General features: G+C 36.3%; 1 protein-coding gene across 11 annotated transcripts; it reads right to left on the reverse strand.

The window, feature by feature from the left end:
- Positions 1-30,688: 30,688 nt before the first annotated feature.
- Positions 30,689-56,035, reverse strand: LOC145683203 (uncharacterized). 11 transcript variants are annotated; one of them, XM_081754574.1, is made up of 4 exons: positions 55,734-55,865; positions 44,500-44,621; positions 37,515-37,967; positions 30,689-33,515 (listed from the first exon to the last, which is right to left on the reverse strand). In XM_081754574.1, exons 3-4 carry the CDS (start codon positions 37,856-37,858, stop codon positions 32,669-32,671), a joined length of 1,191 nt encoding a protein of 396 aa, XP_081610700.1. In that variant the 5' UTR covers positions 37,859-37,967; positions 44,500-44,621; positions 55,734-55,865; the 3' UTR covers positions 30,689-32,668. The 11 variants fall into 11 exon arrangements, with proteins under 11 accessions (XP_081610700.1, XP_081610713.1, XP_081610693.1 ...); XM_081754587.1 differs by having other exon boundaries at positions 44,500-44,561; positions 55,676-55,843; XM_081754567.1 differs by having other exon boundaries at positions 55,676-55,843.
- Positions 56,036-72,089: the final 16,054 nt, after the last annotated feature.

Raw genomic sequence — 72,089 nt, forward strand, 5'->3', positions numbered from 1 at the left:
TCTGTTTTCTTCTGAAGCTGCTGCTGCAAATTGTCTAAAAGTCTCCAGGTGGTAAGATAGTCCAATCCGTGAGACTGCAGGTATTTTGAAACAGGCTCCGTTTCCGTAAATAAGTCCTGAAACATAGAAGTCCTCATTACAGTGTTAAATTCTGTCCATTTATTCAGCAAAGTTTAGCTTAAAATTTTCATTTTGCATTAAAACCCCTGTTCTGTACATCATCACTGAGGAACAATAAAAATGAAAGAAATCTTGATGATAGACAGTCGTCCTCGTCTTGGCTTCATGTTTCGTAGCGAAACTCATTAGTGTCCACTACTGCATTCAGTGCCTTGTTTCTGTTCCATCATCGTGTTGTACCAACTTCTTGAACTTTGCGTAGTTTGTCATGTCCCTCATGGCTTGCATCAATCATTTTCTTACAAACATCCTTTCTTTTGTTGTATTCAGACAGAACATGGCACTGGTTTCAAATAAATTTGCAGCTTCAGGGATCTACTCAGTCAAATTTGTCATAACGAAATTAAGAGCATAAGCCATGCATTGGGTGTAAATGATTTCAGGATTATCCTCCTCCAGTAATGCTTTAACTCCTTAATAGCATCCACTGAAGTTAGCAGCTCCATCAAAAAAGCAACTTACAATATCATCACAAGCATTAAAACATTTTTGTCACAAAGTACTCTTTTGATTTCATTATAAGTTACTTGTCTTGTAGTGTCACTGTTTACCACTGGCGTCTCTGGTATATACAATTTGGGGAGGACATCAAAGAAAGTTATTTAAATGGTACTATCTAGCCCAACCTGTTTATTATCTTTAATTCCATTTGTTACATTTCTGCTTACCTTCACGGACCCCGTGAGGCATATCAAGAACTCTGTTACAAAGCCTGAATATTATATTATTATTATTTATATGTTATTCTGTCGTTAGTAAATAAATTAAATTAGAACAAAATATTGAATATTTTGTACTTCAAAATATTGGGGGGACGCGTCCCCCTCGTCCCCCCGCCAGAGACGCCCAAGCTGTTTACGACAACTACTAACAGCCGCTCAAATACTTGACCGTTTATAACGCAGAGAATTACTATAGCCAGCTGATTAAGCCCTGAAACATCTTGGATAGAATCAACCATTATGTTAATTCTTGGCGTCTTTCACTGTTTTCCCCTGTTATTTTGTAAACTTTTTGATAGAAAATAAATTTTTAAAAATGTGCTGTTTTCCCATTTTTGAATTATCAAATATAGACCTACAAGGTGTATTAACATCCATAAAGAACCAATCAGCCTGTGGTTAAATATGAAACCAGCTACAAACCAGGCACCAGTCTTCAACCTTGAAAGGGCCGCAACTACCCAACATGAAAAAAGGTCCCAGGTCCCAACAGCTCAACATGATGAAAAACATTCCTAGGACCGCAACCGCTCAATGAAATGAAAGAAGGGCCCCAACTGCCCAATATAATGAATAAAGGGCCCAGGGCCCCAACTTCTCAATGTAATGAAAGAAGGACCCAACTGTCCAATATATTGAAAGAAGGGCCCAAGGCCCCAGGTACAAACTAAATCACAGTTTCTGATAATAAAAAACCATAGTGAAAGATGGACCTAGCCAAAAATCTAGTAACGAAAGGACCCTATTAAAAAAGATAACTTACTGATTGATGGAAGGGTGGAAGAGGAGTGTTTGTTGGTAGCATAATAACACTGAGCTACCGAATTATTTAGCTCTCTTTTGTTTTAGCTTTTCTTTCTCTTTCTTCCTTTATTCTTTCATCATTGTTTTCTTAGAAGGCCTAGGCCGCGATTGCGACCTAAGGGCCCTGGCCAGTCCGCCCCTAACTACCGTCTTTCTGAGTTTGTATTCTCGTGACATAGCCCAATCAAACTTTATCTATTGCTGACTTTTCCCTTACTTCTAAAATTCCATTTCTGCTCCTGGATCAAAGTATAAAAATACATATTAGTATGAAAAATATTCTGTGGAAAACATTAGTTTAATTTTGCTGTTAGAAGACATGTGGATCTGTATACAGGGTTACTGAAAAGTATTGGGACAGAACAATAATAACGACATGTCAATTGCATTGATTTGGAGTGTGGTCACCATGGAAGGCATCTTGAATTCCGCCATATTGCATATCACACAATATTGTTTTAAATGTAAAAGGTTATGATTTTACACTTCAACTTAGACTTGAATATTCCCACAAATGAGAATGTGAATTCATTTTTGACACTTCATCTGTTTGAGACAGGGTGTGCTATGTTTTACATATGTATCAAATAGGGAAAGTATTATGACAGGGCTGTAACAAAGAGACGCATAGACGGAGTAAAAGCAAATGTTACAATTTGGCATTGGTGTATAAACTGCGTTAAATGATTTAGTGTACACCATGGCAGCCATCTTGAATTCCGAATATTCTATACTACACAATATTTTTAAATAGAAAGAGGTATGTGTTGAGTTTTGATTTAGAGTTTAACGTCCCGTTCAACAGCGATGTTATATGAAAAGAGGTATGTGCAGTGGCGTATTTAGGGGGGTGGCTTCCGAGTTTAAACCCCCCCCCCGAAATCTTACTTAGTATAGTAAAGTAAATGAAATATCTTGCAGAATTTTCACATTTCCAGGCAAAGCCCCCCCCCCGAAAGTTAGCAAAGCCCCTCCCGAATCAAAATCGTAAATACGCCACTGGGTATGTGTGTCACATAAATTGATGCTAGAATCTTCGTACAAACTACATTCTCGTCCGTTTCAAAAGCATCGGAGTCTACATTATTTATTATTTCCATAATTTCTCCGGACGAAAATACGCCACTATCATAAGAACCACGACTTGTCGCGGTGGTATTCATTAGGGATGGCCTTTTTAAAAAATCTGTTTTTCGATTTTCGGAAATTTCATTTCTCGTTTTTACGTTCGTTTTTCGAAAAAAAATGTTTTTCGTTTTTCGGAAATTTTTCGTCTTTCATTTTTCGAAAAAAAAATTTGTTTTCCGTTTTTTCGAAACATTTTTCGTTTTTCGAAAAAAAAAACGTTTTTCGTTTTTCGAAAAAATCGTTTTCCCTTTTTTGATGATTTTTCGTTTCTCGAAAAGTTTTCGGAATTCGTGGAATGATAATGTGAGAGGAAATGGGAGTACCCCGGGAAAATACACGGACACGATGTTGTCTGCCACGAACTTACTTGGTCTGGGATCAAATGCACAAAAGGTAAGCGTTCTAACACTGAGCTACCGTGTTCCTTGGATTTGGATCTAATGAAAGGTTGAGTTGATTTTGAGCTTAACGTCCCGTTCAGCAGCGAGGCTATACGAGACGTGGACCTACTGATTAACGTGGAATCCGAACCATATGAGCTCCCGCCGGGAATCGAACCCGGGTCTCACACGCCAAAGGCGCGTACACTAACCGCTAAGCCACGGAGGAGCTCGATCTAAGGAAAGGATAGTTTGTAGTGCCTACTATTGACGAAACTCATCCAATCACGACCAAAATTAGTATGGTTATGGACTGCAATGTATTTAGTACACATGTTAAATATTATGGTGTTTGGGACTTTGGTTCCAGAGTTATTGCTAATCAAATTTGTGTTTTAAGTTAGTGATATCAAGAAATTTCACTAAGTCGCATTTGCTTAAACTCAAATGATCTTGACGAAAGTTGGTAGGATCGTAAATATTGACAAGCTTGGTATGCATGGAAGCTCATATAAAATATTATGATGTACAGACTTTTTGTTCCTGAGTTATTAGCTATCAATGTTAGGTTTGGAATCAGTGAAATCAAGAAATTTCATTAAAGCGCGAAAGATGGAACTAATCCAATTTTTACCAAACTTGGTAAGGTGGTAGATCTTGGCGAGCTTAGTAACTATAAAGGTAACCAAGAAAGATCTGTCGCTTTTTCACCCAACACCTTCAAACATCGATATTTAACCTAAGACATACCTGGAAGATCAAAAATAGTCTCCTTCTGCCAACGTTTTGGAAGGACATGTATTCCGTCGCGGTAGAACTTGGTGGGCCCTGAATCGAAAAAGGTATCAAGTGCATTTTGCACCTCTACTAGGGATTTCAACTGGTGTCCTCTAAGCTGATTGTCCAAGGAATGGAACAGTGGGTAATCGGACGGTGCAATGTCCGGGGAGTATGGCGGATGCAATAGTGTTTCCCATCCAAAGTGTAGAATGGTGTCCCGGGTTATCCTAGCCACGTGGGGCTTAGCGTTGTCCTGTAAGAGGATGACCCCTTTGCGATTCAGACGTGCTAGGATAACCCGGGACACCATTCTTGAGTTGTTCTTTTTTTTTTTTTTTTTTTTTTTGAACACAGCTCAACTGCTGACAGTACACAGTTGCATTGATGCTCTGACTAGCCTGTAGCAGTATTTTTTTTTCTCAAAATACTGTTCAGAAAATTTGGACTTGAACTTAGTTAAATGAATAAATTTCATTAAAACGCGTTAATCTCATCCGATACCCTATTGGCCAAAGTTGATATGGTCATAGACTTTAGCAAGTCTGGTACGCGTGCGAGCTCAGCATGAAATTTTGTGATCCACAGACCCTTGGTTCTCGGTTCTTGAGGGATATAAATTAGAAATAATAATTCACAAAGGTAAACAGTGTAAAATTTATATTTTACAGAATTAAAAAATAATTATTTACTAGTGATTATTAATGTGTTATCGACAATATGGCATTACTGCTGAATCGCCGGACCAATTTGAAAATCGAAAAAAGGGAGCAAAATATACTGCATTCGGTTATATTTGGTTGGATTACATTAAGTTACGTTAGATTATGTTATTAGGTGCGCAGTTTTACTATACGAATCCATAGTATAAGTAGGAGTAGGAGTAGCAGTAGTAGTAGGAGTAGTAGTAGGAGTAGGGGTAGTGATAGTAGTAGGAACGGATTAGAAGCCCCACAGGGGTTTGTTGGTTTCTGTTCTCGACATGAAATGGGCAAATTAAAGATTTGCTCAAATTTATCTATACATTTTACAATCTATGGATCCGTATAGTAAAACAAGTGTACCTCTCCGCGAAATAGTCCATCCGTCTCCACATACAGTGCCGCTTACAACATCAAAAACAACAACCAGCAAATACAATCACTATCTGAGCTTTTACTATTCCCCTTACCTGACTTTCAATCACTCTTCCTCATAAACTTAAATAAATTCTCCAATTGACCCGGTAAATTTCCTAAAATTAGTCCGGCGATACAACAATTAGCCCGACATTATATTTTATAATGTAAAAAAAGACTAACAAATTACCAAATAGAAGGATCCTGTATAAACTGATCGTGATAGTATCAGGCAACTCTGTAATAAATTGACTTTTAACAATTGATTTTAACAAAATATGAAACATGAAGTGATTATATGTACTGATACTAAAGACTTCTTACTAAGATCCCCCATTCATTTCTCTTATTTTCTATAACTAATTAAGTCAGTATCAAAAACAATTTGATTGCTTTCAAAAATAGGCAATTTAATATTAACAAAATACTATTGAATGGTTTATTTGTTCTAAAGATGTTTTATATACGGTAAGACAAATAACTAAGTATGTGACTATAATAATCTCATCAAACGAGAGTTCAAATTTTAAATAGGTGGGTCTTCGTTTTCGTATTAGTTTTTACTGCTACTGACTTCAATAGAAGAATACTACTAAGATGAAATATTTTTTATTTGGTTGTTTGTTGAAGTTCAGCGTCCCTTTTCAGAATCGAGCAAGACTATACAAGACGTAGACCTACATTATAAAGTGGAATCCGAACCACCATAACACGTTCAATGTTTTCCCACTCGGGATCCTGTGCATCAAAGGAATACGCGCTAGCCACTCGACCAGTTGCAGGGCTTGAAATCTTTTCTTGGAAATATAAAATTATATATTGAAAAGAAACGTTTCTCGCTTCCTAGTACTTCTCTCGTTCTATGAGAAAAAAGATTGTAACCAGAGATATAGTAAGTATTTATCACTTTCGGTTGCATTAAACTTAGAGATGGAAACTACCATTGTGGCACAGAATCCATATCAAAAACTGCTTCCGGCTATCGCCTTTTCTTTACTATGAAATCGGAAATGGTAGTTTCTCACACTATTTCCGGTTTACATAGAGGGATAGCGATCGATATGACAATCTTCGAATCCTGGATTCATATATATAAACATATCTCATTATCTCTTATTAGTTTTGCTCTATGGTGATCACTATTGAAATTAGAAGTGGTAGTAAATTTCTACCACAGGATAAAACTTGGAGATAGTCTATTGCGAAGATACTGAATTCATGCTTCTCGCTATTACCATGTTTGCTCTATGGTGATCAATACTGAAACCGGGAGTTGTGATCAGGGACGGATCCAGGACGGACTTCTGGGGGGGGGGTTGTAATACTGCTACTTAGAGCTATTTTTACGAGCTCCAACTCTGGGATGGGTTTTATTTATATATAAAATAGGAGTGTTCTCTTCTGGGGGGATCGACCCCTGGATCCCCCCTGATTGTGATACATTTTTCCTACTTCCTGTTTTTGTAGAGAAACAAATGAGTTTCGTTTCACAGTGTAAAACTGCGGCAGACTTGCAATCCATGCGAATTGAATATTCAAAACTTCAGTACAACAAGTAGCACAACTAAAACTCTTGGTTGGAATAGATTAATAAGATCAAAGATACAATCTGTTCCTCGGATGCTGAATCCATATCAAAAAACCATTATTAGCTATCACTTATCGTTTTTGTTCTATGGCGATAAAGATTGAAAGCAGGAATGGCTAATTTGAACCACTTCCGGCTTGAATAGAGGGTTAAGGGAGGAGACGGAATCTATTTTTAGGATGCTAAATCGATTTTAGAAAACTTCTCGATATCTTTTATAGTTTTTGTTCTATGAATATAAGTGTTGGAACCGAAAGTAGTAGTAAATATCAAGCATTTCTGGTTTCAGAAGAGTGGTGCAGGTTATGAAGATATGTTCTCTTAAAACCCTGAATTGATTCCAATAAATTGCTTGTCGCTATCTATTACAATTTTGTTTTATCGCGACAAGTGTTAACACCGGAAATGGTTAATTTGAACACTTTCGGTTCAAATAAAGTGTTAACGAAGAAGGTGGAATCTATTCTTGGGATGCTGGATTAATTTTTTTTTAAAAATGCATCTCGATATCTCTGACCGATTTTGCTCTATGGAAATTATTATTACCTATAAAATCAAAAATAGTAATAGCCTTCAACCATTTCTGCCTGTGTGGAGTGTTGTGGATTGTAATTGTATTTCCTCTTGAGAACCTGAATCGATTGTAGATGAACCACTTGTCGCTATCTATTACCAATTTTGTTCTGTGGCGATTAATGTTGAAACTTGTAATCGTTAATTTGAACCACTTCTGGTGTGAATAGAGATCAAGGGAGAAGGTAGAACCTACTGTTAGAACGCTTAGTCGATCGCGAAAAACCGCATCACTATTTCTTCAATCTTTTGCTTTATAAAAATCCGTATTGAATCCCTATTGATTATACTAGTAAATTCAGCCAATTTCAATTTCGATAGTATTGTGCGTTGAGATGATATATAGCTTATATACTCTTGAGACGCTGTATAGATTCGTTTTTTAAAAAAAAAAAAAACACTTGTGGCTATCTATTACTATTTTTGTTCTATATCGATCAATGTTAAACCGAAAATGATTATTTTAAACAACTTCCGATCTGAATAGAGGATTAATGGAAAAGATACAGCTATTTCTAGGTAGTTGAATCGATTGCCAAAATCTACATCTCGATATCTCGTAATTCAGTATTAAAACCGGAAATAATAGTAAATATAAACAATTTCTGGTTTTGATTGAATGTTGTGGATAGTTGTATGTTGTCTTAAGACGCTAAATTGTTTGCAACAAATCGCTTCTCGCTATCTATTACTCTTTTCGTTCTATAGCGATACAAATTGAAACCAAAAATGTTATTAGAACCACTTACGGTTTTAAATGGAGGGTTAATTTAGGAGATCGAACCTATTTTAGGGGCTCTAAATCGACCGCAAGAAACGACTTCTCAATATTTGTTACTGTTTTGCTCTGACACCTCTCGACAGACAGACGGACAAAGCCATTCTCAAGACTTTCGACACTTATGCATACCTTAAGCTGCAAGTGTAATAAGGGTGAACATTGAATATATTCTTGGGACACTGAATTGGTTCTGGAAAACCGCGCCTTTCTATATGTAACCGTTTGTGTTCTGTGTTGATCAACAATGTAGCAGAAAGCGATAGTTCTCTACCACTTCTGGATTATTAAATAAAAGTCAAATGCATTAGATGAATCTATTCGTGTTGCAAACCTACATGTATGTTTCTCGCTATTTCTTGCCGCTCTTGCTCTGATACCAGCTGAACGGATGGATAGGCAGACAGATGAACATAGCCCTTATATAAGACTTCCTATACGTATGCATAGTATACTATAGTTTAGAAGTACTAACAAATGAAATAAACTCAGTTTGTTTTACAAAAGTTATCCGTTTTCCGTTTCTCGGTAGTTTTCGTTTTCCGGTTTTCGGAAAAATTTCGTTTTTCGTTTTTTCGAAAAAATTTGTTTTTCGTTTCTCGAAACTTTTTCGTATTTTCGAAAAAAAAAATTCGTTTTTGAAAAATTCATTTTTCGAAAAAGTATTTTTCGAAAAAATGTGGCCATCCCTAGTATTCATAGCCGAAAGCTCAACTAAAAAGAGGTGAATGCTAAGCAAGCTACAAGAAGGATGTTGAAACAACGCTTCCACTGGCTAATAGAAAAAGGAAAACAAAAGTAGCTACATTCTTTTGCCTTTTGAGTACTCATATCTTTTTGGGAATATATACTTGACACAGCATGCCTTTTAAATGTACGCCAGACGTGACCTGTACACATGAAGGTGAAAAATATTCGTGAAAAGTAAACAGAAGAGACTATATATGCTTCTGTTTTCTAACAGTCAACTTCGTGTTCAACTGCAGGAACTGACTTTGATACCTACTACTTAGACTCAACGCCTTGTAACAAGAGGGCAACTATAGTTACCCATAGGTCTCTTGCAGCTACACAGCGAGCTGTGTGTGTTCTGTGTCTCTCTCTCTCTCTCTGCCCCTAGCTGTGTTCGCGAAAATATTGTTTGCTTTTCATGCTTTGGGGGAAGGGGTAAGATACCCGTGCACACCTTCGAACATAAAATGATCGAAAGACGACCTATGTTAATGTAGAGTTCATAGTTTCAAACAGTGGCGTATACTGGTTTGAAGGCATGGGCTACCACTGACCTTGCATATTATTATTAATAAAAATGGTAATAATAATAAAAGTAATATAATAATAATAATAATAATAATAATAATAATAATAATAATAATAATAATCACAATATGCATAACAATGAACAAAAAGTGATTGATGTGTTTTGTTTAGTGATGAGCAAATGCAGGGTCTTGGTCTTGGTCTTGCACATCGAGCCTTGGTCTTGGTCTTGCATGCAAGAGTCTTGCAAGTCTTGCATTTAAGAAATCTCAAGCTTTTCATAGGTAAATTTTACTATGGATATAGGGATAATAAACTCTACAAAGCACCAGTAGTAACGGAAATACAATGTATGTTTCTAAATGTAATATAATTTAACGTCGTGTAAGTATGATAGCGTACAACATAGGTTATGACCTTTATTCTTTTTAATGGGTGCCCATGCTTCACTACTTATAAGATATGCCTAAATCACAAAGTTTCGTAATCTGTTTATATATTTTTTTAACAGATCCAACACTCCACTGGTTCCCAAACTGAGGAGGCTACCCCTGAGGCGCATGAAAGAAAATTAGAGGCACAGATTATTGAAATACCATGAATTGCAAAATTATTTTTACACTCTAAAGGCGTCAGATTTTTCTTTCCAACCACGATTAGCTAATTCTTGTATTAAACAAACTTCCAATTAAATATTGAATCTTTGTTTTACTGATTCCAATATGTACTCTATGGGGCAGAGACATTCACATTACGCAAAAGCGATGAAAAAATTGCAGACTTTCGAAACATGGGCATGGAGAAAAAAGGAGAGAATTAGCCGAGTTGAACGAAAACGAATGAGGTGTTAGAAATATTAGCAGTAGGAGAAAAAAAGATTTTTAGATATTGTTAAGAGGGGTAAAGGGAACTCTTTAGGATATTGGCTGACGAGGAACTGTACTACGAGGGACGTGCTAGAATATATTGTGGAAGGAAAAAGAGGGAGGGAGCGAAGCAGACTAGTTGAAGGAAGGTATTGAAACAGAAAATTGCCACGTCAAGACGAAGAGACTAGCTGAGGACCACCCAACATCAAACCTTGTCTGTTGAAGCAAATAACCTGCCAATAATAGCATAATAGCTATTATGATGATGATATGTTTAGCAATATTGACCAAAAAAAGAGGGAAAGAAAATTAAAATAATAATTATTATAATCAAACCTCTTAATATTTTAGAATAATTTGAGGGAAAACTGAAAACGACTCAACTGTCTATATCTTTTGTGTAGGTTATTTGAAGTCTCACTTGTGGATATGGATTACTAGCATCAAGTATCTACTTTGTTGGGTTAAACTAAAATAATAATAATAATAATAATAATAATAATAATAATAATAATATATATATATATATATATATATATATATATATATATATATATATATATATATATATATATTTCGTTAGTCAATCACTTTTTTACTATTAGTAAAGCGCTCTCTAATATCGGTCATCTTCGATTATTTTTATGTTTCCCTCTCTTCCTCCTCCCCAAGTTGCCGGGCTGAATTTGGATTTAAATGGCATCACAAGTGTCATTGTTCGTGTCAGAGACCACGAAAACTATGGATTCGGCACTAATATTTGGTCATTTTTAATCATTATTATGCATCTCCCTCTTCCCCAAATTACGAGGCTGAATTTGGTCGTAAATGGTATAGGAAGTCTCAGTATTCAACTCAGCGACCTCGAAAACTATGGATTCGACACTAATATTCGCCATTTTCGATCATTTTTATATATCTCCCCTCCCCTCCGCCAAGCTACGGGGCTGAATTTCGATTTAAACAGCACCGGAAGTATCATTGTTTACCTTAGCGGTCCCCAAAACTATAGATTCCATTTCAATGTCAGTCATTTTCCATCATTTTTAAATATCTTTCCTCTTCCTCTCCCCTAAACTTCAAGATCAATGTGATATGACAGAAACCATCTCAGGCCCGATCCTCATCTATCTGAAAATAAGATCGAGTTCGGTCAGGTGGTTCAAGAGTTATTAAGTTTTATATATATATCCCCTTTCGCTCTCCTCCCCCTAGGTTCTACCATCAAAGTGAACTGACATATAACATTCCAGGCTTGAACCTCATCTATGTTAAAAATTTGATCGAGATTACTCGTTTGGTTGAAGTTATTAAGTTTTATTTATTATTCTATAACCCCCTTCTCCCCTCTCCTAAGCTTACCGTCAAAGTAAAATGATGAAAACACTCCCAGGCTCAAACTCCATCTACAAACTCCATCTATGTTGAAAATTTGATCGAGATCGGTTGGGTGGTTCAAGAGATTAGGAGTCACAAAAATAGTCACTTTCAATTTTATAACATAGATTTATTGTTGTAGGATAATGTTATATCGCTCAATCCTCGATGTGTCGTATACCTAAGGATGATAAAAGTTATATTGATAAACAATTGTTCAACGTATAAGCATCCGCCCATGAAATCAAACTTGCGGTCACATGTATTAAGTTTTTTCAATGTCATGAAAATGTTATTTCGATATTAATTTTATGAGCACACATTAAAAATTCCCAACGGATGCTTGAGTCTGGGAGCCAAGGCCATACCCATGTAGTCGACACCTATGGTGTACGGTATTACCAATCTTCAATACTACATTTCACTTTAGTTTTGGAAGAAAAACACCACTAATATGTTTTGAAACGAAACGAAATATCTAGTTTAACGTCCCACGATTATGCATCGGGGCTAAGGGAGACGGTATTCATGAGAAATGAATGAAATAGTGGATTGAAGAAAGTAGGAGGGAACATCAAAACACCGAGAAATAGAGACCTGCACGGACCGAAGTTTTCGACCCGAGCCCAATCCAGCCCGAATGTACGTAGGCCCGGCCCAGCCCGGACCCGAAACGTTTTGGAGATTTTCGGCCCGAGCCCGGCCCGGCCCGATAAGTTTTTAAAATTCTTGGCCCAAGCCCGGCCCGGGCCCGATAAATTTTCGAAGTTTCATTTTGTAACATTTTTCACGGGCACACTTCAACGTTTGCCTTTATTCTAATTATCGTTTAACGAATGTCAATAATTATTAAAGAATTGCAATTAATCGGCCCCAGCCCGGCCCGACCTGAAAAGAAATCAGTGTCGGACCGCCAAGCCCGGCCCGACCCAAAGAAATAATAGAATCGGCCCGCCCAAGCCCGGCCCGCGGGCAGGGCCGGGCTTCGGGCCTCGGGCAAGGCCCGGCCCATGCAGGTCTCTACCGAGAAAACCCACGCACACGGTGTTTGCCCACTAAAAAGTTTCCATGGCGCATGCTAGAATCCAACCAGGGACCCGTATAACCACATGTGACTGCTCTACCACCGAACCGGTACTTGTGCAAGACTCTTGCACAAGAGTCTTGGTCTTGCAGGTGTGGTCTTGGTCTTGGTCTTGGTCTTGCACCCCTTGGTCTTGGTCTTGGTCTTGGTCTTGCATCGGGATTCCTGGTCTTGGTCTTGGTCTTGGTCTTGCATGCAAGACTCTTGCAAATACTGCAAGACCAAGACTCTTGCGCTCATCACTAGTTTTCTTTGATCTTTTGTTTTGAGACCTTTAATGTTTTCTACCGTAAATGAAATTCCATCATACATTTGTGCAGTTAACTTCTTGTGGATTGCGTTCGTAAAATGTTAATTTTTACCAATGTCACTTCCCTCAAGAGTCGCTTCTGTTACTGACGTTGGTTGTCATTCCGTACCAGTCTACACAAAAATTCTGCAGACATCATTATAATTGTTATGTTTATTATCACTATCTAAATCTCAAATTTTTGCGTTGTGTTAACAAACGATTCTCGGGCCCTATTGTTGCGGAGACCTTCCGACCCGGGCCCTTTTGATGAGGGGCGTTTTGATTCGGGCCTTCTGTCTCGAGCCCGTTTGTTGAGGAAATATTTCGACCCGAGCCCTTTTGACGCGGGCCCGTTTGACTCCGGCTTTATTTGACCCGGGTCCGTTTGACGCAGGGCCTTTTGACTCGGGTCCGTTTGTCGTGGAACACTTTTGACTTGGGTTATTTTTATGAGGGGCGTTTTGATTCGGCCCCTTTTGACTCCAGCCCTTTAAACCAGCACCCTTTTCACGCACGACCGTTTGACTCGGGCACTTTAGTAGGGGGACCCCTTTGGACTCGGCTCCTTTTTATGAGGGCGTTATGATTCGGGCCCTTTTGTTGTGGAGACCTTTTGAACAGGTCCGTTTTGATGTGGGGCCGATTTCACTCGGGCCCTTTTGTAGCGGGGCCCAATACGACCCAGGCGCGTTTAATGCAGGTCCTTTTGACTCGGGTCTTTTGTCGTGAGACTCTTTTGACTATGGCCATTTTGATGAGGGGCGTTTTGATTCGGGCCTTCTGGCTCGGGCCCTTTTGTTGAGGAGACCTTTCGATATGGGCCCTTTAGACGCGGGGCCGTTTGACTCCGGCTTTTTTTGACCCGGGTCCGTTTGACGCAGGGTCTTTTGACTCAGGTAACTTTGTCGTGGAACCCTTTTGACCCGGGCTCTTTTTATGAGGTGCGTTTTGATTTGGCCCCTTTTGGCTAGGGCCTTTTTAATCCGCGACCTTTTGACTTACGGCCGTTTGAATCGGGCCCTTTCGTAGCGGGCCCCCTTTGACTCTGCTCCTTTTTATGAAGGGCGTTTTAATTTGGGCCCTTTTGGCTCGGGACTTATGTTGTGGAGACTTTTTGACTCGGGCCCTTTTGGTGTCGGGGTCGTTTTCGTGTCGGGAGACTTTTTGACTCGGGGTCGTTTTCACTCGGACCCTTTTGTAGCAGAGCCCCTTTTGACCCGGGCTTGTTTGACGCAGGGCCCTTTGACTCGGATCCTTTTCTCGTGGGCTCCTTTCGACTATGGCTCTTTGTATGAGGGTCGTTTCGATTCGGCCACTTTTGACTCGGTCCCTTTTGACGCAGGGTCGTTTGACTCTGGCTCTTTTGTAGCGGAGTCCCTTTTGACTCGGGCTTTTTTATGAGGGTCGTTTGGATTCGGGGCCTTTTGACTCGGGCCCTTTTGTTGCGGAGACCTTTCGACCCGGGTCCTTTTTATGAGGGCATTTTGATTCGGGCCCTTTTGACCCGAGCCCGTTTGACGCAGGGCCTTTTGACTCGTGCCCTTTTGTTGCGGAGATCTTTTGACTCGGGCTCTTTTGTAGCGGGGCCCCTCTCGACCCGTGCCCATTTGACGCAGGGCCCTTTTGACTCGGATCTTCCTGTCTTTGCCCTTTTGTTTGGCCCTTCTGACATGGAACCATATATATAACGCAGCAGCTGAAATACCTGTGGCAGGGGGCCTGGGGGAGTATGAGTAAATCGATGATCGATCGATCCAGGGCGCAGTAAAATTAGTTACACCACTGTTCATATCTATTTCTTTCTATTCTCTCGACATCATGTCTGGAGATGAATGTTCTGACTAATAGGCTACAGTGGCGAAAGACGATTTACGCTATCAATGATAAATGTTATGACTGTTAATATATATAGGGAATAAAACGAAAAATTCTATATCGGACTTCCCCTCCCCCCGTTGGAAAAAATCCTGTTAGTGATTATGATGTTGCTTAGTTACTGTATTATATTGTTCTATACACGGAATAAATACTTATGTGTTTTCTATAATAATGAGAACCTTATTTACATTTATTACGGCCCTTGCTTTACGAGAAACATTTTCACGTTCAGCGTAATCAGTTTCCATTCTAAAATAATTACAGTGAGGCGAATGAAATAATTCACGCACAGATTTAGGACTTAGAATAATGTCTTGCGAACATGTCATAGTAAATCCCTGAAGATTAAAAAGCGCTAGTAGCAGTAATTAGCTTAGTCGTTTCCTATAGTCTCTTAGTGAATTACATAAATCTTACAGATGTTGTATCTCTTTCTTTCTCCTCTCTATACATCATGTCTGGAGATTAATGTATGGACAAATAGGCTACAGAGGCAATTTTAAAAAGTAAGATGATTTACGCTATCAGTGACAGATGTTGTGGTGTTTAACTTAACGTATAAGGCAATAATACTAATCTTTTCAGAGATGACAGTGCACTGATGCTTCAAATCTGTGCCTTTACTCCCTATACCTACGTTATTTTCCTAGTCAAAATAAAAACTCTTCAAAATTAATCACAAATTCTTATGCAACCATCCCTTCTTTAGAGTACTGCGCTGTCACATATCCGTCACGGCGATGTAAAGGCACTTTTGGCGACGAGGATACATGTGTAAAGACCTTCATAGTGCCTCTAGAGCCAGTTCGACGTACACGTCCCGTGTATAGTAACGAATGATACATGTTCTGCCATCTGCTGTTTTCCAACATAAATGAATATGAATGACACTCAAGACTAGACTGCAATGTGCTGCCATCTGTTGGTTTTCCAAATTGTACCAAATAAAGACAGAAGTACTTTTTAAGCGCAACATGTAAGTTTTTATTTTTAATAGTATTGTTGTTATTACAGTACAAATATCATTATTTATACATTTCTGTGTAGTGTGAACTTTCGTTTACACATCTTGAAGTTTTTATTGTAATTGGCCAAATAGCAAATAATTTTTAAAATGTGTTTAATTTTGTGACATTATGCATACATTGTTGTTTTGGTGATTTAAAATTACCGTCTCTCGCAGCGGCTGATGGATATTTAATTCCCTGTTCGAAGGGTTAAGCAAAAATAATCACAGCAATTATACCATTTGCCAGGAAGAGAAAGTGGATTTTTAAAGTGTATGAATAATACTGATATTTCATTATGTTAAAGCGACTCTTATGCACATTAAGTTAATAATACACAATCACTGAAAGGAAGTAGTATTCTTATAACAGCATTCCCTATTATAATTTTAGTAGCGTATATTTATATAAATTTTGAACATTTCTCACTTAATGACTCTTTCTGTTCATTTTCTACTTTTTGGTGAGGAAGACTAGTGATTCTCAACGTTTCCAAACAGTAGCGTTATTTCAGATTTAGCTTGGGGGGTGGCAAGACCCCTTGATATAAGTAAAATTTCGCGTTTTTCACTGACTTACTACTATTCTATTGATAAAATCTATATAAACCTCAAACTCAGGTGGGGGTAAATGCCCCTCCCTGCCCCCCTAAATGACGCCCCTGTTTCCAAGTTTAGCTCCCGCTTAGGTGAATGTGATTACACTCCCTGTCATCCCAAACCACCTATGCACAAGGCTAAACGTAAGAACTAGATTCAATTTTTGTAATCAGTGTTTAATATATATTGTATTACTAATATTTTCACTTCCCTCATTTTTTTAAATGTATGCTTAACCACCTCACTTTTCCAAAGAATTTGATTCGATTTGATTTTAGCGTTCCTTTCAGCAGCGAGGCCATGTGAGACGTGGACTTACAGCTTAACGTGGAATCTGAACTACATGAGCTCCCGCCAATAATCGAACCCGGGTCTCCCACGCCAAATGTGCGTACGATAACCCATCAGCCACGAGAAAGCTCATATTCGAAAAGAAAGGGACCAACAAGCGTTTATTTAACCAGTTATAATAACCGAATTTCTATGTAGATTCGGTATGCTCAGGATATAAATGCTGCAAAAATTTAGGTTTTATTAAATGGCTGATCAAAACACATACTGAAGAAACTTAGAAAACAGTTCACCATTTCATTTGCACCATTATACACATCAGAAATTACGTTAGTAACGAAGTAAGTAGTTATTATTAATAGTGCGAAAGAAAGTGAAAATAGCTAAGTAATAAACTGTGCTCATGCCTAAACCTAGGAAGTAAACTTTCCTCATAACTCGCATCTTTCCTCGAAAGATTCTGTCGTGTCGAAATTCTTTCGTGCTTCAAATACTCGGGGCCAAATCTTTTAAATTCTGAACATGTAAGATGTAGCCTTTGTTTCTCTAACATGAAACATCCATAAAGTGTTGCAAGCCGATTTCAACGAAATTTTGCAGGTAGACACTAGACACAAAATAAAGTGACACGTATTTTTTCGTTTCTGCGGAAAAACGGTTTGAAGAGGCCTAAGCCCCTCCCGAAGTATTTTCAAAAAAGCTCCTAATCTCCAAAAGAACATGAGCAATTTGCAGAAAAAGGCGTATACACATATTAGATAGAAAATTAAAGAATAAGGGATTTTTCTTGAAATGAATTAAATGAAATCTGAGTTTTACATCCCACGGTTATGCCGGTTAGGCTAAAGGAGACAGTGATGATGAGTAATGAATGAAATGGTATAATGAAGAGAGTGGTAGGAAACGGGAGAACCCCGAGAAAACCCACGCACACGGTGTTTGTCCACCACAAAGTTCACTTGGCGGGGACTGGGATCGAACCCGGGACCCCTAGCACCAGAGGTGAACGCTCTACCACTGAGCCACCGCATCCCCCAAGGGATTTTTCTTTTGTATGAAAAAACGGTTACAGGAGGAACAACGGTCCCTCCCGAAATATTAAAAAAAAAAAAAAAACTCGAAATCTCCAAAAGGACAGGAATAATTTGCAGAGAAGGCTTATGTACATACTAGATGTACAATTAAAATATACGTATTTGCTATTTCCCGCGGAAAAGCTGTTGCAAGGAGAGTCACATACCGACCAAATTCATCCAAATAGTTAACAAAGCTCACAATCCACAGATAATCACAGACAATTCGGATGAAAGTATAAAGGCATTTGTTAGACGTGCAATGAAGAAATACATATTGCAAGTACTATCCACCACTTTGTAACACAGACCAACAGTTTTTTAAGCACAATATCTTATGCAACAAATGTGTCACAATAATGATATTCCACAAAGAAAATGCTTCAAACAAAGTGATCTCTTACACCAACCACAACGAATCACAGCAACCTATTCACAAATGTCACATATCGGGATGTGATTCGTGGAAAAGGAGAACTCTGCTGGGGTCTGAAATTGTGCCGGTTTGTCTGTTGTATGGCCAATGTGATACCACGCGTATTTGATGACATCTTTGTATCTTGGAGAGGAGAATTGATTATGTGTCAGAGATTGTAGTTAGATTATGTTATCCTGTAGATGCAAATTAATATCAGACTGTTGTAACTGACCGAAAAGCGGCGCACAAATGTCTTCCACAAGCGAAAAAAGTACACATCTAGTGGTTGCAGCTTCCAAGTTAAACCTTGAGGTATTGTAAGTAGCACAGTGTTTTTCTCTTCCGGTTCAATGGAGTGTAGGGTATTTTCACAATGACCACTCCAAGCGTCCAATAGAAGAACTCTTTGACGCTGTGTTGTAGAAAAATACACGTGCTCTAGCCAACGACGATAAAGTTCCTTTGTGAGTTTTCCTGATTTTGAGGCGGCAAGTTATACGTTACGGGGGCGAAACACAGTGTTGTGCACGTGAGGGCCGAACTCACCAGTTGGTTCCTTCAGAACAATGAGTAATGGTGCTAGCAAAGAACTATCGGCAGAAATGGTCGGTTGTATTGTATAACTGTGTGTTCTCGCATTCACGGATCGGACAACTGTTTCCACTTTTTTCATTCCCTGAGCAGCCAAGGTTCGACCGCCATGCATTTCTAGTTAGAAACCACTTTGATCGGAGTTGTACACATTACCTGGGCCGAATTGGATAATATGGTGTTTTACATTGTAAATAAAGGCATTTATGGTTCTCAATATGTCCTTTTTAGCTTCAGACGTATGTGTCGTAGATATAAATTTCGTCACCTTTCGCGATACGATTTTGTGTGTTGTTTTAAACTCCCACAGCCAGGTATTTGATGCCTTAAATTATGGAAGGTAAAATCTATTGCTGGCCTGCAGAGCCCATCGTAGTAGATCAACATCGTGTACTGGAAAGTGTGTCTCACGAGCGTCTTGGAATTGCCGAAGAACGTATTGAGATACCTCTGATATCTTATCCTTCCGTGTTCCTCCACCAATGACTTGCTTTTCCCAGCGTTCTAGCTGCTGCCTTGAGGTTACCTTTCTAAATTTTGCTTGTACGGATCGGAAGGATAGCGGTCTTTTAATACCACTTCTCCAATAGTTGACTGCCTTTTGTTTGTATGCAAACGTGATGTCTGCTTGACCATGTATGGTTCTGCCGCCATCGCACTCTTCTATGTCGTCATCCACAGGAGAATACATATCTCTCGCATTGTTTCTTCAGTAAATGACACTTTAATAGCTCCCTGTCTGTGAGACTAACATGTAAGATATTCGTATGTCGTTTCAGAAGCTCTTTCTTTTACGTGTAGTTTCTCCATGAGTGGGACATATACATTGGCTCGTAATAGAAAGATATACGGGCCCCAGAAATATATGTTGGGTATGTGAAATATATGTTGGAAATTTCTGCAAATCGTTTGTGAGGTTTTGGAGATTTAGAGCTTTTTGGAAAATTTCGTACCCTTTTGTCGAATTTGGCCTTTGTCATTATTTTTGGAGATATTTAAATGGGGACCGCTGTTCCCCTGCAACGTTTTTTTCACACAAAAGAAAAAACCCGTATTCCTTAATTTTCTATCTAGTATGTGTATACGTCTTTTTCTGCAAATTACTCATGTTCTTTTGGAGATTTCAAGCTTTTTTGAAAATACTTCGAGAGGGGCTTAGGCTCCTTCAAACCGTTTTTCCGCAGAAACGAAAAAATACGGGTCACTTTATTTTGTGTCTAGTATCTACCTGCAAAATTTCGTTGAAATCGGCGTGCAACACTTTACGGATGTTCCACGTAAGAAAACAATATTGATTTTTTTTTAAAAAAAATCTTGTTTCAATATTTTTTCATCATAAAAATTTTTAGTACGCATTCATATGTGTGTGTGTGAATTTGCGTATTTAATAGTGTTCTTGAAGAGTGGTAATATTTGATTTAGTTTTGGTAATAGCCGAATGGGTTCGATATACGCCTTTCGGTAACCATTGAATATCAATTGTAGTAATCATTGTTCTTTGTTCACTTATTGGTAGCGTATTTGTTTTAGGTCCAAAATATCAGGTATAATGTTTCCCAAGCCTATCCAGACATAAGGAATCGAACTTGGTAGTTACCAGTGGTTTCTGACCCCCTTCCCTTTCATGTGCTCAGTTTGAACTCTTGTAACTCCAAAGAACAGGTAGTGATCAATTCTTTTTTTTTTTTTTTGACTTGGATGGTGTACCGAACTCAGAATGGTGGGATTACGACAATCGCGTTCGAATCCCGGCACAGAATTAATAAATTTATTCCCATCATAATGCTAACCGCTTACCCACGAGAGAGTTCTATTTCTTCTTCGTGTTTAGGAAAAGTCCATTAGAGTGAATTCAGTAAATGTTCTCAAGTATAGGATTCACAATTCAGAACGAACTACCCTTCTTTTACGACATAAGGCAACTAATGAACTGATATAACTAACAGATTACCTCGTAGCACAAATATTATAATATTGCACATATTTGTCAGAGTTACTTACTGTTATTACAGTATAAATTTACTGTCTCTGCTGTAATCCTTTTCAGCCAATGACACTTTTATCCACTTTATTGTGATATCAATTTCTAAGAAAATACTACCAATTGTAGTTTACATGTAATACTTTTTTCATTAAACCTGTCAGCACATAATCAAAGGATGGTTCCTGAAGTTTCTCGCAAAGTTATATATGCAACTGCTGATCACGTAAACTACGATCACGATTGGGTTGTTTTACGAAATCAAGATTTTCGAGTTAGATTAGAAAGAAAATAACCTGTCCTTTTAACCCTTTGGAGACTGACAACGTAACCGTCACATCATGAGTTTTATCAGTTTTCATTACCTATATACTTCACCCAATCTTTTTTTCTATTCTATTGTCTAAAGGAATGCTGACAAAAATAAACGCAGTTTAGACACGTGGTTACCTCTCTGAGGCGATGACGTCATACTTAAAAGCCAGATGTTAAATGATCAAATTATTTACACGTGGTAGAGTTTTGTTAATAACACTTCCTTTGCAGACAGAGGCAAAGACAGTTGGTTGTAGTTGGTAGTCGAAAATTATTGTTTCAGTTCATAGATGCAGTTTCATGAGTTTTATCCCCCTTTCCCCTCCTCCACGTCCTTCTCTCATTACGCTCTACAGACTTTGCTTGGACAGAAAACATCGCAGTTGTGATAAGAAACAAAATCATTGTTCTGAAGGATTGTGTGCGTACTAGAACGTTGTTTTCTTGCTTGTGTGGACTAGTGGCAAAGCATTCTTTACTTGTCATATCTCGTTTGTGGACTTTAGCATTTATTTCCTTTTCACTCTACGTAGGAATGCGCACGAGACGAGTCGAGACAGAATTTTCCTGACAAATTTCGAGTCGAGACACAACTCTTTCAATAGAAAAGAATACATTTTTCGAGTCGAGACATCATTTTTGCAGCACATTTTCGAGACGAGACAGCCTCAAATCTTGTCTCGTGCGCATCCCTAACTCTACGATTTTGTACCCTTCAACAGGATTGGGAAATATTTTTTTCTTCATAGGTAGAAACAATATCGGACTGGTGCTTAGTGAAGATATTTAGAATGTCCACACATATTTTTTATTTTGCATTATAAGCACATAAACTCAACCGTTACCATTCTAGAAGGCTCAAAATTCCCATAAAGGAATTTTTGGAAGGATTTTTTCAGATTTTCCCCTAATTTCCCTTTTACCTACGTTATGAGGCCATAAACATTATACCATTTAAAAGCTGGTTTCATTCAGAAGAAACTCATACATCAACCGTGAAAATCGAATCAACATTGCTCAGTCCAGAAATTTTTATTTCAGATCCTATCTTATTTCTACAATTTCGTACATTACAACAGGATCGGAAAATATTTTACCCCTCATAACTAGAAACAACATCGGACTGGTGCTTAGTGAAATTATGTATGATACCCGCGCGCATTTTTTAGGTATATTACAAACACATACGAGGGCTATCCAGAAAGTAGATTACGTTTTCGTCTGTGTCCGCTAGGGGCGGGGCTAGCGCGGCCATCTTGGGGTCAGAGCGTTGCGCAGCTCAGTCGGCATCTAGCCGTGCTAGTGAGAGGTTCGTGCTGTGCTCCGTTAAAATACTGTGACGGTTTGAAATGTCTGCGTTAATTGAAAATCCCGCGAGCTGCGAGGTGCGTGCAGTAATAAGGTTTCTGACAGCAAAAAACTGTAAACCGATAGAAATCTATCGGCAGCTGTGTGAAGTGTATGGGGACAACATTATCACTGAAGGTGGAGTGCGACAGTGGGTCATAAGATTTAAAAATGGCCGAACCAATGTTCACGATGAAGATCGAAGTGGGGGACCCAGCAAAGTGACTGCCGAACTTGTCGAAAAAGTCGATGTTAAAGTCCGTGAAAATCGAAAGTTCACAATAACGGAACTTTCTTTGAGTTTTCCACAAATTTCGCGAAGTTTGTTGCACGAAATCATCAGCGAAAAGCTTGGTTACCACAAGTTTTGTGCAAGATGGATTCCAAAAATCTTGACAGAGGACCACAAAAATCAGCGAATGGCTGCAGCGTTGCACTTTTTGGACGCCTACAATAAGGATGGTGACTCTTTACTCGATCGCATCGTTACTGGTGACGAAACATGGGTGAAACACGTGAACTGTGAAACGAAATTGCAATCAATGCAGTGGGGGCACACAGGTTCTCCCCAAAAACCCAAGAAATGCATGCAAACAATGTCGGCAAGGAAGATGATGGCGACTGTTTTTTGGGACAGAAAAGGTGTGATTTTGGTGGACTTCCTGGAAAGAGGCACTACAATAAACGCTCAAAGGTATTGCCAAACTCTGCAAAACCTCAGAAGAGCAATTCAAAACAAGCGCAGAGGAATGTTGAGCTCTAAGATCTTGTTGATTCACGACAACGCCCGGCCCCACACGGCAAATGTCACGCGTGAAGTTCTTGAATCTTTTCAGTGGGAGTTGTTTCCTCATCCGCCGTACAGTCCCGACCTGGCACCGAGCGACTTCCACCTATTCCCAGCAATGAAGAAGTGGCTGGCTATGCAGCGTTTTGATGACGACGAACAGCTGCAAGAAGAGGTAACGAAGTGGTTGAAGTCGCAGGCGGCCGAATTTTTCGACGAAGGAATTTCCAAGCTCGTACATCGCTACGATAAATGCCTTAATTTGAATGGTGACTATGTCGAAAAGTAGTATTTGTGTGTGGCTTTCATCTGTATATAATAAAATTTGTTTCCTATACTTTGTTGATTTTTTATTCCAAAACGTAATCTACTTTCTGGATAGCCCTCGTACATTCGCCCAGGGCCATTTTAAGGGGAACAAAATTTTCATGAAGGCATTCTTTGGAATGATTTTTCCCTCGATTTTCTCCTAATTTCCCTTTCCACGTACATTACGGTGTCATGGGCATTATACCATCTGAAAGCTGGTTTCATTCTCAAGAGAATGACGTGCGAGCCAACAATTTCTGACGAATAGTACTGAAGCATTATCTACTTTACTGAAAGTCTACAATGTCCTTTCAAAAACCCGAAGTGTTAAAAGGGATAATAACCTTAAAGACTTTCTGTATCAAACTGGTTTTCCATACTATTCTCTTCTCTTGTTGACTTGCCGATAATGACATCGCAACACAAATATTTGAGATTTCGGTTTCTTTCTTCCTACATGTTCCTTTTCTCTATGAAGGATATACAATATCTTTACTACAGCTCAGCTATACAGTTGCAGTCCCTCTACTTCACCAAGATAATGATATAGTAGCCAGTGCTTTTGTGAAGATATAGTTTTAAAATACGGTATTAAACAGATAGTTCTTACAGATCAAGGGAGTAATTTCATGTTTGATATTATGAAAAGAGTGTGTAACATTTTGCAAATTAAAAAGATAAATGCTTCTAATTACCATCCATAGTCAAACGATACTCTAGAACCATTTACTAAAAGAATTCCTACGTCATTTTGTATCTTAAAATCAGAGAGATTGGAATACCTATTTTCCTTATCCTCTTTTTGTACATAATGAGACACCCCACACAATTACCAACTTTTAACCCCATGAGTTGCTGCTTGGTAACAAAACTAAAATTCGAAGAGTTCTCCAAAAGAAACCCCTTGAACCTCTGTATAACTATGACGACTGTATCAAGGAGTTTAAACAGAAACTGCAAGAAATTCACCAACTTACCAAATTACAATTACAGATATCCAAGGAAAAGAACAAAGAATATTGTGATCAATCTAGTATTGCATTTCTTTTTAAACCTGGTGACGAAGTTTTACTTTTCAATCAATCTGTACGTCATGGTCGTTCGAAGAAAGTAATTATTATTTGGTAGGAAAATATACATTCACTACTACAAATTTCGTAAATTGTCAGATTAAAAGTGGAGGAGAGATTACAACTGTGCATGTGAATAGACTGAAATTATACTCTTAAGAAATTCTATTATCATAACATACTTCTTTCAGGCAGGATTGAGTATTCTTTCTGCTCATGTTTATTTCTCTCCCATTGGAATTTTGCTTTCCTTGACGTTCAAGTGGACAAATTCCATGATCCACCTGAATTATATTATAATAATTTGGGTTCTATACAAATATACAATGTAGAATGGCTACTAGTAGTGTTTCTCAATTTGTCTATGTTAGATTTCAATTTCAATCTAACATAAAAATTTAATTTTAAAAAAATCCTCTCACGAACAGAAAAATACCCAGACCTCGAAACAAGATGAGAAAAGCAGAGTAACAAAAAATTTTACCATTTAAAATGTTGTTTTCGATACGGGGGAAGTGTAATATATAGCTGTAACACGAGTATATTTTAACTTTTTAACATCATATGTATTAGTTTAGAATTGCTAATTTTTCCGAAAACGAGAACTTTTGTGTTTAAACTGATATTCAACTCTCAGATCATTGCTTGAGGTGAAAGTTCAATTAAATTTCTACAGATAATTTATCAGCTATACAAGTTGTTTGATTTCGTAGAGAATACGTCAGTTTATTTTTATTTTATTTATTTATTTTTTTGTTTGTTTACTTAGGTCACATGTTCTTCACTTCTCGTTTTCTTAAGTTAACATAGATAATTTTTCATCTCCTAAATTATTTATTTTTCTGTTCTGGTTGCCAATTTTGTATACTCAAGGCAATGGTTGGCTCCAGATGTACTGTTAATGTATAAACAGACGGATGATGATGTGAACGTGATGTATTGAAGTTCAAGATATGAAGCTCAATTGACGGATTACATGATCCTCTTTCCAAAATCTCTTAATACAATACAAGAGAGAGAGCAACTAGATTAGACAAGAAACATCTTCATATATAAACTGAGAAAATAAACAAAACCACATCCAGTTTATAATCAGTACACGCGCAACTACAACGCTACCCATTTGAAGACTTTTTTTTTTAGCCGCCCAGAACCTTCAACTTGTTACTGAGAATTACAGTTCTTAAGGGCCTTTACTACAGCGAAATTACACTACTGCTAATTTTAGAGATTTCTGTAATATCTTCAAAACAAATAAAAAATTCGAAAAGCAGAAACGTAGTGAACTAGACAATATGATTTTGCTTGTGATATCTTTATCACAATTCACCTATCTGCTTTTGGTATGCCGCTATTTACAGAACCCGCAAAAAAATGCTAAATCTATCTACAGTTGAAAATCGAAAGCAGATAGATGAGATGTGACAACGATATCATTCAAAGCAATATTGTCGAGTGCACTACGTTTTGGCTTTTCGAATATATATATATATATTTTGTTCTGAAGATATTACAGAGAAACTCTAAAATTAGCTGTAGTTTAATTTCGCTGTAGTGAAGACCCTTAATGGCTGAGTGCTAAGTCTTTCTTTGTATTCTTTCAACTACAAATTATATCTTCACGCTGAATTTCTTTTGGAATCTAAATTTAACCTATCTAACTTCATATTATATATATGAAGTTAGATAGGTTTGCTTCTTTCGGAGTTATAAGCTGCCAAAAACATGAAAAAATGAACTTTAAAGGTCCATAGATCCAAAACTATGGGACCTGCCGTAGGCAGGTCAAGACTTCACTTAGAAACTAATATGTGCTCTATCCAAAAATACATGTTTTAGAATCCTAAGATACTCACGAAGCAATTTTTATAGAGGTAGTTTGGCTATGGTCATATAATTTGAAGTACTCTCCAACTGTATCTCTAAAATATGTTGCTGAAGTACTGCCGTATTCTAAGACACTTATTTTTGGATAGGGCATATAATAGTTCTTAAGTGAAGTCTTGACCCGAATACGTTAGGTCCCATAGTTTTGAAGCTATGGACCTTTAAAGTTCGTTTTTTTTTTTATGTTTTCGGCAGCCTATAACTCCGAAAGGAATCATTTGTGCACCCAGAATGGTCTATACTTTTTGTATTATCTTGGTGTGAAGAATCACCTCATTGAAGAGACAATGTTTCACTTTTTGGCGAAAGTGAATGAATAATGTTATAGGTTCTTACTGAGGATCACTGGCGTCTGGCATTTAAAATCTAGGGGGGGGGCATCAAAGAAAGTGATGTAGATGGTAGTGCCTATCTTAACCTGTTTATATGTTCGATTCCATTATTTTACCATTCTGCTTATCTTCGTGGACCCCCTGTGACATATGAAGATCTGTTATAATCGTTTTCTAGCCTGAATATTATATTCCAAATAATAATAATAATAATAATAATAATAATAATAATAATAATAATAATAATATTATTATTATTATTATTATATAAGTATTATTATTTGTATGTTATTGTCGTTAGTAAATAAATTAAATTAGAATAGAATATTGAATATCTGTGCTTCAAAATAATGGGGGACGCGTCCCCTTCGTCCCCCGCCAGGGACGCCCGTGCTGAGAATGAAGTATTTCTGTGTTTTAAAAAGGTCAAAGTATACATTGGCCTTTCTTCAATCTACTAAAACTAATGTGTATTAGGGCCAAAGTGAACACTGACTTTTTTTTATACAATATTGTTAATATTTTGACGCGAACAGTGAGAATTAGACTTTTTTGATCTAGTGATTTGGAAACTCTGTTGCGGCCAATATTTTAACATTGTACTTATTTGTTTAACTCGAAAGGCGGCATCTTTTGTGTGGCACCTAAAGGAAAATAAGGTAATAATGTAGTGCTGTTGTGTCTGTGAGTGTAATTCCAACAACAATCTGGTTCATAGTGATCAATCATGTTTAAAAAGTGCATATTTTGTTAACACTGCATAGGGTTGCCAATTTAGCCACTTTTGAGCTATTTTGAGGACCTGGTTTGCCACAAATTTTTAAAAAAGCTCCTAGTAGTTTTCTAGCCATGTGCTTTTTGCTTTTAGCGATTTCTAGCCATTTTGTGAGTTCAACCACATTTTGATATAGGCTATTCCAATGTTGCGCAGGGTACCTCGAGGGGCTAGAGCTACAGTGGCAGACTCTCTGTGTGAGGTATTGCAACAGATTGTACGTACAAATGACTCAGAAGCTTGGATGGATCTCTTCTTTTTTCCTTACGTTACACTGTGCGTGCCATCAAAAGCTGACAAAGTGAATAATTTAACATCATGGGTTAAACAAAGAGTGCGATGTTGGTCTGATTCTCGTTGCGAAGCCCTTCCTAACCACAGTAAAAAATCCTTCAAAGCTCGACGACCAGTAAATTCCACTTTTAACATTAAGAATGTCGAGAACAAATTAGTAGATGGTGATGTCCGCAACGCAGTACGGCTTCTCATCTCAGAAGATACTATAGCTTCTCCGAATGGATCTGTATTAGAAGCATTAAAAGAGAAACACCCGGCTCACAGCCACCCTTTTGAACCTCCCGATCTCATTGAGCCCAGTATGAGCCCAGTGCCTAGAGTATCAGCTGACGAGTTTACGAAGGCACTTAAATCATTTCCTTCCGGGTCATCAGGAGGTATGGACAGTCTCCGTCCTTCAATATTAAAGGACCTCCTACTCTCCCAAGACTGCAAAGCTAAAGAACACCTGACTAACGCCATCTGTGATTTTCTCCACTTGATTATTTCGGGTGATGTGCCCATGGAAATTAGACCTATTTTCTTTGGAGCATCACTAATAGCTTTGAGGAAGAAAAGTGGCGGCATTCGTCCCATCGCAGTAGGCAATGTGTGGAGGAGATTGTCAGCCAAAATAATTTGCCATAGAATTAGAGAACCTCTAACACTTTTTCTATCCCCACACCAACTGGGAGTTTGCGTCTCACATGGAGCAGAAGCAGCAGTCCACGCTGCTCGTATGTACTACTCTTTTCCACACCATCAGGAGAAAGTGTTTCTGAAGATAGACTTTAGAAACGCATTCAACGAGCTGAATCGTGATTCTATGCTCATACAGGTAAAAAACAATTTTCCATCAATTTATCGATACGTACATCAGTGCTACTCGCAACCGATCAACTTATACTTAGGAGATGAAATAATCCTCTCTCAGCGTGGCGTACAACAAGGCGACCCTCTTGGCCCTGGTTTGTTCGCACTAACTTTACGATCCATTGTTAATAGTATCAATACAGAACTGAACATATGGTATTTGGATGACGGGACTATAGCTGGAGATAAGGATACAGTACTAGAGACATTAGAAATGATCCGTAGACGGGCTAAGGAGATCGGATTGCAAATGAATTTCTCCAAATGTGAGGTCAGCTTTCTCGGAGTTTCCAATGAGCAGTCTAATAATCTCTTCAAGCTGTTTGACGAAGCCGCGCCTGGGATTCAAAGAATTTCGATAGATGACGCCAGCTTATTAGGAGCAGCATTATCTAATGAGGCAAGACGAACAATATTAAAAGACAAAATTTCTAAATTAGAATTCTTCTTTACACGTCTTTCCTTGATTTCAGCTCACTCTGCCTTTTACCTACTACGTGCCTCATTGTCCATGCCAAGGCTGCTATACTTTCTTCGCTGTGCTCCTTCTTGGCGGGATGCTGATCTACTGGAATGCTATGACAACACCTTGAAAACCGGTCTAGAATCTATCCTGAATTGTTCACTCAACAATAACTCTTGGCTGCAGGCGTCCCTTCCTGTTAACCACGGAGGTCTCGGCATTCGTCGCGCCATGGATCTGGCTATTTCATCCTTTCTGTCTTCATTCTATGGCGCTAAGCCATTGATCGAGACCATTCTCCAACAAGATCTTAGCCTAGTATCGGATTCGGATGTCAACGATAGCATTGCTAAGTGGTCATCTATAGTGGGATCAGATCCCCCTGACCTTGATAAGAGAGGACTACAATCCTCTTGGGACGATCCTCTTATAAATCATCACTTTTCAGCTCTGCTTCAGTCATCCGATAACCCAGAAGATAAGGCCAGACTTCTAGCTACATCATCTCCAGAAGCAGGCGCTTGGCTCCATGCTATCCCGTCACCTTCTTTAGGATTACATTTTCCCAATGACAGTTTTCGAATTGCCAGTGCACTGCGTTTGGGAGCAGATGTTTGCGAGCAACACAGATGTCCTGCCTGTAGAAGTGTCGTAGACAAGAAGGGCCTTCATGGACTCTCCTGTGCCAATAGTGCGGGCAGACATTCACGCCACTCCAGCGTCAACGACATTATCATGAGGGCACTAATTTCCGCAGGAGTTCCTTCTATATGTGAACCGTTGGGATGCAGTCGTGCAGACGGCAAGAGGCCAGATGGTATGACTCTAATACCGTGGAAGAAAGGAAAAGCACTTCTATGGGATTTTACTTGTTCCGACACCTTCGCCCCTTCAAATATACATTCTTCCTCAGCACAAGCTGGCAACGTGGCTGCTCGCCGGGAAACAGAAAAGCGCAGGAAATATAGCAATTTACTCGAGAAATATAATTTTGTCGCTATAGCTGTCGAATCGGGTGGTTCATGGGGTCCCGAAGGCCTTAACTTTATAAAAGAAGTTGGTCATCGCATTCGTTTATCGTCAGGAGATGCTAGAGCAACCTCGTTTCTACTGCAACGCATCAGCATGGCAGTACAAAGAGGGAACGTTGCATCAGTTTTGGGAACGCTACCCTCTGGTAAGGAACTGGAGGAGATCTTTTGTTTGTAATCTCGGCGAAGGTTTGAGGATGCTGTTGTGAGGCTTATCACAATAACGTGTATTAGTGAATAATTATATTTTAATAATCTGTAAAATGTAAATTGTGCACTGTTCAAGGAATGTAATATTTTGTAGTTTTGCCAGCGGACTTAATGCAAAGTGGGATCTTATTGTTGTCTATATAAATACATTGTATTTTTTTTATATTAGAAGAATAAATATCAGCTGGACTTCCGATTATGGGAGGTAGGTTAGGTTGGTTAAAAAAAAAAGGCTATTTATCGTTAACAAGTTTCTAGCTTTGTTTTGAGATTTGTAATACAATAAGGGAACACCTGTTAAAATTTCACTTATATGCTTGATGTTTCACTTCAAGAAGAAGATTAGCTACATAATTTTCATGACAGTTACATATTATAGCGGAATGTGTTATGCTAAAAGCATAATTTGTAAGCAAGCTCAAAGTTTAAACTTTCAATAAAGGGCCAATGTCATTGTATCTGTTAATTAACTAGCAGAATTTCAAGATCAAAAGGGCCAATGTCAAGAGATATCTCGGAGATAAGCTGAAAAATATATTCATGAAAGTATCCGATACGGCATAAACATATCTTCCATTAGTGAAAGTATGAATTTTCTATCTGTATGTATCTTTGAAATACCTTCAAACAAAAAAATGTAAGAAACTTGAAATGTTTTTTTCCAAAATATTTTTGACATTGGCCCTTTTAAACCCAAGCGACAGATATATACAGGGTGACTGGTAAATCGATGCATTCCTCGCAAGGGAATATTCTGCAACTCCTTTGGAACATTTTCACCTATATGAACCTGGGGTCGCAAATCAATAGCTCCTGAGTAATTTGCACATGTGCGATTTCTTTAAAATTTGCCTGCTAAAGGGAGGTGCGCGAGAAAGCTTTATCCTGCCGCACTTCCACATATCGTAGAGCGCTGAAATTTTACATGTGTAATCCTACATACCTTTGTAGGTCATATGGTAATGGACAGCTTGAGACTGCGCCGTTGCTGTGTTACAAGTCCCAACGTGAAGTAAAGTCTAGTAATCGAAAATCCATTAATAAAACTCAGAAAGCAGCGTGGCTACATTGCAGAAGTACTTGACCTTAAGAAATGACTACATGGTTGAGAAAAGGTGGAACGAAGATGTGCAGTCAAGAGAAAACGCGAACTATGACCAATTTCATACTTAGGGTCGTGCATATTTTCGACTAACATTCGAGTAATGATCAAATGCGTTGTTTTCCAGGAGGCGGCCACCCTTTGTCAGCATGCCACAGTATGGGATTTCACAGGATCCCAAAAGGCAAGCAGCAGGCATCCTACGTACTTTCTATTATCCTTTGAGAACCTTTGTTCTACTACACTAGCATGAAAACCATGAGCTCGCAACGATCCACAAAGGAGCTCCGCAATTTTAGCATCCACAAGTTAACATAATTTGTCAATGAGCTTACCAGTTAGAAGTCTACAAAACAATTGATTGATTGATTTTGAGTTTTACGTCCCGTTCAGCAGCGAGGCTATATGAGACGTGGACCTACTGATTAACGTGGAATCCGAACCACATGAGCTCCCGCCGGGAGTCTACAAAACAATACAATCTTTGTTACTCTGACAGTGTTTAGTATACACATGACATAATCATGAGTGAAAAGGAAAAATACAAAATGGTGACTTCAGAAAATAATCTGAAACTGTTATAAAAGATTTGAGAAGTGTGATTGAGGGAGAGATCACTATATTGACACCGAAATTTTTTTTATTATGTTCAGAATATTCAATATCATTCCCTCGATTTAAGAAATATTGGCAACTTATCTCTATATAACCATGTAATGAAAACGAAGATTTCAATAGAATCCATACATATTGTTATAAAACTATAGATTTTACTTCATAACTTTGAAATTACTTAAAAGTTCATGACAATTTTAATCCTCTTTTGACTGGAAGAGAAATATTATAGAAGATATGTATCCGAGAAGGAGATTTAAAAAAAAAAAAAAAAAAAAAGTTTTATACTACATATTAATGAATTGCAGCAAACGACTTCAGATAAAAGGAAAACGATAAAATTATCGCAAAATTAAACAAATCTCTTGTCAATAATGAGTTCTAACATAATCTTACTTACTTTAAAGATAACATTATAGTAAGAGGTACTAGAATTAGTTTTATGATGATTTGCAATTGATTGTCACAGTTATAGCAAATTTTTATATTTATTTTCTTTGTTGCATATTTATGAGGTTTTACTTCTGTGTGTTAAAAGATGCTGCTTCAATGCAAACTTTAGCGTAAAAGTTTTACCACAAATTTGGCAATGATGTGATTTCTTCCCTGTATGAATTAACGCGTGATGCCTCAGAGTAGATTTCTGAGCAAAAGATTTACCACAAACTTCACATGAATGTGGTCTCTCACCTGTATGTGTTAATGTGTGGTCTTGTAAAATCCACTTCTGTGTGAACTTTTTACCACAATACTGGCATGAGTATGGTCTCTCGCCGGTATGTTTTAATAAATGTTGCTTTAAAATAGATTTTTGAGTAAATGTTTTAGAGCACTCATGGCAAGTATGCGCTTTTTCACCTGTGTGAGTTTGCTTGTGTTTCCCCAAACCATATTTATGAGCGAACCTTTTGCCACAAACATCGCAAAAAAATGGTCTCTCATCCCTATGCATTAATGAGTGCTTCCTAAGATTGGACTTTTGAATAAATACCTTCCCACACTCCTGGCAAGAATATGGTCTCTCCCCAGTGTGTATGAAAGTATGTTTCTTCAAAGTTGAATTTGTAGTGAAAGTCTTCTCACAATATTGGCATGAATATGGTTTCTCTCCTGTATGTGCTGTTAAAATATGCTTTTTCAAAGACGACTTTTGTCTGAATGCATTTCCACAATTCTGACACAAATGTGGTCTCTCTCCTGTATGAACTAATCTGTGCCTTTTCAAAGCTGATTTATTACGAAACTTTTTTCCACAATCCTGACATGATTGGGGCGTTATATGTTGAACATCAAGTTTCCCCGAAGTAGATTTCCCACTAGAGGTGTCACACTCCGAGGCAGATCCAACAGTAGTACTGAAAAAATTCCAAAGTTTGATTTATTAATATTCGTACTGTGGACTGTACGAATTCTATATATTAGACGTGAATTCACCTGTGAAGGCTTACTTTTATACGAACTCTCTGGTGAGATATATTACACCAGTCAATCAAGTTCATGTAGACAGAAGAATTACAGGAAAATGAAAGCTGTCCCATACGATAGTACTATGCCAGTTGTATTTAAGAAGAAAATTCCCCACCTCTTCCCCTTCCGCTTACACTCGAGCCCCCTATTAAAGTTGAAAACAGCGTTTTCATTTTAAAATTCATTAAAAATCAACCATTGCATCTACAACAATCGTTCTGCCATTAACGTATATTTATTCCGCTTATCATAGTTTGGACTAATCTTCAATCTGAACCTGTGTGAAAGCCGAGAATTTTATATCCAATTAAGAAAAATATAATTATTGATGCACTACTATGAACTTTCAATCGGAATAACAGGGACAAACTTGTTTTAATTGAAAAAGTGATTGATATATGATTTGCAGGAATTATATAGGCTTTTAATTTATATAAAATATATGATCACGATTGCTGGGAGAATGGTGAGAGAGAAGGAGGATTTCACTGATGTAATAAATTTAGATCTTCAGGTATTAAAAGCCGTGGTAGATTATGACAAATCCTTCAATTTGAAATGCTATATTCTGACAGCAAATATGAGTATTATAGCTGTCACTTATCATTTGTTCATTTGTATTATTTCTTCATGCGTCTCACTCTCTTGTTAGCCGTCAGTTTTTTTTAGTTTTCTGGAACAAAAACCATTACAAAACCCAAACCTATCACTGTACAACAATCCACTTTTACACACAAAAAAAGCACTTCTCTTAATGGACAAAAATTAGTTCAGAGTAAATTGCATCAAAAAGCGTAACTAAGCTTCTCTCCCAAACCTGTTCGAGTTTCATCACTTTTAATCCACCGCTGTACTTGGTAGTACGCCCTTAATGATTGCGTGTGCTAGGGTTAGTGATGAACAAATTCCCAGGAAGATATTTTTCGGGAATATTCCCCGGAAGATTCTCCAAAATGGGAATTTATGTACATTGACAAAAAAATTGCTATTCTATTACTACATTATGATTTCAAAGGTAAATTCATTTTTTAACAGTATATTATAACTGTTGTTTCCAGACGATTCTTTAAAATGTATATTCTGAACGATATTATTTTTAATATTTTATATATTTAGAGAGTACGCATAAATGTATATTTACTTACAATATGTTCTATGCAAGTAAAAAATGGTATAGTAAGTCCACATACTTTTACACCGCTAAACAGTTTAAATTTATAGGTAAGTGGATATTCTGAACGTAACTCTACTATTAATATAAATATATTAAAGTTTTAAATGTTATAAACAAATTAGGTTGAGTAACTGCCAGAAGACACATGTCTCGCCATTTTATCAACATTTGCGCATACATATTTATGTTATAACATTTGCAAGATACTGACTTAACTTTATAATTTTGCACGTAATATTGCCACGACTTTACTTCCTACCTATTTCTCGAAATTTCACATGTACGAGAAGTCCAAGTACTCTTCAGAAATTCGAGTCAGAGACAAGAGACAAACCGACGTCTATTACTAACGGTGGTTCGGGTGTATTAATAGTACTTCGTCTCTACTTCTATATAATTTCCACATTTCTTTACAAACTGGTTCTTTTTCATCATTTCTAGACTAGTACTTTGCTACTTTTTAGTGCAAATGGAAATGGAATTTAAAAAAAACATTAATTATATAAAGTACAGTTAACCCCCAAATTATTTAAAACCTAGAAGTTAATCATAATAAAGGAAAAGAAAGTAAATAGTTATATGGGTCTTATAATTTGGAAGATAAACTAAAGAAATGGTAATAAATTCCTTCCCGGGAATTTATATGCCAGGGAAAAAACCCGGGAATATTTCCACTGCCCATCACTAACTAGGCTGGAAGTGCGTGGGAGAGTAATAATTTCAAATTTTGATTTTAGGGACTTTGTAGCTACATTTTATTTCTGGAGAAAGCATCGAATTTCATCCAGTTTTGTAAATACTGCGACCGTATACAAAACACCAACTCTTCAACAATAGCCTTCACCTCATCCTTGGTTCTAGCTGCTATGTTCAATTTTTTTTCTCTTCCCACAGTTCTGTGCTTTTGGTAAGTAAGCTCAAGGCACTGATTTTACCTTGGCCGTAAAATGACGTCAGATCCAGTCACCGCACGCAAAAATAAAAATATTAACTTTCACTTTTGAACACGCTTTCATTTTTTTGCTATTTTTCGTGTAAACGGGTAATAAGTCTATTGCTTCCATACCTAATAAGAGAATCAATAAATTTGTATCTTTCTCCAATTGAATGGCTCAGCCGAACAACGTCGCAAGTAACAATCCAAGCTAACAGAAATCGAAAAAAAACTACATGTTCATTATGTATAGACTTTCAATTTCCTTTTTTTCGTTTCAAACACTATGCATTTATACCAAATGATGTTACATAGAACTGGAACTTCTATTACAACACCGTTATCGTTAAAATCTCAATCTGACAGAATTTGTCACTTGCAACGTTGTCCGGCGGAGCTATTAAATTAATATGGTGGGATTTCCAATAGATTTAGCAATGGAAATTACTTCCTTCACTATATCTGCATCAGCATCATCAGCGGCCACCTTAATCTTACAACAGCACAGTAACTTATAAGTGTATTGGGCCCTCTAGAAAGTTTTTCTAATTCTTGGGCTCCCTCTTTCCAACTTTCTCTTACTCTTTATGGGGCCCCGGAGCCTCTGGGCTCTACCACACGGCAAGGTATCCGGGGCCATTTGTTACACCCCTGGGCCAGTTGCATACTTGACAAATTAATTAAAGGGAAAATATTGACAAATCTCAAGGGCCTCTATAGAATTTTTTTACTGAAATGGGCCCACGACACATTTTTGTTTCTTTTTACCTTTTGTGTGCTACTTTGTTTATGTAATGTAGTGAACCTGTTTGATTTTTCATTTATAATTTCATTTTCGTATCGCATATGGAGTAAGGAAATTTTGTCTCAAACTGGGCCCCTCAAACGGCGGGGAGCTTCGCTGTAAGGGGCAGATACCCCTACTCCCCACAAGTTACGGTCCTGTTTTACAACGAAAAAAAATGTTGGATTTCGTACATTCCTTCATACTGTAACTGCAATCAAAACGTGGACTTCGGAATTGAATTCGAATTTGTAATAATCTTTTATTTTCCTGCTTCCATATGAGATGAAAAATTGATTTGTAAAGCTGGTCTCGATTTACAGAGATAGTTGACTTTCTGATATTGAATTTCCACATTTATTAATAGAGATGGGTTTGACTGTGTTGTTCGGCTTCAAATTTACATTATTAAAGATGCAATTTTCTACTGACTTGAATGATTTTAAATTAATTTCGTAAGCTTTTTCACAATTTGCAATATCATTTGCAACAAACCCAGTGGCTATGAAAACAACTGCGCTATCGTCAAGGAGGTTGAATGCATGCGTTCGAATCCACTCAACAATTTTCCGATAATTCACGTTTCTTTTGCCTTTTTCTCAATTCAGTGTGCTGCTCACTTCTATCTTTGAAAATACCAGTGAATAACTGAAACGATTCAGTTATGTTCAAAAACTTAGAAGCACGATAAATTAATTTTAGTAAAGATTTTCACTGTAGCCTCTTCCATGAGTAAGTCCGCCGACTGAATAATTATTTCGCATGAATGTTTTCTCTATGCACATGCAGGAGAAATTCCACAGAAAAAATTATTTATTCTTACAGAAAAATCCCTTAATTATGACAAAATGGTTTTAGCGGTACATAATCACGCATTGTACGTAATATAGATACATGTTTTGAAGAAGCCAATATTATGTTAACGTTTTAGTTAAGAAAGCGAAGATGTTATGTTAACAAGAAACATACTATAAATTATAAAATTTAAAATATACCTTTGAAAGTCAGGTCCACTTTTCCCATCTAGATTATCTTCGGCTTTATTACTTGACAACGATTCATATGATTCTGAAAGAGAAATATCATCACAAAGTTTTTCTTCCTTTATTTCAACTTTTATTTCAAGTTCTGTGTCGAAAGTCGATTCACATGTTACAGTTTCAGGCACTGCTGGATTATCTGTGAATAAAGGTAAATGCGGTTCTTTGATATCTACGAATTCCGTATCCTCCGGTTCTAGCGATTCTTCGTCAGCGTAACAATCGACGTTTTCTGTCTTGATGAAACTTCTACATTCTACAAAAGGTACTTCAAATTTTGTTTCATTTTTGTCTCCCATTGTCTCATTAATTAATTTAGAGTAATAATTTGAAGTTTATTTTGAAGTCAAAGACTAAACATCCATGTGCACTTTTTGTTTAGGTAAACACAATTCCACTCAAAAGAACCTGAAAACAAAATAAATGAGTAACTGAAACAAATAACACACTCAGTTTCTTAAAGAATGAAACAGTAAAAGCAAACCTAGTTTTAACATGAAATACAGTATTAAATTACACACTACGTCACAGTATATATTAGCCCCACAACCCATGGCATAAATATTACCTACCTTATTGAAGATGACAGGAGATTATAACTGAGGCAAGAAACTTCTAGTTCAATACAAAAGCAGCGTGGTGTACGCCATCCAGGGAAGAATTTTAATATTGGAAAAATACACAAAGAATTTAAGTTGCGAAATTGCTGCGTTTTGCAATGCACAGGCACATCTTGAGAACTCATCTTCCAAATAAACTCTCTTAAAAAGGATAGCTCACAAGTCTCAATTTCGCCCAATGATCGTCACAACCCGTGCCATCTAAGGACACGATAAGGTAACTTCTAGCATACGATGATCATACACCTTAGATTTCAAAAGCAGAAAATGCGGTATCGATACGATATTAGTCAGTTACCCGTAAAGATGTTTACGGATTGATTCATTATCTAATTTGGTAGAGATAATCGATCCAGTTATCTACTGTTTAAAAAAACTGAATTGAAACATCCTCATGCGTTCAAGAGTTAATAGGCAGAATAATGAGAGTACGTAATAACATTGCAATCTAATAAGGCCCACTATAGCAATCCCAGTAAATCAACTATTAAACGTCTGTACGATAAATTCAAACTGGGAGCATGTCATATACGCCCCCCAATGTGAAAAGACCGACTTCTCTTACTGAAAACTAATTGACGGATTAAGTTAGCATGCGTTGTGAAACTTTCTGACCATTTTATATTTAACATCATTGTGCCTTACAAAGTCATCAATCAATTCCATAAAATTGGTTATTATTGCAAGGGACAAGATCATTTTCCTACATTTAATCATAATGTACAAATATTGTTATTGTACAAACATGTTTATATGGTCAGCAATTTCAATACGCACTCGCTCCATGACTGGATTATAATGAAGTAGAAAGCAAGAGACACACAGACACTAAGGGAACCCTTAATTTTTCTATTTGAAAAGAAAAATATTTCTTTTGAGGTAACATTCTACAGTAAAAGTCTTTCTTATATATTCCGTTCCAACAAACTCATCTTCGCTAAACCTTATAATGGTGTTTTATCCCATAGTTGCCTTCCTCGTTTTCAACATTATATGACTAAAAAATTCAAAGCTACTATTACTATTTTGTAGTTACTATTAATTCAACTATTCACACCTTTTTACTGCACAGCATCATATATTGTCATTTCTTACAGTTCTTTCAGGTTTTATACTTAAGTAGTGTATTACTTTGATACTTAAAATATTCCTAATAAATTTTGAGTATTCACCACCGACGAATCAGCGCTCCACATTTATATAATTTCGATTACTTACGCCTCAAAATTGGTTTTCACTTGATTTAAAAACCACAATAGATAATAATATAAACACAAATTATACATGCAGCCTTCAATGAGCATTTTTCGATTCATGTAAAAATCCACTTGTATTATTTCTTACAATTATTCGATAGTATTAAAGACCTCTCTCGCCTCCTAGTATTATATGTATCAAGTGCGTCAAACAATGTATACAAACTTTAAACTGCCATAGAAATATTATTTCCCAACCTAAAAGTTATCAATCGGGAAAACATACGACCACAGTTCTATTTGAAAATAAAGTGTACTTTCTGGTCGAACTGAATGTTCCAAATGCTTGAAAAATGAAATGAAATGAAATCTTTGAGTTTTACGTCCCATGTTCTGCTGGTTAGGCTAAAGGAGACGGTGATGATGAGAAACGAATGAAATGGTGCAATGAAGAAAGTGGAAGGAAACGGGAGAACCCCCTTTAGAAAACCCACGAGCACGGTTTTTCTACCACAAAGTCCATACGGTACGAGCTGGGATGGAACCAGGGACCCCAAGCAGCGGAGGTAAACGCTCTACCACTGAGCCCCCCCCCCCAAATGGTTGTTGTCCAAATGTCCAAAATCATTACTCTCAGTATTGATACATTTCTGATTACGAGACACGACTGCTTGTGTACTTCACACCAAAATGTTCAATGGGATTTCTGCGCACACCATTTGAATCACATTCAAGAATGTGTCCAGGTTACGTGGTTTACATCATCTCATTTTTACTGTACCATATAAGAAAAAAATGAGAAACTTACGGTCTGGAGAGCGTGTAGAAAACTCGATTCGTTCCGTGTGTTATGCCCGTGGGCGGGGCTATGTGGGGGCACTGCCCCCCCCCAACTTTTTGACAAACAAAAATGCTACTTATAACATCCTTCAATTCTGATTTATATTAACCGTGCTTCCCAGCAGACAAGAGGTCTGCCCCCCTGCAATCAATTCCTAACTCTACCTATGGTTATGCCCAGTGGCTTCATACACTTTCATCCAGATTTGCTCCCACACTACCATAATAGTGTGGAAGGACGTCATTTTGGTGACAACAAACTTTATTATTACAGTACATTGCACAAATGGCAGGGAAAATAGAATACGTAGCATCGTAGAATACTTTTCTCTAGTTACACTATCATCAAAACGGAAAAGTTAAACGAGTCCTATAAGATACAATACACTACGCAATTACACCAGATAAATGGCAGCTTTTTTAACAGTAATACGGGAATAATCTTAAGCTCAATACTGAGAGTTCCATTAAGTTCAAATTCTGCTTCATACAACCTAACAATATTACTCATAAATCCCGGTTCACGTGTAACTATCTCCTGAACCTATTCACAAAATTGTATCCTGAGATCTGGGTCGTTCCCACTTAGCTGTTGCACCAGCCTTGGAATGTACACACGCAATCTACTTCCTTCATTGTGTAGCACACTACTAGAATTTACACTGTTCTTACGTAAAGATATGAATATTTTTGTGGTGCACGCTGAAACACTTCATTAACGCAACTGAGGATTTAGCACTTGTAGCCGTGCAAGGCTTCTCTATCACATATCTTCTGCTCGTCACATACTGTTCCATGAATCCGTAATTGGCCTCGTAGATGTATAATTGTAACCCTTGAAGGTGGGTCAGTGTCATAATCACAATTCCACTGTTTAAATCTGTGTGAGTCATGTTAAAGTTACTCTCTTCTCACTAACTAGGTTGCTCAGCTAGACCAACAATTCTCATGTCACCTTGAGGAAACTTGACATTTCTCGAAATGTTTAACGTTGTGAGTTGGAAAATACATTGTCAGTGACGGTTCAAATCATGTACACATTTCTGACCCATCTGATATATATCAATTTATATTTGAACAGTGTTGTCAGCAGGGTTGGCAAAAACCAGTTTTTATTTTTAAAAGAAAACAAAAAATGATTTGTTTGTTCAAACCCGTTTTTTTTTTAGCTCAAACCAGGTTTTTTAGGTTTAAATAATTTGCTCTATGTATTTATATCACATATGGACAGAAGTTCGCATCGCTTTGGTGTTACTATGCAACAACCGGGTTATGCTAGAAGTGGTCACACAAGCTTAAAGCGGTATCCAAACCGCTTCCTGACTTACATCCGAGAGAAACTGTCATCCATTTGAACTCGAAACCGGTACTAATTGGCCACAAATGCGATGTGTCTGCCGACTCACTCACAGACTCCTGATAAAAATACGTTGTACTGATCTTTACATATTTGCTAATATAATTGTCAAGAGTAATTTCAGAAGGAGAAAAAGATAAGCAGTTGCACAAGTGAAACCATTATACAGAATTACAGATGGCCAATTTCAAAATACTGCAGAGTACAGAAGAACTAATTTAGTCGAAGTTACTTTACTACGACTTTTATTAATGCAAGTTAAAGAAATACAGCGACTTAATGTACATATTATTAAGAGAGGTCAATAAAGATACGAGTTATTTTATTCTACTTTGGCTTTGTCCCATTTATACATAAACAGATTCCAAGGATACTTCTGATTTCAATAAATGCCTCTCGTGGGGTTTGTATGACCCCCCAAAAAAGTACGGCATTTCGATATATTTTATCAATAGTAAAACATTACTAAAATGAAACAATATTTAATTTTTCTTTGATTACAATTACATAATAACAACTATAAAAAAATCACAAAATAAACATTCATACGGTAAACATAAGAACAACAAAAGTTGCTTTTGTAGTATAATCTCTTTGAGTAATGAATGGGGAATTTACGTCTGAATATAATACGAATAATACACGGGAGTGAAACGTGATAAATCATAAATCTGTGTTCATCAAAATTTTACAAACTCTTACACTCGTACAAACATTTTTTTTTTTTTTGTTTAAACCAAGTGGTTCTTTTTTTTTAAAAAAACAGCTGGTTTAAATCACCCTTGTTGTGAGTTCTGAGGAATTAACATAACAGCTTCACAACTTTTATATGTTTCCCTACATATCCTTTATTTTCCTAAAAGATATGTTCTATTAATAGATCTAAGTTTTTATGTTTATTTATATTTCAAGTTCTTATCCTTTAAATATTGAAAGAGGTAATTGCTTAATGAATGCCTATTATTTTAGATGCTGGTAAGAGGATTAATACATAGAACGAGACATTTTAGTACGCTGGACTTTATATTTTGTAAAATTAATTGGTTTTCTACACGTTGAAGTATGATAGGCTTCAAATAGTCACTCCACTCGCCAGTGGCGAGTACCTTTTACATTTCGCGAGTAAGGCCCGACCAATCAAAAACGCGATTCTTGTTTATTTATATAAACACTGTGACTGTAAAATAGTCGGGCTAGTACCTGAAAGCAAGATATTTCAAGCCCTGCCAATAATGATGTAACGAAGTAATTATATCTTAACTCACTCTTCTGATATGAAGTTACCTTTATCTCAATTTTTTTTTAAAATAGTTTATAATACATCATTATAGTTTATAATAGTTTATAATAATCCTACTAAACGAGATAGCTGGGAAGGAGGTAATTTCACAAAATAGTTTTGACGTTGCTCGCCTAAAAGCACTTCAGAAAAAAAGAGTCTGGCGCCTGGTTACAAGCTACACCTTCCAAAAACATCGGAACTTTTTTAGACGATAATATTTTCAAAATATGTGTAGCATTACGCTTGGGACTAAATGTTTGCCAGCCATTCACATGTGCATGTCAAGATCGAGTGGACGAGAAAGGTTTACATGCTTTGAGCTGCATTAGAAGTGGTGGTAGAATTACACGACACACGGAATTAAACCAAATAATCAAACGAGCACTCGCCAGCATCGATGTTCCTAGCATCATTGAGCCACAAGGATTGTATCGAAATGATGGTAAAAGACCGGACGGAGTAACTTTAATCCCTTGGAAAATGGGCCAGAGTCTTGTATGGGATGTAACATGTGTTGATACTTTCGCTCCTTCATACATAACACTAACATGTGAGGAAGCAGGAAATGCAGCAGAAGCAGCGGTTAAACGTAAACATACAAAGTACTCCAGATTGAAAGAAGACCATCTTTTTGTTGCCTTTGCTACAGAAACGATGGGAGTTTTTAGCAAAGAAGCCAGTGAATTTTTGAATGAGTTAGGATCAACTTTAATTAAGAAGTCAGGCGACCCAAGAAGCAAACACTATTTAATACAACGAATAAGCCTAGCAACACAGAGAGGAAATGCAGTCAGCATTTTAAAATCCTTCCCATCAGCACAAGAGCTGGATGAAATTTTTTACTTAAAATAAGTAGTATAAACATGATGATGGACAGCGATTTGCTTTCTAAGTTTATTTAGTAAATCCGTTCTATTTCCCTTTATATTTCTTCGCTGGGATGATATTCTTATTTCAATTTTTTATCACTAATTCCGAAAAGATTTGCCTAAGATATTGAACTTAGACGGACTTCTTTCTTTTTAAAAAATTTATAGTGCTAAACTGTGGTCTCCAGTTCCTGTTCTGTGTTCTGGTAACATTGAATGTGTTTGTCGTTGTCGAAAATGGAGTGCTAGGTGTAGAAATGTAGCTTATTTCTTAGAGACCAATCATAACATTTATTTTAATCATCTTGTAACTCTAAACAATTAGCTTAATTCCTTATTTTCTTGTATACTTCTATTAATTGTTACTGATATTCTATCATTTACTACGATATTGTTGATTTGCTGCATGGAGATATTACATATTAATATCTGAAAACTTAAGGAAAAGAACTATAAATTTTAATTCGTCATTGCGTTAATGGTTGTCGTCATAGGAATAATATATTTTAAATAATGATGTTCATTTGTATATAAACAGTTGTAGTACATGCCTTACTTGTGTAATAAACAACAGTTTTAATTAATAAAAAAAACTCAAAGAAAAAAAGTTTATAATACATATATTGTATTAATCTCACTACATCCTTAATTATTCTGATGTACACCAAGCGAGGGAACTTTTATATTCCCTAAATGCTAGGGAAAATGTATGCTACCACTACATCAACAACCTGATCATAAATTAAGTTCTGTAAATAGATAGTTTAAACCCTTACCGGAATAACCTTGTGTGCTGAGGAAAAGTGATGTGCGGACTCCACTACGACAATATCTTAAGCTGAAGATAACAAATCCATAATCAGTATACGCTATATATAGGTATGTGCGTTGCTCCCTACTAATAAAAAAAAAAGATTTTTGTAATATAATTCTTAATCGAAATTCCCTACATCTTCACTAAACAAGCGAATTTACTTTCATGAAAAGTTATTGTATATCTCTGATATTCTGCACAGTGCTATGTGTGTTTCTGTAAGGTTAACACAGCAACACTACCAGCTTATCCTTGATTTGAACCCTTATACCAGTGGTTCCTTTCTTTTCTGATAACACTTCACTGTATGCCTCAAAACATGATATACTTATTGAGTGGCGTACGCAGTTTCATTAAGAGAGTTTCCAAGAACTATATATATTAATATTTCTTTAAAGAGTAAATGTTCAGTTTTAAATATCTTGTTTAAGAGGGTTAAAACTCAGAAAACGTCCTTGCACATACACAAATGATAATGAAAACATATACTCTTAAAATAATGACATTGTGTAGCACTGGACATTGTTGCTGCTGTTGCAGGCGTTCACTGATCTAGTGTCTTAGAATTGATTCTAACCAATTTATTTATTATCTTTCTAATAATTCACGACACACCTCATAGGGTGTTGAGACACACCGGTTCGAAACTCCTGCCATGTACAATGTTACCGTGTTACTGTATGCTGTCATGCCTACATATGTAATATATGTACTGGATGCGTGAAAAAACGTTTAGATATTAAACTCTCACCGAAAATAGATTTCCTAACCTACAAAATGTCCACCAGGAAAACACATGCCAGTTATGTTTGTAAAATAAATATAAGTTTTGGTCAAACTAATGTTCCCAATGTTTCAAGTAAATTTCCGAAACTGCCTTCAGTATTGATACATTTCTGATTTCGAGTCACGACTGCGTACTAGGGGATACGAGTTGCATACTTTGCACCAAAGTGTCTAATGGGATTTCTACGCACACCATTTCAATCTCATTCCAGAGTGTGTACGGGTTACGTGGTTTACATCCCATTATTACTGTACCACCCGATGACAGAACTTTCTTTGTCTTTCTGCGATGAGCGTTTGGAAGCCAAAAATTTTCTGCAGGAATTTCAAATAAAAGATGAAGATAATACCATCATGTTTTTATTACAGCGTTACATGAATCATGGTAAACAGTTTTCAGCGGTATCCCTAATTCGAGTTATAACTTGTGAAGTCACATTTTTTGGAAGTTTTGCTATTTAAGAAAAATGATAAGGATACACCGTATTTTGTAATGAGAGCAGCAGAGCAGCTTTAAGAATTTTTCTTGATTTCTTATATCTGATGGGGTCCATTTAGAATAATGTATGTAAGATGGTCTGTTGTTCCAATATCATCACTAAATCCATCCTTTGCTGTTGGTCTTTTCTCCATCACATTAGTAACCACTGAACCCCAGCTTTCACATATGGCCTCAGACAATAGTATACTCAAACAAAACATCATTAGCTTTACTGCAACAGAGTATTTGTCTCGGAAATCTGTTACTACAACTCTAAAAGGAGTCTTCAATTCAAAAAAACTTTCCTTCATTTCTTGAGCTGGCTACCAAGTCCTGCATAAGTTTAATGAAAAGCTTGTATTCAAAAAATAATATATTCTGATTTATATCTATCAAAAACTGAAATGGGAATACACTCACAAACTCAAAGAAATTTGAAGAAGACAAAGTCTTTCTCTGCTTGCTCATCAGAAAGGTTACTTCTTGAAAAGTTTAAAAGAAATCCCTACTTCAAGAAGTTTGCGTCAGCATCAGACTCATGTGTACAAACTTCAAATTGTTACAGAAGAGAATTTTAAAACTTTGGGTATTCTACGAAAACATGTTTCATTAAAGCAGTATCAGCCTTTTCTTCCTCTGGTTTACTTTTTTTTTTTTTATTCCAGATCTCAGAAATTTTGGAACTGATGAGTTGGTCCATTAGTGGAATTCCATAAAAATGATCAGTTTCACATATGGAAGCGATCACTGTTTTGTTCTGAAAAAACTGACTTGGTAGCACCCGTATGTTGTGAGCCATATCTTCCACACTTACAATCGTAATAATTTCTGAAAGCTTGTTCATTTGAAACTTTAAATCAAACTCAAGAAAGTCCGTGAGATGGACCATGGGAAGTAGTTAAGTGTTCCAAGGTAAGTTATCGGCATTCTGCATAAATTTTGATATTTTATTCAACAATAAGTAAGTATCAGTTAACAATAGAATGGCATAGATATTGGATTTTGAAGGAATCTATCATCAATTCTAGCAGAAAAACACTTGTGATTGTTAAAAATAAACTTTATGCTACGTAAAAAAACGTTCAAACTATATTTATGCGAGTCGTCCGTGCATTTACGACATCTACACAAAGCAGGCATGTTTTTATACTTTTCTGTTGCCAAGTTTTAATTTTCCTCTGACAATTTTTCTGCACAGATGCAGCAAATTTTCTGCGATCACATCGCAGATCACGGCATGTTCTACCATTGGGCTGTACCATATTTTAAAAAATGAAGATCTGAAGAACGCGTAGGAAACTCGATTACTTCCATGTGTTATGTCCAGTGGCTAGGTACATTTTGATCCAGATATGTTCGCACATCCCTATAGTAGTGTAGAGGGACTCCATATTGCTGATAACAAAATTTATCATTACAGCACATTACACAATTATCTCAATTACAACACTGATGGTATTGTTTATTATAGATTTCGAAAATTGATTTACACGCACAAACGTTTGTGAGGAGTAATCCAGTATAAATACGTAAGCGCCTTCAGTTCATAACTTATACCCTTATAGTGTATCGTCCTTCAAGATGATCATGGAATGATTGTTGAGTATTGTTTAGTGAAGACCGATGAACGTAATACTCTATCTGTTAATACGTCCTGAACATACCGATAATTATGGAGCGTTGTGATGGTGCCCAGGCATCGTCGTGTGTTCACTATGCACAAGGAAGCCAGTGGTTACATTGCTAGCTACGATAAATTGTCCATAATAGCGACTAAGTAATACAGTAAAATACACATCAAGGTATGTAATATGCATTTTAACACCTGATTCATTGTTGCAGGCCTGGGTATAAGGACAAAAATCGTGGATCCTAACATTTCCTACTCTACTGATGTGCAAACTTCGGGGCTGCTATCATATAAGAAACTAATTTGAATAAACATATTTCTAATCAGTACAATAACGCAATTACACTATTGTGCCTGCTTTAAATGGAAAAGATTACTTAACCTCTCCAGTAAAGCTGTACCCAATAAATGTACTTTTTCTACCGTTGTTTGTCTATTGTGACCCAGTATATGGGCAATCTCTTTCGACACACAAATCTAAAACTATATAAAAAAAATTCAAAACTCAGATTCAGTTTGGTTATAGTCTACACAGAAAATATTTATCCAGGGTGAATACCAATAATATTCCAACAACATCAAGATGAAGGTATCAACGTTTATCGCTGCTTTATTCATAAAATCTTGAGAACGAAACATGCTCAATGGTTGCATCAAAGGCTCACAAATCGGTTGGATATTCATTTTGTGTAACAGTAAAAATATTTACATACCGAGGCAGAGACAAGGCAAATAGAGGAATGTTTCTCTATGTCACGGCCAAGAGAATGGAACACCTTGTCTAATATAATTAAATACCACTAGTAATTTAACACCTTTAAAAATTTACTTATTATGTTACCAGCGATTTTCCTCAAGAATTACGTGTTTTTTTCTATCTTTGTAACGAGTTTAGTATTTCACATACTTGAAATAACGTAGATTTATGTTGCTTACAATTATATATATATATAATTGGAAGTTGCATTTACTTTTGTACTTTTTCTAACTATCATACCGCATCTTTTCGACAGAAGTGATACACGCCAAAAAACTTCGGCTCCAAGCTCGTGTCTCTCATGAGAAAAGTGCCATAATGAAAAAATGTTATTTTCGTTTTAATACATTATATTTACAACACGTTTGCACATAAAGAAAAAACCATTGGGACTAGAAAACAACTTTTAAACTAGTTACGAGTTATGTCAATTTTTCTCGCGAGGGATACAAGCTTGGACCCGAAGGTTTCTCGACTTCTGTGTCAATTTTCTCGAAAAAGTGCGATATGTTTAATGAGATAATATTTAGAAGTGTCTCCTTTTATTATTACTCTTAGTTTTATTTATTTTTGACAAGGATTAGATATAAGAGCAGCCTTGGCTGAATCTCGCCCACTTTATTAAATGTATTTGAATTTAAATAATGCACAACCACCTCGTATCAGAGTAGTACCTATACACATTAACTTATCTTCAGATGTTTACGACCACGTACAGTCACTAAGAGCAATAGTAAAGCATCTACAAGATGATATTCACATTCTGCGACAAAATAAATCAGGTATAAATAGCAATCCCTATAATAGCAGTGAAAGTGCAAAGTACCATTATTTTGACGATACCGGTAGACCTACCTTAGTTTTGACTCAATCGCAATACATGTATAGTGAAGTGGTTAAGGGCAGAGCTGATCGAGCGAGTATTTCTCCGACGACAAGAAGTAATACCTACTGGTCACCAAGCGTAAGTAGACAAAATAGGTGTAATAGGTGTAAAAGGCAATCCCGGAAAAAGTGATCAACAGAAGTTATTTAAAGGAAACAAGTTATTTAAACTCTAGTGATGTGTTGCAAAAAATATCAATCTCATCCTTCCGCTAATAAAGTGGAAATGCTTAGACAAACAAAGGCACATAAAATAAACAGTAGTAGTGACACACTAATAGATTCATCTGTGTTATGTACAAATAGATTTAGTGTTCTAGCATCACTTGAAACAGACAATATGTGTAACACGGTATCTGAAATGGAAACGGAAAATAACCAGGCAATGAAACCCCTAAGGTGTTTTGATACAACCACAATAAAGAAAAACTGTATAAGGGATAAACAGAATGGTCCTCCCCAAGTCTTAATATATGCTGATAGTCACAATAGAAGGTTGGCTAGTAAGGTACGGGAAAATTTACCGCACAAAATAGCAGTGCAAGGGTTCATTAAACCAGGAGCAAAAATTAGTGATGTATTACCTGGTGTTAATTGTGGAACTGCAGATAAGATGGAAAACTATGTAATATTGTTTAGTGGTACTAATGATGTAGCATGCAATGAAGGAGATAAAGTAATTAAGAAAAATAGAAGTAAACTCTCAAAAGTAAAATATTCTAAAGTCATAGTAGTTAATGTACCTCATAGGTTTGACCTCATAAAAGAATCGTGTGTTAATGTAGCCGTCAAAGACGTAAATACAAAGCTAAAATCTCTCTGTGATCATTTTAGAAATGTTGTACTACTAGATGTAAGTAAATTTAAAAGAGAAATGTACACAGAACATGGTATGCACTTTAATCAGGCGGGTAAAAATTGCATCTGGCAAAAAATTTGTAAAATAATTGGCGAAGATTTACATACGAAGTCTAAATTTAAAGCACCAATTTCAATGCCATGGAAAATACAGGGAAACTGACTTTCCCCGACCCCGTGAGTATGAGTAATACTACCTGGGGCCGGGTGAAAACCTCAAATATAACAAAGTCTGTTGATTTTACTGATATTAATGGTTTAATAAAAGTTAAAACTAACGGTAGCTGGATTCAAAACTCCAACACGGATATAGGTATACAAGCTCTACTCCTATTGCACTTAAACAAACAATCCATAAGGAATAAGCTTGCTGAACTTGAAACATTTTTAGACCTCTTTCCTTGTGAAATACTCTCTGTGAATGAACACTGGCTCAAGCCTGATGACAAGTATATGTACGTACCAACGAGATATGAGGTAACAACCATGTTCTGTAAAGAAACATCAATACATGGTGGTGTAAGTATTTATGTTAAAAAGGAATTATTAATTGAATATACTGTTCTTAATCTACACCAATTTTGCATCAATCAAAACTTTGAAGTAGTTGGTATTTTATTTAAAAGTATAGGAATAATAATTGTATCTGTATACCGAACTCCTAAATCACATGTGGATGTTTTCCTCAATGCGTGGGAAAAATTAGATAACTATCTCAGTAAGTACAAAAATTACAAATTATTTTATGTAGGGGATATAAATATTAATATTTTACAAAATACACATGCAAAAGCAATGCTTTGTAATGTCCTTCGGTTTCATAATTTCTACTATATTAATGACGAACCTACAAGGGAATTAGCATGTTTAGATAATATTATCACCCATGAAAAAAGAATAGCGTATCATGTGGCACTGTACAGCCTTTATTGTCTGATCATGAAGGAGTATGGCTTTTGTTTCCAGTGAAATCACAAAAGACTCGAAACTACTGCGTTACCAAGAAAATTAGATTATTAGGTGAGACTAATGTAAAAAATCTAAGGTCTAGGTTAAGAGAAACTGACTAGAATAATATTCTTATAGAAAGTAGTGACATCACAGAAGCATTTAAAAACTTCCTGGGTACATTAAAAGAATATTTAAATGAATGCTGTCCAGAAAAGACAAAAAATGAAATGAAATTTTGAGTTTTACGTCCCACGGTTATGCCGGTTAGGCTAAAGGAGACGGTGATAATGAGTAATGAATGAAATGGTGGAATGAAGAAAGTGGGAGGAAACGGGAGAACCTCGAGAAAACCCACGCACACGGTGTTTGTCCACCACAAAGTTCACTTGGCGGGAGCAGGGTTTGAACCCGAGACCCCTAGCACCAGAGGTGAACGCTCTATCACTGAGCCACCGCGGTCCCCCAGAAAAGACAAAAAAGATTAATGTTTGTTTAAATATGCCTACTAAGAGAACTCCAAAGTGGTATACGCGAGAGCTTGAAACACATAGGAATAGATTAATTACTTTATATGACATAGCTAAGACGACGAGATCAACAAGAGATCAAGAAAAGTTTAAAGCTGCTAAAAGAATATACAGAAAAAAATCAAGGCTACAAAGATTGCAGCAAATGAGAAATGGATAAATAATTCAAAAAATAAATGCTGTGCAGCTTGGTCAATAATAAACAAAGAAACTGGAAACAATGTTACAAAAGATAGAATATCTATACCTCCAAGTGAATTTAATAAATACTTTATAAATATTATGAGAAACTTTGAGAAAAAATGACGATTCCACGGAAAATACGGGTAACAAAATAGATTTTAGTAGTATGCTACCATTACAATATAAAAATAAAATTAGGTCTCACTTTGAGTGGAACTTTGTAAATGCCAGAACTGTTTACTCACTTGTCAATAAATTGAAAGTATCCAGTACCGAAGACTGGTATGGACTTTCTAATAACTTATTGAAAAAAATTATTGACTTAATAATAGAACCCTTGGTTTACCTACTAAATTGGATGCTCTTTGAGGGAATTTTTCCAGATTGCCTGAAATATACTATAACTGTACCAGTACATAAAAAGAATGATAAAAATGAGGTTGAAAACTATCGTCAAATCTCTTTAGTACCGATAGTTTCGAAAGTTTTTGAACAATGCATCAAAGATCAACTATCAACCTTCTTTGAAGAGAATGGGCTTTTTTATTCCTCGCAATTTGGATTTAGAAAAGTCGTTCCACAGTAAAAGCTGTTGAAAATATAGTATCACAAGTATTAGACTGTTTTGAAAATAATATGAATGTTTGTGCAACACTATTAGATTTAACTAAAGCTTTCGATACAGTGTCACATGACATACTCCTTTCAAAATTGAATTATTATGGGGTCAGAGAAAAAGAACTGTCTCTGATTAAATCTTATCTCAGTAACAGAAAACAGGCTGTTGGTGTTGGTAATTCAATTTCAGAATTTTTGCACGTAACAACTGGTGCACCACAGTGAAGTGCCCTGGGGTCATTTCTTTCTCTAGTTTACGTTAATGATTTTCCAAGTTTTCTTCCTTTTAACAGTGTTGTATGTGTTGATGATACAACTGTCTTAACCATGGATAAAAATTTAAAAAAATATTCAAACTAAAAACACTCAAATGTTAGAAGCGTGTTCAGTATGGCTAAATTGTAATAGGCTGCTATTAAATGAATTAAAGACGGATGTTTTGTATTTTCATCTTAATAACAACATACATGATTTGAATGAGTGTCATTCTGTAAAATTGTTAGGAATCCACTTGGATCCAAAGTTAAACTGGAACATACATACTGAAAATCTATGTAGAAGACTATCTAGAGTTATATATTTATTACGTAGACTAAAAACTATTGTTAGTGAAAAAATACTTCTGTCAGCTTATTATGCTTTCTTTCATTCTCTATTGCTCTACAGTATATTATTATGGGGTAATTCAACTGGTGCTCAAATCGTTTTGAAATGGCAAAAAAAAAAAAAAGGCAATAAGAGTGTTAAAGGGACTACGTGATAATGACTCTTGCAGACCTTTCTTTAAAGAGATGCAAATCATCACAGTGCTCTCAATGTCTATCTATAGCTGTCTCATGTATATTAAAGAAAACTTGGAAAATATCAGAACCCGAAATAAAATTCATTGCTATAACACAAGATACGGAGACGACCTCGATACACCATATTTCAGGTTAAGTAAAACAAAAAAGAATTATAAATACACTGCGATGATGACGTATAATCTTCTACCTACAAAAATTCGTGGTATGTGTAATAGAAACTTCGAGAAACATTGTAAATCTTGGCTCATTGAAACAGCTGTGTATAGCGTTTTAGAATTTGAGAAAGAATTAAAAAACAAAAAGTGACTAGTTATGTACCTACATATTCAATGTATATATTTTGTATATTCTCTTGACGTTGTCTATTGCAACAAATGTTGTTTAACGACAATAAAGATATTCTATTCTATTCTATTCTATTCACGTAAGAAAGAACTTCGAGGTTAACTGCCCCAGATGGCGGCATCGAAATACCAACTTTACGGAAAAACGAACAGAATCAGACGAAATATCAGCATGAGAATAAGAAAAAAGGTAATAAAGGTTATCAGTGTTGGGTGCTTAATTAGGATGAAAACTGAAGTTAAATTTTGAACTATACGATTTCACGTATTGACGCAATACTAGGTAAACAGGCAAAAGAGGAAACTCATATTTTTCTCTTTTGAATGTTTACCTAGTATTGCGTCAATACGTGAAGTCGTATAGTTTAAGTATAAGATAAACTATAAGAATTTAACTATAAGATTTATAAACTCACCGTATTATTAACTAACCTAGACATTATATGCTCCAGTAGTGAAGGGAAATACACAAATGTAGAGTACAAACGAATGAGAGGGAGTCCATCTAAACCAAATAAGGTTAAGGGGGCATAATTAGCATGCTACCACTTTTCAATAGTGCATAAGCTTGTAAAATTCACGGAAGAAAAATTATATTTGATTTTGTAATACGATTATGCAACTAATCAAAATATATCAGTATCTTAACTCTTACAAGTAAAATAACGTAAAAATAAGGTATTGAAAGTGTTCCTCTGAACACTGTTACTCCATAAGAAAGGCAAGATAAAGCGAAATGTTGTGTAAAGCCAGCTCACAAAGTGATAATTAAAGTGTTGCAAAGCTGTGCTACAAAAATCATGGGTCTTTTTTCACTATCCTCCTTTATGCGTATTTCCAATGTCTCTTGACGCGCCTGCTCCCTATGGATGCAGCCCTTCACTACTACTCGGGCCTCTGTAATGCGCTTCTGCCCTTACTCTGTTATATAAAAAGCGTATTTTCTAGTGACCATACAGCACAATTTGGTTTGCACTTTAAAGTTAAAAAGTGTTTTATACACTGCAGTTTTTATGTCACATGTCCACATGTTGTAGTTATATTCAGTCCTACTAAAATCAATCTGCACTAATTAATGTAACTTCCCCTTAAAGAAAACACTTCTGACGCAGCAAGTGCATTTCCTGCTAAAAGTTCATATTTCATGAATGTAAGTATAACCTCGTCTGGCAATCTAGTACAGGAACCAAGTATATTCGTATAGGGCTTTGGTTTTTGACGTCGCAATGGCATGTATTTGATAAAGAGCTTTACCCAACACAACCTTAAAAGCTTATTTACATAATAGTATAATAGGCTTTATTTACAGAGCTGGTTACAACTGAATAATACGTAGTTTGTAACACTAATAGCTGAAATGTTCTAATTTCGCGCAGTAATACAATACAGATGAATATGTATCTAATGAAGAGCAAAGAAAGCATGTAAACAAGAAATATTTGTGATTAACACATATGGGTAAACGACAGTTAAAGAATGTTAAAACAACAAGCAGGCAGTAATACTGGTTCATGTAGTTGTATTCAGTAGCCACCAACTGCGGAAGATATCATACTTTGTCCAAACATATTCCATTCTGTAACATTTTACCGGGAACCGAAGTAGGATTGAGTATAGCCTGCTCCCCCCAGTGATTTTTAACGAATCATAGTGATTCTAACGATTCATACTAGTTCATAATGAATCGGAATCGCATGTTATAAAGATTTAAGATGTAAATCTTGCGGTAAGGAAGCTCTTTTTGTATAAGTAGTAGTAGTAGTAGTAGCGGTAGTAGTAGTAGTGGTAGTTAGTAGCCATAGTAGTAGTAGTAGTAGGAACGGGTTAGAAGCCCCGCAGGGGTTGGTTGGGTTCTGTTCTCGATTTAAGTAGTAGTAGTAACAGTAGTAGAAGTAGTAGTAGTAATAGTAATAGTAGTAGTAGTAATAGTAGTAGTAGTAGTAGCAGTAGTAGTAGCAGTAGTAGTAGTAGTAGCAGTAGTAGTAGTAGCATCAGCAGTAGTAGTAGTAGCAGTAGTAATGACTCTTCCAGTTCCGGTGACAAAGAACTGGGGGGAGCGGACTATACACAAGCCCCGAAGTAAGTGGTTACCTACCGTAGGTACAGTGACTAAAAAGAAAATATTAAGACATAGTTCTGTAACTGGTGAAAAGTAATAATATGTCTCGGGGTTAACTTCACAACGCCCACTTCAGTTGGTATTTTTACGCAGATACAAGATACTATACTCGATTACTTTTAAGAAAATGGATCAAAACTTTCCTAAACTAACCTGGACTTATCATACCTATTCCTACCTTACTCTACCTTACCGTATATACTATACCCTTTTACAGGAGTCTTTTTTATATAAGCGTAGATGGAGCTTACATTGTACACTGTAGCCCTATCTCCTGTTAACTCTACCATTCGTTATCTATTTATCATTCTACTTAGTTTACTTTTCTTCCCTCTCTTAAACAATTCAAATATTCGATTTTATCGAAACCTTATTCTATCCTGGGCGCTGCTTTCCCCAACGATAGTAAACGACCTCCACGCAAAATACTTGTTGTAGTGCAAAGAGGTTGTACTGTTTCATTCCGCACTGGTTACTCTAAATTTGCAAAACGCAACGCAAAAGGCATAATAAACATTCATAATTGCTATGCCGATTATTGAAGATGAAACCGTACATTCGCATTATGTTGACGCATTTTTCTACAGAATCAGGCTCCGGATAAATCTGGAAAGCCCTCTCACACGGATCTGAACTAAGCCCTCAACCTAGGTTACAACTTAACAGTGTTGCTTAAGGTCGTGCCTCCATTGCATCCGAATGCGACTGCGAATGCGAACTGCGAATTCATGTGCCTCTACTACATCCGAAGTTTTGTGAATGCGAATCAAGTTGCAACACCTCTTTCAAACCTTCAATGTGAAATATTTTTGCTTGAAAATTCATATCTTCTTTCATTTGAATTTTCAGAGCAATAATAATAATAATATCTATTAATTTCCTTTGTGTGCAAAATAAAGTGAATGTCGCGCCTGTTATTATTATACTTCTGTGGTAACCGCTATTTTCACTTTAAAATATATTAACTAAATAAAATTAGAGATTGCAAAATCAACCAACTAAGAAAATTTTTTTCATGAGTAAAAAACTCGTTTTTGCTATTTCAAACATATTAGTCAATAATTACATAATCAATAATTACATAATCAAACATATTAGTCAGTGACTTATGGAATGAGGGAAGCAATTGTTATGGTACCTAATACTACAAATAACTGAAATATTTTATAATATTACTCACTTGTCACTTAAATTTTTCCATCGTTTCCTGACAAATTCTTCGTTAATTACTCGATTATAAAATTCACCATGTCACCTAATTTTTAAGTCTATTCGTGTTCCTTTCCTGTCAAATTCTCCAATCATCCGCTAAAAAAAAAAAGTCACCACTGTTTAACACTTCACTTAAATGTTAAGTTTATTTTTCTTCCTTTCTTGTCAAATTGTTCAATTACCCGATCATAAAATTCACTATGTAACTTAAATTTTAGGTATATTATTTCTTTCTTGAAAAACTCTTGAATCAACCTATTATAAAATCTACTAAACTAACTAACTCTATGGCCTATGGAACCCGGAGGTTCAATGCCGCGTTTACAAAAGCTCTCCACTGACTTCTATCCTTAGCTAACTGCATCCAGTTTCTAATTTGTATTCCAATCTCTGCGAGATCCATCTTAATATTGTCCTCCCATCTACGCCTAGGTCTTCCTAATGGTCGTATAAAATCTACTACCTCACTTAAATTTTAAATCTATTCTCCTCCCTTTTTTGTCAAACTCTTCAATCACTCGATTATAAAACTCATCATCACTTTCAGCTTGTCAAGGATAGATCAGGCAGTCTCTCTTGATCTTGAGTGTTTCTGCAGAATGTGTGAATTCGTCTAAGTGCAGAAAAAGAGCGTTCAGCAGTAGAACTTGTAACTGGTATTGTGGCAATTAGACTACAAAGTTTATAGAGTTCTTTGAAAGCAGACGATGACAATCCAGTCCTTTTCAAATAGATAAGTAGTTTTAGAACACCCATTGGTAAATATTCATTTGTAGAATATGCAACGCAGAGTTCGCTTCTGAGCCGGGCAAAATCGAAGTATTGACCATAACTTTCTTTCAGTGAAGAAAATTCTGCATCTGAAAATGGTTTCTGTATGTTCTTTTCATCAAGTAACTGAAGAAATGTCAATTTTCCTAAATTACTGAATCTAAGCTCAATCTGGCTGCATATGTCGTCATATATTTCACAATATAAACGACGATAATGTTTTCATATCACTACCGTCATTTGTGCAACGTCTTTTCCTGGGAGGGCCTACATTTGCGACACAATTGTTCCATACTGAATCAAAATTATTTCTTTTGACTTTCAGAATTTCCTCTGTTTCCTTCATTTTTTTAATGCAGTAATTTATATCAAGTGACTTGGTCTGGAGTACGTCGTAGAGGGAGCCCGTTAAACAAAATATTTCGCTGAACGTTCGTAGCAAGAAGTTAAACTCAAAGTCAGAAAGCACAGAATCAAATCCCCGGGCTTCATGATATATGTCTTTATCCCATTCTTGTGGAATATCTAAAATAGTATAGAACAGATTCGTCAACTTATTTCTGTACTCTACTATTGTTTCAATAAGCCTTGAATTGTAATTTCATCTAGTGGAACATACTTTAGGAAATCTCTTCTTAACTTCTGAATCTAAAGCTGCCATCCGTTTTGTGGAATTTGAAAAGAAAGAGGCAAAACTACTAAGTGTCATGAAAAAAAAATTTACATTCTTTGATAGCCGACACTGACTGAGAGAGTACTAAATTAAGCCGGTGTGCTAAACAATGAATAAACAATGCATCAGGATATTTTCCCTAACTTTCTTCTGAAGGCCATTAATTTCGCCAGACATGACTGCAGCACCGTCATAACACTGAGCGACTAGTTTGGAACCACTATCATACTTCTCGAGGGTTTGGAAAACGTGTTGTGCTAAAGCGCTTGCAGTGCGATTTGAGCTGACATCTGTAAAGCCCAGAAATCGTTCAACAACTTCTCCATCGGGAAGGATGTACCTTACAACTGTTGAGAGTTGAGAATGTGATGATATATCACTCGTTTCGTCTGGTATCACAGAAATGAAAGATGAATCAGCTATTTCCTTTTTAATTTCATTTATTATGACAGTGGCAACGCTTTGAATCAGGTCATTTTGTATATGTTTTGACAGTCCCGAAAATACTGTAACTGTTTGAAAATGGTTGTCTAAAACTTCATCATATTTTCTTAATAACTGAAGTTTTTTTAATATAGTTCCCCCTGTTAACCGAGTCTTTATCTTCCACGTGGCCTCTAAAACTAAGTTCTTGACAAGCCAAGAATATAACTACATCAATCATTCGTCGTACAACTTTCCTATTATTTTTCTCTTGCTCGTTATACTTAATAGTCTCTTGCTTAAGTTGCTGGTCTAGCTGAAAGTCTATTCGTACTGAGCCAAAAGTTGTGAGACAGATTTGCGATCAAATATGATTTTGTGATTGCTGATGACGTTGCGTGGCTTTCAATAAATTGTTCATGTCATCAAACCCTGACTGATTCCAAGTGCCTTTTTCGTTTGAAAATAACAGGCAAGGCCAGCAGTACAATTTTGAAGTTTTCCTACAACCAAATAACCAGTCTGTCTTTTCATACTGTTGTTTATTAAAATGACGAATACAGCGTTTTGTTTTTGTTTGTATATGTGACAGATCGGGTGTATATCGTCCTTGTGAAATTATTTCTTTTTTATCTTGAAAACTAAAGGAATTAAATGACCGCCCTTTTAAAGTTTCTAACACGCATGCACAATCTTGTATTTCCCCCACCCCACTCTCCTCACTGGCTGCGTCGACGCTGATGGAATGCTAACTGGACAGTCATTCCCTTCCTAGCATAGCGGCCACAGGTATTAGGAAAGAGATGCACTTTACAAACCTGCGAAATAATCCAAGTTTTTCTTGAAGAAACCAAGTATAATCCTGAACATCCAAATTTTAACTCATTAAAATAAATATTTACTCCGCGAAACAGTTTAGGCTATTTCAATTTGCAGTTCGAAACGAAAAAAAAAATATCGCACTACACCCGCACACACTTGTTTCTACGGAATGCTTACAAAAATGCATTCCCACTCGCAACACCACGGCACGGCAAGGCATTTGAGCCGGCTCGTTCCGACTAGGTCGTGCTGCGCAAAATGCATCGAAAGAGCTGCGCGTTGGAATGACTATCTACGTTAGCTTCTGGCGTATTTAAACTTAGAAATAAGTAAAATAAAAAGGTTTTAACATAAATCATTTGAAGTTTAAGTAAACTATTTCAGTACTTTATAATATTATTTTATCCCTATATCACAGAGGAATGACTCATTCCCTTCATTCCATTGAGCCTCTGATATTAGTCAATTCATATTTGTAAAATCATTATTTGAGGAACAAAGAGGAAATATAAATTGAATAAAAAATTGCGGTCCATGTATTAATTAAAACTTCATATTTTAAAGAGAAAACAAATAAAATTATACATACATTCCACTCCAAATTCTTTACTTACATCTGCCCATAATTTGTTCACGACGTGTTGTTTGTGGTCATCTTGATGATCTTGGATCCACAATGGAACTTGATGAAAAACAAAATTTATTAACACATCAACATCTATTTCCATTTTTATTTTCAGTTTTATCTCCGCACCGCACAACGTCGTCTAGTTACACGCAAAACGAACTTTCTTCTCTCACGTAGCGCTCAATTTCTCTGCAGACGACTCTCCATTCGCACGAATTCGGACGAACAATCCCAGCCTAACTCAAACCTGCATGCAATTTCTTTTATCGTGAGGTGATGGACGGGTCTCAAACGATCCTTAAAACTAGGTAGGTTTTAGCAGTAGAGCCTCTTGTGGTCGCTGTATTAAACAGGCGAAAAAGACTTGAAAAATATGTTACGCAGAGCACAATGAACTGTCGTAATTGTAAACATGGGCGGCGATTACGGGGGGCAAAGGGGGAACTTTTTTCAAGTAACAAATTAGTGTATATAGTTTCATTTGGAAATGTAAAGTTTTTGTATATATTGCGGGTTCATAGAAAAAAAATGGTGCTATAGTATTTGCCGTTGCGTGAGTACCGTGGAGTTAAGAAAGCTACAGGAGTAAACTACAGGAGTAAAGTAAACTAACTGAGAGGACATTTCGCAAAAAAAAAAAAAAAAAAAAAAAAAAAAAAAAAAAAAGTCTCCAAAGTAATTCTTTAATTGCAAAAAATTGAAAGTTACTAAAATATATTTTCCTCTTTCTATAAAAGTGACGAAGAAAATTGTGTCGCTTTTTGTGGAGGTCTGTTTTCAATTGATCCTTACATCGTGAGTTAAATGCGAATGGAGATAAGGCGGAGGTCAGTTGTTGGTGTGGGTATATCCAACATATTACCTGGTTGTAGCAGTTCAGTTACATTATGAACTTACGTAAGGACAGAGTGAACATGGGGCCTCCACAGAGCGTCATAAGGGCGTATGCTCTACGAGTTCAGACGGGTCAAACGCCGTTGCAGCGAAGCGGAAGATATGCCAGACCATTGATGAGGGTGTCGTGACTACGCAGACAGTGCAGCGGCGATTTAAAAAGTTTCAGGACTGTGACTAAAACCCTCGAAGACGCACCACGTGCCAGAATACCAATACATGTACAAAATGAAGATCTTCCTTCAGCAATTGCGACGTAAAGTGGCCAGACATGTGATGAACTGGGACTACAATTCAGTGTGAGTGGAGAAACCGTTCGGTAGCCTGGGGAGCATTACAAGTTGGGTCAATGGGTCCCATATGATTTGACTCCGGGCCAGAAGGCAACGCGAGCAGACACCTGTGTTACTCGCTGTCTCGTGTGAGGAAGGAGTTATTTCTGGACAGTGTTGACATGTGATGAGAAGTGGGTCCTGTACAAAGCTCCGCGGTGCAGTCATCATTTGTTAGCATCGAATGAGTCAGTTCCAAAACAGCCGAAATCAGCACTGTACCTGAAGAAGGTCCTCCTGTGTTTTTGGTAGACTGCTCGCGGGATCGTGCACGGGAATTGCTTCCAGCTGGTGAGAGTATCGATGCTGGTGTGTTCTGTCAGCAATTAAGCCGGTTCAAGAAAACTCAAAACTCTGAAACCAGCACTCCTGAATCGCAAAGATGTCCTGTTACAGGACAATGCCAAGCCCTGCATGAGCCGGGACACTATTCTACACAATGGATGCGAATCACTCTTGCTTCCACCATGCTCTCCGGACATTGCACCGTCCGATTATCAGCTGTTTCATTTCTTGGACCATCACCTTAGAGGACGCCAGTGCAAATCCCTAGTAGAGGTCCAAAATGCACTTGATACTTTCTTCGCTTCACGGCCCACCAAATTGTACCGCGATGGAATCCATGGCCTTCCAGAACGTTGGCAGAATGTCATTGATGCTGATGGGGGCTTTTTTAAATCTTCCAGGTACGCCTTAGGTGACATATCGCTGTTCGAAGATGGTGGGTGGGTGAAAAAGTGAGAGAACTTTCTTGATTATAAGGATAATCAATAAGGAATATTGATTAAAAGGAGAGTGATAAGAAACGACTTCTCCTTTTCCATTGTTTTGTAGTGTATTATACGAGTGAAATGTTGTGGTTAGGGGTGTACGAGTGTATATACAATTAAATTTAGCGAATTCAACATAATTCTAGGTTTTAGGATTATTTTGTATAACTGGAGTGTGGAGTGAGTCTAAGTATTGTAAAATGAAATGAAATCTTTGAGTTTTACGTCCCACGGTTATGCCGGTTAGGCTAAAGGAGACGGTGATAATGAGAAATGAGTGAAATGGTGGAATGAAGAAAGTGGGAGGAAACGGGAGAACCCCGAGAAAACCCACGCACACGGTGTTTGTCCACCACAAAGTTCACTTGGCAGGGGCTGGGATCGAACCCGGGACCCCAAGCACCAGAGGTGAACGCTCTACCACTGAGCCACCGCGGCCCCTCTAAGTATTGTGTTTTGATATGTTCCAAGAAAGTGAAAACCACCTAATGGCAACGAACATGTTGCGGGAAGCTGCAAAAGTAAAGATTTCTTTAAATGTCGTGGCATATGCTTGTATTTACCATCTTACATTTTCTAAGAGAAATAATATACGTTTAATAGCTTATGTAAGATTAAAAATTAAGTTGTTCTTCAATCCCCAGTTTCAATATAACTTCTACACACAAACCTCATTATTCATTGCTATGATTAATATTATTCTTTCTATTTATTTGTTTTTCAAATTTGTTATTAAATATTCTGATTACACATTTTTTTAAAAAAGACAGATTTTTAAGATGTTCATGTGCAATGACTTCTTACACCTTATTTGTTTAAGAGTACAAAATGCCAGTACATCTACATCTAATACAACAGGCTGGAGCTTACTTCCGTTGTTCTTCTCAATTTACTTAATAAAATACGAAGTACGATACGGTATTTTAAACGAAAAAGATAGTATCCTATTAGTTATACATTTCGTCAAAGTGTTAGAAAGAACCAGGGAAACTAAGATTGATATACAAATTCAGATCATGTCTTGCCCCCCCCCCACTTTCAACGTCCAATCGCCGCCACTGATTGTAAATATTATTGTTTTTCTATTTCACAATATGAGTTCATCCGAATATGAAATAGTCGTAGCAGCGATACCTGCTCTGTTGTTGAGCCGCTCCCCCAAAATTAATACTAAAGAAATTTAGGAAGGGAGAAATTGGGAAAGAAGAAGTAATTCAAGCATGGAATGAATATATAAATAGCAAGAAAGTTGAACACATGGTTAAAATGTAAGAAATAAGAAATTTCAATGAAGAAATAACAGAAGAAATTGAGACAGGAGGGAGAGAAGCAGGGAAAAGATTTTGGAGATATGTCAGGCAAAAACAAAACGAAACAGAAAAAAAATCATTCTTAGAAATGAAAAGAGACAAATACTGAAAAACAAGATGGAAATTGAGACGTACTTAACAAATTGGGTGATGAAGCAAAATTATGAAGGACGGATAAATGAAACAAATAAATTAGCAAAAATAAGTAATAAGAGTGCAGAAGAAGAAAGTCAGGAATTAACATATGATATTGAAAATATGGAAATAGAGAAGGCTAGGAAAAAGCTAAGAAGAGGAAAAGTAACAGGAACAGATGAGGTGTCAAATGAGATGTTAATAAACCTAGAATATAAATCTTTGGAAAAGTTAAAGGATATTATGAGTAATATACTTGAATCAAGAACCATTCCTCCAAGATGGAAGCAAACAAAGATTAAGCTAATATACAGGAAAGGAAAGATAAATATATAGGAAAAGATAAATATGACATAAAAATTATAGACCAATAGCTATTACCAGCTGCGTATAGAAGTTCTTCGCTATTATAATAAGAGACAGATTAATGAACTGGCTAGAGAAAAACAAAATATTAAGCGAGTTACAAAATGCATTAAGAACAGATAGAAGAACAACAGATAACATTATAACACAACTGATGGAAATATGCAGAGAAAGAAAAGAAGATTTCATAGTAGCGTTTATTGATATTGAAAAGGCGCATCATACAGTCAAGAGAAATACATTATGGAAAGTAATGGAAAACTTAGGAATATCAAAGAAATTTATTATGCTTCTATATAAGGATAACAAATACAGATATGAAATGGGAAACATAAAATCAGAATGGATGGACAGTAACAAAGATTTGAAACAAGAATGTCCTCTATCACCAGTTCTCTGCCTGATATAAATACACAAAGTGGAAGAAGCATTGATCAAAACAAACAGAGGGATAGAATTAAGATTGCAAGGAAAAGAAAAAGCAAGAAAAATCCCTGGCATTTTATTTGCCGACGATGTAGCATTGATGAGTAATAATATTGAAGACATTAAGGAAATGTTAGAAACAGTAGTTAGGAAAGAAAAAGAAATTAATTTAAAAATAAATGAAGAAGAAACCCAAGTTCATGCTTTTTAGTGGAATATAGAGGATCAAAATATACAAGCAGAAAACATAGTAATAAACAGGACTGAAAAATAGAATTTTTAGGAGTTACGCTCGAAGAAGGAGAACAATACTTACTTAAACACTAGAAAAAAATTAACTACAAAAATATACAACAATTATAAAAAGTAAAGCTATGTGGTCATACAACAGATATGAGGTGTCAAGAATACTATGGAAACAAGTAGCAGTACCGGATCTAATATATGAAAATGAAGTAATAAATTTAACGGGAAAAAACAGGAGTATTTTACAGCAAGCATAAAATCAAATAGGAAGGTTTGCCCTAGGAGCAAATAAATTAAGTGAAAATGTAACAATAACAGGAGAGATGGGATGGAGTGATTTTGAAAAAAGAGAAGTTATGAGTAAAATAAAATATCTTGGAAGATTAAAATTTATGGAAGAAACAAGATTAGTAAGAGTTGTGCACGAAGGCACTAAACATATGAGAAAAGGGGAGAACACAAAATGGTTTAGGAGTTTTAGAAAATTAGAAAGAAAATATGATCAAACTATCCGCTGTCACAGAGAAGATATTTATAAAAATTGGGAAAAATCACCGAAAACACAATTAAAAAGAAGGCGCATGGAAAGTGGTATGAAAAAATAGTCAAGAAGAGCAGTTTGAAAGGAATATGCGCATATAAAAAGCGTTATGAAAAATAAATTATATGGACAATGATTTACGGAGCATTTTACTTTTCAAAGCCAGATCAGGGAGCCTTGAAACAGGAGTAAGATTGAGAAAATTTAAAGAAGTGAACGAAAAATATCAACTATGTTTTAAAGATGAAACACTAGAACACTTATTGTTAAAATGTGAATAAACCCTAAAAATAAGGGGAACATGGAAAAGGAACGATGACATGGAAAATGAAGGGAATTTAGTTAAATTAGCTTGGAGGCTAGGCTTTAATGTAAATGGAAAGGAAATAAGTGAGAAAGAAATGAAAAAAAACAAAGAACTTCTTGAATTTTTGTGGAAAAAGAAAATGGAAAGTGTTAAATGAAAAAAGAGCAGTATATGTTTTTTCTCACGATTTTTTTTAAAAATTCTTTTCAGGAATCAAACTTCCGAAGAGAAGGAAGGAAAATGCCTTGAACCTTGAACAAAGTCCACCCTCCCCTTCCCCCAAAAGAACAAGAGAGAAAAAGACTAAGGAGGAGCTACTGGCTTGGGATTTAATTCTTCGCCTCAATAATGCACAGTAAAGCACCGTATTTTCAATGGTGAATAATGAACTATATGCAGAGGATCCTCGTTCCTACAAAAAAAAATCTACAGAAAGGACTATTCAGAATTCCATACGCTATTGATATTAGTAACTCCGAAAATTCGGATGCGAGATACGAACATGAGGGAGTCAGATTGTATAACTGAAAATCAAATGGCTTGTCCAAATATGTAAATGAGGGTAGTCATCAGCCGCGGAAAGCTAAAATAAAGAAAGAGCAATTTTTTAGTATAGGTACTAAAATAGCAAAGCGTAACGCACTTCGAGTATGCTGTACATTGTATCAATGGCAAGGTAAACAATAATTTAGTACCACACTAATAGTTAATTAACACTGTACAATTGTATCCCCGTGGCTTTGCAACACTACTGAAACTATTGCACTGTTTCTCGCAATACGGTGAAGTAAGTACATCCACAACACTGTAATGGCACACGCGTTTGACACTTCTTCAACACACAGAACTACTACATTCACTGTAGGCGAGAAAGACAAGTGAAGAGAACGAACCTCTACACTCTGAATCATTCTCCCAAACGACTACTCCGGTACGACGAAAGCATGTAGACCTGTAGCAGAACCCTTCAGACAACATAATAAACAAACGTGGAAAGGCAAGCGTGTTTCCAATACACGTCTGTAATCGAAACAATGTAGTGTTCTTCCATTCCATATTTCCTGGCTTACCAGCTGATTGACAAGAACTGCGTGCACAGTTTTCTTTCTTTGCGTATACGTACAGGGGATGAACCAAATAATGAGCAACCTACAGGCGCTTGATTGATTGAGTTATTCTTGCTTTAAACGAGCTTAGGAGCTTCGAAGAACGGGACCTACGACTTGGAAAATCTGGTATCAGAACCACTGCATTCAGTGGGCACTTCAGTAGATTTGAACCCACAACATCATGCACCCGAGGTGAGCTCAACGTCTGTTCCAACCTCGATTTAGTATTTCCAGCTGGCTTGCATGTTCTACCACTGTTCCTTTCGGCCACTCCATTCATTTTCGCGCATCGTTTGTTTTACCTTAGTATTGGTACAGTAAAGGACTACTCTGTACATGTGCATTCGTCTTAGGAATGTGCTCTGAAGTAGTTCACAACATGCACCACCACTTCCTTCGATTGCCTCTCATTTATTGCTGGTTATGCAACCACACACGGCACATAAACATTGTCCGCCATTTTGTATCTTTTCGAGCTTTCGATCTGGTGCCACGACTTATGAATTACTGGTGGACAGACTCGCCCTCGATGTTCATCTCGAGCCCCCTTTCCTTGGACAATTTTCCGGGAATCCCTTCGTTTCTTTCGATAATTCCTTGCGTGCGCTTTGCAGAGTTGTCAACCATGCATTTCTGCATAGCGCAGGTCTGACTTCGATAGTCATTCATTGGACCGCCCTTTGTCCGATTCATACTTTGTGAGATATTCATCTCGAAACTTCATTTTCCCACACTTTCGACAGCCCCTATCTCTGTTACGAATCGTTTGCGGACACATGTTTACTAAGAAATATTTGTTAGTTATGGCGTGTACTATCTACGGTTTAATTTATGACCATTATTTATTAAACACCCTATATATATGTTTTGTTTTTATTATTAATTTTTTGTTATTTGTTTATACGTTGTTACATTGGTTTAGTATAAAATCGACATTGATCTGTATCTGAAATATTTATAAATAAATAAATATTGAACATCGACATATTTGCTTCCCGAAGAAAATACCTCAATCAAATAATTCCCAACAAATGGATTGGCAGGGTTTCTCCACAGATACAAGGACCATTGTTTTGACTTCCAAAAGTCCCGATCTGCAATAGCCTATTGTGTTAATATATTGTAAAACAGAAACTTACCAGAACAAAGGTATAATTGTGAGGAGTAGCAGGGATTTGCACCACTTAATGTTTTATGAAGAAAATTCTGTCCAGTAATAACTTAGAGGAGTTCGGTAAAATATTAATATAGCCAGAAGTTTGCAAATGAATTAAAGTAATAACTCCATATAGTTCTAACGACGCATAATATCATGGACTAGGGGACCACATTAGATTTTCAGGAGTAGCTCATGTGGTTGGATGCGCCGTCAACTTGTAGATGCATGTAATGTTATAATGGTATTAACGTGATATACCCCATAGAACATTTTATTTAGTTTTGCATAAGTTATATACTTAAAATACTTAGAACATTTGCCAGTTAGAATTCTTAGAAGTACAGCTAGGAGTTTAAGCTTCAAACGAGTATACATATAAATATATATATATATATATATATATATATATATATATATGTAGAGAATGACGTGATTGTACACTTGAACAGAACAGCAGGGGTCTGATTAAACTGGTATTTTGTGTACTTTCTTGTCAGATATGATCGGACAGGCCATCAGGGGGTAAAGATTTATTGCCGAGACTGTTAGGTGGACAAACTAGTTTCTGGAAAGGTTGGCCGTTAGGAAGGTTTCTAGAAAGGTTAAATGACCTGTATCACATGATTTCTTTATAGTAGTCGTTTCTATAGGAAACTCAAAGGAATTATATTTCGAAATTTAAAAACAACACGATGAACAATCTGATTGTGATCAAATTAATTATTTTTAATTCTTTCGCTTCGATATGAAGCTCGTCAAAACAACAATGCTGTGATCATGCTAAAATATTTAATTCAATCATTCATTTACATAATGTAGAACAGCTATGCTGTGATCAAATTAATTTTCACAGATTGTTTTAAATTATCTTCTCGTTGAACAATCGCTGATTGTGATCATATTAAGAATGGGGGAGGGAAGAAACTTTTTTCATACTGGACATATCTTTATTTGCACGGTCGAAAAAGACCTCGTTCTTACGGAGTACGTATACTTTTGCATGATACGCTATGCTGCATACAGAGCATGCTTTTCGTACGTCTTTCGCTGTCGAACTCAAGAAAGGAACTGCACTTTTCCCGCGCTTTTTTGGAAACCGGCTGGGTGTAACTGAAAGATGGCGTTGTCGGGTAATGACCTTACAGGTACGTGTTCAAACATGAAGACGAATACAAAAGAAAACCGGCGGAGAGCTGAGTAAACATCACAGAATGCCGACAGTGTAATAAAAACAAGTTTGGTGCCGCGGTAGGTGAACATAAAACATTGTCGGCGGAAAATACAAAAAAATAAGGTTGCGGTAGGTGAATATGTTGAAACATGCCCCTATGGTAATTGAGAATAAAAAAGAAATTTGGCGCCACGAATGGTGAACACGTGATTACCTCGCGGGTATAAAATACTTTAAATACAGATTATAGTGAGAAATATATATAGAGACATCATGCATTCCTTTTAGAAAGAGGAACCTAGCGATGCTAACACTAAATCATTATCTGATGCTAACATAAATACACGAATCATCGTCAGATGACGAATATAATATTGATGCATTAGAATCAACAGTACTAACAGTTTCACCAACCCCACCGCCATCACCAGTTGTAATATCAAGAACATCACGATTTTGCGGTTTAGATTGTTGTTGTGATAGTTAAAAGGTGGACCGTGAATGTATAAAAAAGGCTGTTGAAAATTGGCATTTCAACGATATATTAATATGCAATGGATGTAGAGAAGGATTTTATCACGATTTTGCTCATGATTCTATGAATGTGGTACCAAACACATTGGAAACCCGTGTCTGGAGTATTATAGCAAGTCCTAGTGTTGAATAAGATGTGTTTTACCTGTATGCAGAACGCATGTTATTGTAGTATTAACCAGAGAAAAATTCTATGAAACGTACGCGGAATTATTGTTATAATATACAGATATATTATGTTATATCTCCTGGAATTACTGTACATTCTCATAAGAAAAGACAGACGGAAATCGGACATTCCAGATTGAAAAAATGTATTCGAATAGTGATAGTATTTCATGTGTGTTATGTAGTCATGAAAACATTAATGCGAATTGTGTATTAAAAACTATAAAAGTATACTTCCATAATAACAAGCTAATATAATGCATGGAATGCAAGTTAAATCTTCATGATTGTACTCATCTTCATAATACTGGAACATTTGCAGCGAAGTACTTAACTCTTGATAAACTCTTAATTAACTCATTGAATTGTTTGAACAAGAACATAGTGAAATCTCATTTATATGGTTTATGCGTAAAACTTCTGATCTTTTTAAAAATACAGAATTTGTTGGACAAATTATATCATGCGCGAATCAGTATATTATCAATATTCAAGCCTTTAAAATGTGTGATAACGAATTTATCATTCGTGAGTTTTGTTTAACTGCATGTGATGATACAGTAAATTTCCATTGTTTGGTCAAATCAACAATAAATTATAATTTATTATCACTAGGTTGTCAAAAACAAATTGACTGGTTAGCATTAAATTTACACGGTTTGAAATGGGCTAGCCAAACTGGATATACTGTATCATGCATACGGAACCTTGTATATCAATTGTGTGCAAATAATTCAATCTTTTACTATAAAGGTTTAGAGAAATCTCTTTGGATTAAAATAATATTTGCATTAGATAATGTCATTGATTTACAAACAAAACATTGTCCTTCAATAAATGCATTATGTGGTAAAACATTTAATTAATATTGTTTTATTCACACAAATATTGTAAAAATTGAGGATGTGTGTATCATAATGCACAACAGTTGAATTATTGGTGAAAATATGAAAGATGAACAGCATTAACTAATTCATTATCAAGATTCTAATGTTTTTCTTAGGAATTGTAAATAAAATGGAGGAATGTTTTAAATAATTATTGAATTTTTTAAAAAAATTGTATAGATGATAAATATGCAATATTGTAAATATATAATAAAAAATAAAAATATTTTTCGTTCTTTAAATTGTTTACATGTTAATAACGATTATATTCTTTTTCAAATTTTCTTGTTAAACGTTTTAAAACACTTGAAATGAATGAGTGCGAATAATATGCAAAAAGAATAAAACAAAATATCTGCACAACAGAGAATTATCGTGTTGATATTGATGATTATTCGTAATATATATTTTATTATTTCTTGATAAAAAGTTCTATATTTCCTTGGAGATGTCCATAGCAAGTTTATCAAAGTGATATGCATGTTTTTTCTCATCGATGTACATTGCAACCCAATTTGATCCACTTGAATCAGATGTATAAGATTTGATGCAACAAAAATTTTTCTATGTAAGTTTTTTACGTTAGCACGAACATACAGTACTTCAGTAGGGAAAATTTTTGTACGTATTCGCAATGCATCGTTTATTTTCTGTGTCAGGTCAAATAACAAATAAGTGTGAGGCTCATGTGTTACGTCTTCATGCGTTACACATTGACAAATTTACTATACCGAGGCATAATTTGCCTAGCTAAATATTGTATTAGTAATTTATCACTACGATTTTTAAATATTATAATATAAAGTGCATTTAAACTAATATCACGTGTATGTTTTCCATTTGGAAATTGATTGTGAATAATAGATATTACAGTGAACTTTTCATGATGTGCATTCTTTGTAAGTAAATTAGCAACATCCCCATTAGTTTCTGACATTCAGTTATCAAGTATTAATAATGAATTTTCTTTAACTTCAAAATTATACATGTCAGGCATTCCCTATACAAAACGCATTTTTGCATTAATATCTAATTTTGGTATTACTGCAGCATAACACTAAACAATGGCATTAAATGTTATACTAAACATTTGATCACGTTCGTGAAGTAAACGATTTACAAAACAAGTTTTAACAGCCCTTGAAGGACCAGCGATTAAAATAGTAGAGGGATGTCGAAACTTTAAGATCTTGTACTCAAATGACTGCATACAACGGAGGATTTGATTTATATACACACATTCACACAATTAGCATCGAGCTTCCATAGGAAGCGATCAAGCAAAAAATCTAAGAAAAGGAAACGGTTAAAAATCACTGGGTTAGAAGAATACTAAAGCTTGTAAATTTAGAACTCTTGAGTTAAAATAATCGGTCATACAGTGTATTTATAAACTTCTATAGGAAGCAATCTAATAAATGAGTTTCTATAAAAGACGATTGAAAAAAGAAATCAATTAGTAATAAATTAGGAATAAATAATTAGAAGGTTAGGTTCGGTTAGATCATTCATTTCAAGTGAGGCACGAAAACAAAAGGAACAGACATTCATACAAGTCACATTCGCTTGGTCGTGGGCCTATAACCGTAGGGTACAATTGCACGATCTCGTATAGGTTCATCGTTAGTCACGTCATGTTCGTCAATACGTTTTCGTTTTTTGTTGACTTCGCGGTGTGTCTTTGTCTCTCTACAGCTAAAGATACGGAACCCTGGTCTACGCA

This window comes from Thermobia domestica, chromosome 1 (assembly GCF_964235325.1).
Source record: "Thermobia domestica chromosome 1, izTheDome1.hap1.1, whole genome shotgun sequence".
In the NCBI taxonomy this organism is placed as follows: Eukaryota; Metazoa; Arthropoda; class Insecta; order Zygentoma; family Lepismatidae; genus Thermobia; species Thermobia domestica.

Coding starts and splice junctions, on each gene's coding strand:
- LOC145683203 (XM_081754607.1), bottom strand. CDS start 37,858: ATGGGAGACAAAAATGAAACAAAATTTGAAGTACCTTTTGTAGAATGT. Junction 33,516..37,514: donor AGTGGACCTGACTTTCAAAG/GTATATTTTAAA, acceptor GAATTTTTTCAG/TACTACTGTTGGATCTGCCT.